This window comes from Morus notabilis, unplaced genomic scaffold, assembly GCF_000414095.1.
Source record: "Morus notabilis unplaced genomic scaffold, ASM41409v2 Scaffold640, whole genome shotgun sequence".
In the NCBI taxonomy this organism is placed as follows: domain Eukaryota; kingdom Viridiplantae; phylum Streptophyta; class Magnoliopsida; order Rosales; family Moraceae; genus Morus; species Morus notabilis.
This window is the reverse complement of record NW_010367435.1, coordinates 161,917-220,004: the sequence shown is the minus strand read 5'-3', so window position 1 is coordinate 220,004 and position 58,088 is coordinate 161,917. Positions and strand designations below refer to the sequence as shown.

Below are 58,088 nucleotides of genomic sequence, written 5' to 3'. Positions count from 1 at the left end.
GTAGGGAAAAGGCCAGGAGCCTGCATATTTGAATAAAATGGATTTGCTGAAGCCATGTAGGCTGCCGCATTAGCATAAAGCGGAGGTGTGAACCCTGACGAGTGTAGTACAGGCTGTACCTCAGCTGAGAACTTAGAGGGGCCGTGGAGAAATTGATCCACACCGGCATATGTGGAGTTAACTCCTTGGTTAGCTACTTGAGATTTGGCACTTTGGGTTTGACCTAAATTGCTTTGTTGTTGGTGTATCTTGTTTTGCACAAAATTATTCTGGCATTTGTGCTGCCATTGTTCTTGATTTACTTGATTCCCAGAATTTCGAAGGTTAGAGATATTAAGAGCCTTCATTTCAGAAGCAATGACATTAATTCTTGAGTCATTACCACTCATGCTTCTAGTACAATCAAGAGACGATGAACTGGGACCAGGAGCAGATGAGAGATCGACATTTGATGATGCTGCATCATCCATTCCCATATTGGACATAATATTATTGGGTGTGTTAATAGGAGAATCATACAAGGAGCTGGAACCAGTATCATGATCAGCAGATTCCTCAGCTATTTCGTCGCTTAAAACATGACGTTGATTATATACAGGCGATGGGGAGCCACGAAAATCTTCCTAAAAAAATTGCAATAAAAAAATAAATAAGTCTTCATTTATGGCCAACCAACTTGATCAAACCCTAAAGTAAATAAAGCCAACTAACTATAGGTTTGATCCACAAAAAGAACTTGTATTGTTGCATCATGGTAGTAAACATATAAATTATAATCATCTTGAAAGTTGCTCCGAAAAAGAAGAGGGGATTTATTTGTACGACTTCAATTTATAAAACTTCATAAAATAAATAAATAAATATAGGAGTGAACATATTACCATGAACAAAATGTCTAATCAAAATCTTTACCCGTAATAAGTCAGCAGCAACTTTGTGTTGGTCTGCTGATGTATTGTTGTCCTCTCCAGACCAAATTTCACTTGTCCCATCTACCCAACTGTTAGAAGGCTGCTGGGATGACTGCTCATCTTCGGATTCTTCCTTGTGTGTAGGAAGGGATCCTTGAGAAAAGTGCAAGGAAACATTACCACTGTCGTCTACAGAAGTCAATCCCCAATTATTCCCAAAACTACCAATATGGCGTACTAACCGGCGATTCTCCCATGAAATAAGTGGGGGAGGAAGTCTAGGGTTCAGATTCACATTGGAGCAGTAATAGGACAAATAAGCTGGATCAGCACGCATTTGTTCCTCAGACTCATAATTCCCAATAGCAATATTAAGAGTTTCCAAGCTTTCACTTGCTTCGGCATTCTGCTGGGACAATAGATTATCAATGGCCAAAAACGAACCCTCCATGCTAGGGGGCGCGCTCCCGCTTCGGTTAGGAGCGACATCCTTTCCGCTGCCAGTAAAGCTGTGGCCTTTCAGTAGTAGTTTCAATTCCTCTGCTGCCATACTAGCAGATGATGGAACAAAGGTTGAGGCCTTCTTATGGGATGCCCACTTCCCACTAGTTTCTGGCATTCTAATTGGACTTTCGGTTGCCATTATATCAGGAAATCAGTGTCCTCCTCGTGTTTTCTGGTTGTGGATAAAAACGTCACATAATAACCTAGAAAAACAGCCAAAAAGCAGAACACATGTTCAATCACTATGTACTGAGGACTTGCAAGTCTACATAAGAGAATACATTAAAGACATAATTGGGGGGGGGGGGAATTAAACACCAATCATAAATTGGTCTACTTTAAACCGTATGCTGAGTCTAGAAAAGCAGAGGCAGTAAAAGAAAAAATAGGGTATAAAAAAAATCCTTAGAATAAAATTTGCATTGCACGGACAGGCTGTACAACAAAAAATGATCCTACAAAGCTATATTCAGCTTCATAAATGGGCAGAAATGACGACAAAAGGAGAAACTAATTCATAACTGTAAAGAGCACAAAAATCCCGACTTGAAAAGAGAAATATTAAAAAAAAAAAAACCTTCATTTACCAAAATTTGCAAGAGACTAACCGTAAAAGTAGGGCCAAAATTTGGAAGTCAACTCTTTGGTAAGTAAGCTAGGGGGAAAAAAAAAAGAACTTTCCATTTAATCAAGCAAAAACGACTTCGTCAGGTATGGAGAAAAGCTCAAACAACATACACAACACAAAATCCGCTCATTTTTCCTTCCTTAGCAACCAAATAAACAAAAAGACAGAAACTTTATGAGATAATTTATAGCTACACAAAACACAAACTATCTCAAGAACAGTATGAAAAGAACAATTACACAAATTTCGCACATTTACACAAATTTCGCACATTTATATAGCTAAAACCATGAAAATATCACTTTCCATACTCAGGAAATCAGCAATTCAAGCTCAGAAAAATGGAAAGAGAAAAAAAAAAGTAGCGAAGAAAAACAAAAGACAAAACCCTAGAAGGACTTTCTCTACAACAACAAACGAAGTCTGGAGGAAAAATGTTTGAGGAGAAATTGCTTACCAGAAGCAGTGGAGCTCAATAGCGAAGAAGATTCACTGTTCGGAACAAACCCTAGATTCTTTCTTTCTAGAGAGAGAAAAAGAGAGGTTAGAGAGAAGGGATTTCTAAAAAATGAAATTTTTGGCTTCAAGCAGAGGATATTTAAAGCTCTGTTTGCTCCGAGGAGAAAAAGAACTATTTCCAGATAACGTTTTTGCTAACTTTCAGTTCCAAGTATTTTATTTGGAGTTTTGCAAGTTTTTCTTTTTTCCTTTTTTTTTTCTTTTTTTTTTTTGGAATATTATAGTATAGATAAAATATTAGGGCTTTGAATTTGAGTTTCACTCGAGTTTTAATTTAAATTTATAGTTAAAACTTGAGTTTAAGTTATCTTTTCAACTCAAATTTTTAAATTCAAACTCAAGTTAATGAACAATATTTTTTATATTCTTAAAAACATCATAATTTTTTCGCTTTAATTTCGATTGAGATGATTTTTTTATGCGTTTACAACGAAAAGACGAATAAAACCACATCCATATATTCTATTAAAATTTTCAATCACCATTGAATTTTTATTAAAATATTATCTAAATACAAATACAAATTTTGACTTACCCAAACACAAATCCAAATAGATTCTCAATTCAAACCATAACTCAAATGTGCACATCCAAACATAAACTCAAGTTACAACTCCAACTCAAGTTATAACTCAAATTCAACTCAAGATCTATATTTAAGTCATCATAACTTAAAAATGTAACCGAACGAGCTCTTAAAAAACAAAAGAACACATTATCCGTATTGTGTAATTTCAGACTATCATATAAAAATAAATAAAAAAAGATTTAAGAAAAATTTGAGAATCTACTAAATGTACATGCTAATGCCAAATTTAACACAAAAGGCTAAAATGTTATATTTAGATCACTTATAATGCAATGTTATAATTAATGAACTAATTTTAAATTTAATATTTGAGTGTAAAAAATACACTCTAATACAATACTATTTGTTGTGTTAAATTTTACATATACTATATCTTATGACAAATTTCCCACCAAGTATTGTATATGAAAAATTTAATATTTAATTGATATTGGTTAAAATGTTTATTTTTTATGTAATGATTGCACCTTTTTTTTGCATTTTCAAATTATTTTAAAAATAAATGTCTACTTTTACAACTCTCTAAGGGCCCATTTAGTTAGCTGATTCGAGTTTTTAATTCAAATTGAGATGTGACTTTATGTGAGAGCTTTTTACTGTAGTAAAAAAGTTAGATGTAATTGTTTCTGAGAGCTTTTTACTGTAACAAAACTCAAATTCTAAACTCGAATTAGTGAAATAAACGGGGCCTAAGTTTAATGATTATAAAAATAAATAAATTTAGTATTTTAAATAGCATATGCATTAGAGTAAAAATATAAATAACATATTATATCTTACTTTTTTATGCTAAATATATAATTAATATTAACATTTACATTAGAAATAGTCTTAAGACGATTATTATGTTATATTCCAATCTACTAATATCATTCTCAATACCATATTTGAAATATATATTTCTTACAAATTTAAAAATTATTTTGTACCAAATGTGGACGCTATTTTATCTTTGGTATTTTAAAATAATTAACTGTTGAGAAATTGACTAATGATTCTCAATTTTCTTAAAGTGCGAATCTGATAAAATGTTTAAACTCAACTTACTGCACTCTTAATTCGACTTCAATTCATGATTATGATTTTGTTCTCTTATAAAAAAATATAAATTATAAAAGTTCTCATCAGTGAACTTTCTTATAAAATTTAAATTTAAAATCAAAATTACTGACTTAAACCTATGTATAAACACACCTTGAAAGATTAGATATAGTATTAATTAAATATAACAAACAAAATAGTTCATTTTTACAAAAATATTGAATTTTAAAATGAATGCTAATTTGATATTTTATTGAAGTAGATGCTCTAAACTCTATAGTAAAAATAAAAAAATTAAAAAAAAAATCGACATTTTTTTTTTTTCACTTTTGTCCTTTTTATGAAGCCGTGGATTGGTGTGTTGAGAGTGGACAAAGAATAGTCTCCAAGTGGGCACGAGGAAAACTGTTCATTAAATAGTTGTTGACCTTTCGAGCAAACACGTATCAGTTTGACACGTGTATGTCTTATGGTCTAATTATTTGGTTAAACAACTTTGAATATTATATTAGATATATTTAATTCATCAAAAACTTTTGTATATTATATTTCAGATATGCTCGAGAGGATTTATTTTAGTCAGCCGCAAATTACTCGCGTGTTTCTTGACTTATTTTTGAGTGAAAGCAATTAAGAGCTCGTTTAGTTTATTAATTTAAGTTAAGATGTAATTTTATATGAGAGTTTTTATTATAAAAAAAGTTAAATATAACTGTTTATGAAAATTTTTTACTGTAATAAAACTCAAATCAGTAAAAAAAACAGATAAATAAAGGTAATATATTAGCATAACAAGAAGGATTATTTTCATAATTATCCTCCAAACTATGTGTTATTGCCACCGATTTTGCAAAATCATTCGAAACACCATCTAATGTGTAAAAAATCGTTCAAAACACCTCATTTGTCTATTTTCATATATATGTTAACGGATTTACTGAGGCGGCATATTATCAGAATACACAATAAAAAAATCAAGGAACACATTGAAAATTGGTCAACAAATAAGGAGGTATTTATGAATTGAATCCTTACAATTATGAAAAATAATTATTAAACAATATTAATATGATTATGACATATTTCTCAATTATAATTAACAAAAAATTCAATCTTTAACTTTAATTGCATTAAATTAAGATGTTTCTGTCGAAAATTTATATATTGAAAATAATTTCAATTTAAATCTAATATTTGTAAAATATTTATTCTAAAATTTAATTATTATGAAATTAAAATTATAAGCGTCATTGAAAATGCCCAATATTCAATAAATGATAGCAATTCATCATCACCACCTGATCTTCCAAGCAGCCCAAATAATTTCAAAATACTATATCCAAGATGTTGTTTTCCGAAAATGACCTCAACCTAATAGATTGACGACGACAATACAATCACAACGATGACCCGCTCCATGGGGACAAAACAATATCTTGGATGCAATTGTTTGAGATTTATTTAGGCCCCGTTTACTTCACTGATTCGAGTTTAAAATTTAAGTTTTTCTACAGTAAAAAGCTCTAACAAACAATCACATCTAACTTTTTTGCTACAGTAAAAAGCTCTTACATAAAATCACATCTCAACTCAAATTCTAAATTCGAATTAGTGAAGTGAACGGGGTCTTAGATGGCTCGGAAGATCAAGTGGTGATGACTCTGCCTCGTTTACTTTACGGATTTGAGTTTTTAATTTGAGTTGAGATGTGATATTTTCTGAGAGTTTTTCACTGTAACAGAAGAAGTTAGATGTGACATTTTCTAAGAACTTTTTACTGTAAAAATCTAAAACTGAAAACTCGAATCGGTGAAATAAACGAGGCCTTTGGGCAATTTCAAATAGGCATTTATAATATGGATTTTATAGTAATTTAGTTTTAGAATAAAGATATCATAAAAATTCAATGTAAGTTTGAGTGAACCTTCGATAAATAGTTTTTGGCCAAAAGCATGTTAATTTTAGGGTAATTTAAAAATAAAAAATTGAATTTTTTTTGTTAATTATAGTTGAGAAATATGTCATAATCGTATTATATTTTTTAATAATTATTTTTTATATTTAAATGATTCATTTCATAAATACTTCTAATTTATTCCCTTGATGTTTTTAAGTGTGTCCGTTTTTAAGTGTGCCCCTGATAGCATACCATGTTATTAAAATTTATTAGATACGTGATGTGATTTTTCGCAAGCGCACAAATCACAAAAATAATATAGTAGAAAATAAAGTATCACTCTCTCGAAAACTAGTTTAATAATTACTGAAATTATAATTTTTTTAATGTTATTTAGACAATTAATACTTTGATATATTTTGAAATTAAAAGATGGAATAAATAAAATGACACGAAAAAGATGCAAAATAGTTTTGAAGAGAAATTCAATAATAAAAGAACACTAGAGCATACAAGGCAATTCCTATTCAATTCCAGTTATACACTAACATCGTCTTACATCATGCAGTAGAACGAAAAACCCTAGTGTATCTAATAGTCCTTTTGAGGATGCTATTAAACATATTCCTAACATGTTCACTATCGCTAGATGTGAACTCCAACATCCTAAAAATTCATCAAGCTCTCTAGTTTTTCCAAATTATTCTCGCAAGTCGTATTATTTTTTCTCGATGTCCTACGCACCTTACGGTTTCTTTTATGAGAAGTTATTTTTAAAAATCTCCTTCAGAGGTTTCAATTTAGGTCTTCAATTCAATTCAATAATTGATTAGGTTATTGAAAGCATTAAGAACAATAAAAGAAGTACTTACATGAATGAAAAACTCTTAGTGAATAAACTTCATTGAAAGAAAATAACTAAAATCAAACATTCATGTCTTAGCTACACTTGTAGCCCTAGTCAAGAAATTTAGAACATAATTGAAATTAAAAACATGCTAACAATAATATTCAACATAAGAAATTAAGCAAAGGAGAAAATTGTTTGTCGAATTTGAAGTTGAACTCCGTTCTTGAACAAATCTTCTTCTCCTTCGTCAAGTTGTAATCTCTCCTTCTTTTCCTAGCCAAAAGATGTAGAAAATAACACTAAAAATCCTATTTATAGTGAATAGAATCGTAATAGCATTTTTGTAAATTTTTAGAACTCAAATAAGTTCAAGTCAGTAAGAGTCTCGAAATAGCGTCGCGGCCCTGTTGTTAGGCGCTGCAACGCCATGTAGAAATGTTGCGCAGGGGTTGCAGTGCTTCGAAGTGGCACCACGACACTGACCTTGATGAGCACCATGGTGCAGACCTTGATGAGCGCCGTGGAATTGATCTTTTCCTAGTATGTTTTCTTATTTTCTTCACGATAACCTTCCTAGTCGTTTCTCTCTTTTGCTCTTCCCTTTCTCCTCTTCACAGGAACTAACCTAGTTGTCGCCGACACCATTGATGAATGCCTATTGAGGAGATTGGTGCCATCATTCATCTTTGATCTACAACCCATGGCGAATCCATGGTGCATTCACTTTGCTGATCTACAACCCACCTAGTTGTGAAGGTCTAGATCTGAGTAAGCAAATGGCCGTCGCTGTAGATCCATATCTAATACCCATGCTAATACTGATGTCACAATGCTAGCACAAGCATGGCAAAGGTGACCAGTGACGACGCTTCCATGCCAGCACTAGTACGATGAAGACTTTCTTCCTCATCGTCATTGCCTTCGAAGCTTCAGTATTGTCAGATTTTATCTCACATGAGTGACGCCGGTGAAGATTGACAGCTGAAAATTTTTCTCCTTTTCATTCAAAATTTTTTGAATTGATTTTTTTGATTTTGTGAGTTTTTTGTGCTGTATTATCTGTGATTTTAGTGATTTTTCTCAATCTAAATATTCCAGCAGCAAACGTGTCTAAACTGCCACCAATTTTGATGGTTGTCGATTGGTATCGAGCCTAGGTGCCGGTATCATGGTTAGATACCAGCCAGTATCTCAGTTGAATACCAGATGACGCGCTATTATGGTGAAAAGATTCGGCTATCGTCGCCTCTTAATTTGTGTCACGCCACGTTAATCCATAACACTGCACCGCCGGCATCAGAGGTCCGCAAGAGATCTCTTTTTTTGTTTCCCGATCTGCTTGTGTTTGTTTTTTGTATTCTAATGATTGTGATGGCTAGATTATCGTCAATACTGATGGGTATCTCGGCGAGATACTGGTATTGTGGTAAGATACCAATCAATATCTCAGTCGGATACTAGTATCATGGCTTGAGATCTACTGATATCCAAAGGGTAAATTTAGTATTTCAAATATAGTTGATAACGTGACTGTGATATTATTTGTAATAGTTTATGTCTCTCAGTATATGTCAATCCAAGTCTAAAACTTGTGGTGTTTGTGTAAAGTGCCACTCTTCAAGTGATTCATGCTCAAAAATCACATCAAGCCCAACCTATTTAATAAATATGCTAGATCTGGCTCACTTCTTCTCATACTGTATATGTGCTAACTCGTTAGGTCCAATCCGTTTTGACATCTATAATACACATTCAAAATTTAAGGCCGATTTTGAATTAACCAAAGAGAAAATTATAGATTCTATCTCTTTAAATACTTGACTTACTGAAAGTACCATTTTTAAAAAATTATATCACTTGACTAGTTTTAATTTAAAAACTAAAAATGTATGAGCAGTTGTTAAGGAATATGAATAAAAAGAGGCAGTGATATTTTTAAAAATTACCCTTAACCAAATGTATAACACATTTCGCTTCAATCCATAGTATACGATTAACATAAACAATTTAGGCGTTAATTTTTTCAATTCATTTATCATAGTATGAAATTTAGCTACAAACCCTGTATCGTATTTTATTTAAAGTAAACTATTTTTTTAAAAAGAATTTATACATATTCTCAAAAAAGAAAAAAGAAAAAAGAATTTATACATTTTTCAATAAAAAAGTTTACTTTGTCTAAGAAATGTGTAATAACCCGAGCCACTTTTGTTTTATTCGTCCGTTCGGATCCGGAGAATACAATCGGATCTCACCGACCCGTTGACGAAAACCGGAAACACCCAAAACCCACAAGAAATCCCTCCCGTCTTTTTTCTTCTTCTTGTTCTTCTGTTCTTCCCAAATCAGCAGAGCAAAACGCCATTTCCGAAGCTTTTTTACACAAAACCCTAAAAGGGGCTTTCATGGTTTTTTCACTTCTGCGTTCTCTGCAGAAACCGAGTTGAGCTTCGAAGAGCAACAATGGAGGGCGAGAGAGCGAGAGAGAGTTATACTCTGGTGGTGAGAAGGCCCTGCTATGGCCTCCCCACGGCTTGCCCCGAATGCTTGCCTCTTTACTTGTACCTCCGATTCGCCAATGTTCCTTTTCACTTGGATTTCAATCTTGTTTATCCAGATTCTGGTAAAATACTAAAACATTGAATCTTCGTTTCTTTATATATGTATGTGTGTGTGTTTTCGGAATTTAATGCTGTTTCTCTGTTTTTCATGTTTGGATTTTTGTTGGTAAATTTTTGTTGAACTCAAATTGACATGTTGAATTTTGTGAATGCAATCATGTTCTTTCTTTTCTTTTAATTCTCTTGGATATAATTTTGGTTAATTTGGAAGAAACGAATAGAAATATTGAATTTTTTGTATGATTGCACTTGGGATGTTATCAATCTAACCTAGCTTGTTGAACTTGGAATAGTGATAATTGGTTTCACAATGATATATATATATATATATATATGTATATATTTGCTTGAAGTTTCACAATGATATTTACTTTAGAAAAGAGATCTTGGTTAAAAATTGTGTCTCCATGATCAATTTGTGTTACTCTACTAAAGAACTACTTGAATTTATTATCTTATGAACATGGAATGGCAAATGTTTGCACATGGTTATGAGTTATAAACACAAAGCTGGGAAAAATTGGGAAAAGTTTTTTGTTTGTGTGATGAAAAAGGTGACTTCCTTCAATGCCTCTAATGAAAGTGCACTCTAGGATTTATCCAATTCCGTTGTGTGAATCTTCTTTCCCTTTTGTAAAGTTTTTTGGGCGTAGAGGTTGTAAAACATGTCATGGAGAAGCTTTTATGGAGAACTCGAGAATATGGATATTTTGCACACTTGACTTGATTCTATTGTTCTCTATATGTTTAGCATAAAGTTTTTTCTTTGTTGATGGAATGTGTGTAGATGATCATAATTATAAAAGAAAAAAGGTATATAGATAAGAATATTGATCACTAATATTTGGATTTGTTTCTCTGTTAGATCAAATTCCTTACATTGAGTCTGGTGATTATGTGGCCTACAATAATGAGAAGGGTGGAGTCATTGAGAGAATTAAAAATGATGGAATTATTGATTTGGATAATGAGCTCTACTCAGTTCCAGATTGGATATCTACAAAGGCGATGCTCACCTCCTGGCTTGCTGATGCAATTAAGTATGAACTCTGGGTGGCAAGTGATGGTAGTTCTGCTCAAAAGATATATTGTTCTGATCTCCCATGGCCAATAGGAAAGGTCCTCTTCTTGAAGCAAGCTTATAATGTAAAGCAGCAGCTTGGAATTTGTAAAGACAATGCTGAGCAAAAGGAAGAAGAGGTCTCATCTTTTCCAATTATCCTCTTATTTTACTTATTTTTGCTCCCTGTATCTCTCTCGTGCTCTCTCTCTCTCTCTCTCTCTCTCTCTATAGACACACACGTGTGTCTATATCTATCTCTATGTATGTATGTATGTATCAGAGGAAAAAAAAAAAAAACCTCTCCACTTATTTGCAAGTATTTAGTGGCACGCACAAGAGGGATGATAGTAAATTTTTCTCCTTTTGTTATATGTTTGACATAATGTATAAATTTCTTGTCTTTTACCACTGTTATAATAGACATTTTATTGATGGGCAGATTTACAGGAAAGCAAGCATTGCATATGGAGCTTTGTCAACTAAGCTAGGAGATCAGAACTTTTTGTTTGAGAACAGGTGTTGTTCTGGATATACTCCCTTTCGTTTTCAATGAAGTGAAAAGAGTCTCACCTTTACACCTGCAATGGTTTTCTGTGCAGGCCATCAAGTTTGGACGCTATCGTTCTGGGGCAGGCACTCATCACTATTCACGCATTACCAGTGAGTCATTTTAAGTTTAATTGTTAATTAACTTGTTAGTTGTTAAATTATGCAACTTGTTTTTGCTCTTGGACTTGGATTCAAATATAATATGCAGTTGAGCTGAAAAGTTTGTGTCGTTTTTGTTAGTCAGTTACTACGGGAAATTAACTTCTGCCCTTGAAACACTTCAAAAAAATGCAATTGTTTGTGGGTCAGAATTCTATTGAATAAAAAGGCCCAAGGACAAATCTCTCGTATACAATCTATACACCGCATTTTAAAGATTTATTTCCGTCACGGTACTATTTGTGTATGTTCGAATTCTTTTAGGGTGAATTATACTTCCACGGGATTATATATGTTGAAAAATGCATGCCCTCCTATAATTTCCTCTTTCTTTCTCTTTTTTTTTTTGAGTTTTTTTTTTTTTTGATTTGAAAACTAAAATATTAGGTCTCAGTAATTATGACAGTGACTTTTATCTGCTAATATTAAGAATGACTTGCGTAATTAGATTGTTGGTGGCAACGCAGTAGCAGAGACCTATATGGTTCACTCAATGATGTAGTCCTTTTTGGATTTCTCTTTTCTTTGTTGTACTGGAAAAACGAGCCTGGTTATTCTTGTTGTAAGCTTCAAAATTTTCTCGTACTTTTCTCTTACTTTTGGTTTCTCCTTGTTTCCTTTTCTTCCTATTTAGACGTGGCATGCGTTGTGGGAAAATATTAACTCAAAATGGATCTTTTCTATGAGGTCTCATCATTTATTTTTTTTTGCAACCACGAATAGCTATTACTTCATTGTTGCATGTTGGTCCATTGGAAAATGTTTGTATATTCAAACATCATTTTTGTTTTATTTCTTGAATCTATCTAAGATATTGGGCAAATTTGTGGACTAAAAATATTTCAGCATTGATTTTAGGAAATCTTCTAACCATCCATGCTCTATGTACTTTTAGGAGACTTCGGTGCTGCGGAGCAAACTCTTAGAACATGATAACCTTGTAAGATATGCTGAAAGGATTAAGACAGAGTTTGTGGATACTGGCCCTTCTATTTCAGTCCCACATTTACATGCAGAGTCATCATCATCAACATCAAGAAAAGGTCAAAGTCAGAGTAAGATGCTTCAACTTTTTTATTTCTTAATTTATGCATATATAGTTTAAGGATCAAATTCTACATCTATGACGACCTTGATTGCCTTACTAAGTCTTCTTTGAGATTGGGTATTGATCAGAAGACTTTCTTTTCCAAGTCAGAATACTTTCAAAGACTGTGTATCGCTCGATGTTCTTATTTTGATTTTTTTGGGTGCTGTTTTAATTTTTGTGCAAGTGAAAACTTATTCTCTCTTTTGTTATGCTTAACATTTGGCTCTGCTGTATCCTAGCACCTCATAACTATTTTGGAGTATCCAAAAATTTGGATATTTCTTCTAAAAATTGAAACCTGTTGTGGAAGATTTGTAACCTTTCTATGTTGTTGCATCACCACATTTGGTGTCTATAAACTTATTTCATGCATTTTTGGTTTTGGTCATTCTCATTCGTATTCACCGTGATCTAATTTGTTTTAGGGTCAAAGCCCAAAAGCAAACCCAAAAGAGAAAAAACCCAGGAAGAGATAACTTTTAGAAGAAGAGCCAAATACTTTCTGGCGACACAGCTGGTTGCAGTTTTGCTTTTCCTTACTCTTATGGGAAGACCCGAGGATGCCGATATTGAGCTTGATGATGATGATGAAGGCTTTATGAATGACTGAGAAGCAATCACATCAACTCTATTGGCACTCTCATTCCTGCATGTTGTTTGATTAAACCAGCCAAGGTTAGCGGCAGCCTGATGAGTGTTGTTACTCCATCTGTTTGTTAATTTTTGTAACGCAAATCAAAATTTTGCAAATTTTGAAAATCTTAGGAAATAAAAAGGTTCACATGAATTTGATTTGTACAATTCATCAAGCTACATTTTTGGTGGCTACATTTTTGGTGGCTCAGAGATGTTCTTAATTCATCAGATTTTGATGTACACTTCTTACAGTTTGTATTTTCGTTGTCCGCAAAATCTTTCTTTGGTTACAACCTTATTTCTCTGGGATTGTCTCAAATTGTCAAATGTGTGTAATGCAAATGAAAATTTTGGAAAGTTCTAGGAAATAAAAAAGTTCTCGTGAAGCGACAAGACTTGTGCAATACATCAAGCTACATTTTTGGTTGCTCAGAAAAGATGTTCTTAATTAATTCATCAGATTCCGATGTTTAATTTTTGAAGCAATTCTTGCAGTTCTTACAGAAAACGAATACTATGATGTATTCATGCTTCTGTTCAATCTGTGCTACATAGATAAATATGAGATGAACGTCTGAAACTTTTCAAGTGAGACCCTTTTTCCTTGTTCTTTTGATATCCCAGAAACCCTCCATACTCTAAACCTGCCATGCAGGTTTGAGTTTGATACTGGAGCTCCCACCGTATCCGAAAGCATGAAACCGGAGGTTATTCACTAAATGGCCACGAAAAAACGAACCCCGAGTCACCTAGGAGTCCCAGTCAGACCTTTAACATTTTTAAGTTTGCCGCAGTCCGCAGCAACTTGCAGATACTGATTTCTACTCTCTCTGGGGAGGCCAAATAGTGATGATAAATCTCCACTTCTTGGAAGCTTGACTTCATTGACATGTTATAGCTTGTGTCCCAAACCACTAGAGTATGTGATTGAATTGTCACTGATTTTCATGTTTACTGATGGAATGAAATTGCTCGTATATCTTACATTCGAGATGGATTGATGTCTAAATTTGCAATGAAATTCATCTTAGTCCCAGTGCAAACAAGTACAATATCCCCAATATCCCCATTAGTTAATCGCTACAAGTCCTCGTGTAGCAGCTTTGGAGCAATTGGACTTTTGAAATGAAAATGATTCTAATCATGATAGGATTGCAGCAAGAGTTGCCTTTACACTCTGGATTTTCACGGTGTGAAACCATTTTCCTACATCAGAAAGTTTTTTTTTTTTTTTTACTTTGTTTCCATGCTTCTTTCTACCACTTCTCTATCCTTTTTCTTTTTGAATATATGGAAACTATCTAGCCATTTTCCACTTGCGTCAAAGTAAACATTAAAGTTAGGGACCAAAAAACTCTATGCTACCTTCTTTGTAAATAAGTTAAACTCTTGTGTAATTACATTGACACCCCATTTCTAAACTACTCCAGATGAAGTGTAAAAGACTACACCCCAGCCGTTGCCCCAGCCCCGCCCGAGTCGCTTGGCCACTTGGCGCTTTCCCATTGGCTAACAAGCTCCGCGTACCCCTTGGCAGAACTAAGAGAAAACTCAGTCAGTGAGCTCATGGCAACTGACATTCCGGCACAAAGCACCCGTATGGCAACCTCAGCCATTTTCTCCGCGGTCATGACATCTTCCACTTCTCTTCCAACCTCCACAACTTCCATGCCATTCCCTCTGTCTTCCTCAACCATTCCTACAGTAAATCTTTTGGAGTCTTCTCTCTGCTGCTGTGCATAGAGTGACCCCATCCCAGCTGCAAAGAAGTCCAACCCGTCTAGCACGGGTACTTCCCTCATTGCGTCTAGGGACCTAGACCACTGTATGCAGAGCCCAAATATGGGAAGCGCACCAGATGACCTCTGGGGGGAGAATGGAAGCTTGGAGACGTCTGGGTCAGACCGGACACACCGGAGGAGCCAGCCTGAGAGTGCGTGGACATAGGATCGTTGAGAAGCGATCCATGTCTCAAAGCAAGCTTTCCAGTTCCTGAGCTCGGACTCGAGATTGGCAGCTGAACGGGCCACCCTTTGTGGCTCAGACACCGACATGAAAGAGTGCTTCCTTGCATCGAGTTTTGATGGTGTGCCTGCTAGTAAAAGTTTGGCCTCGTCTAATGTCCGCTTCTGTGACTGATGACACTCCGCCATTACTTTCCACATTCTTGATAACCTGAAGTTGATGATCAATGGAAGAACAAGTTAAAACATAAATTACTTATCAAAGACTTGAAAAGAGATCTTGCTAGAGATGCGAAGAGGCTAAAAGCCTCACTAAGTGGGAAAAAAAAGGTGCCATAAAATCAATAACTGCATTGTTAGAACATTTTAATACTAGGGATTAAAAAACTGGTTTAGATTGGAGAGGTGAAAAGTGTATCAAAGAAGTTGTGGACTGAGAGGTCCCTTTATATGAAATCATGACTAGTTCTAGCAAGTGGCCATCCCAAATGAAATTCTTTGCCTGAAAGATTTTAGTAATTTCTATATGCATATGTATAAAAGAAATGATATCATGTGGAAGTGAATGACATACCCTTTTACCAATTCTAAAAGTTGAGGCTGCAACTCCTCATCTCTCAAAGTCTCGATCCTCTTCGAAATGGCTTCAACCGAGTGTATCGAAACCTTTATCTGAGTATGCAGATCTCGTATGGCTGCCCTCGTTTTCTCCACAGAAGAAGGGTCATCTCCCTTCACATCATGGTTCCTCAGTTGCATACATTTTTTCTCATACGCGATTCTAACCCTTTCGCCGGACTGTAGTCAAGTAAAGAAATTTAATTGATCATTAATGAAGACTCCAAAAGAATTAATAAATATAAAAAAGCAGCATGGAGTTTCCGATTATCCATTTCTTCCATCTCTTTTCTTTATTAACCTATGCAATTCCACTGGTTCATGTATAATGTTGAATAAATCGTAGGCGTTCTTATTTTAGTACCCGAACTTCATCGTAGAGTTTCTTCTCCCAGGCGTACAATCTGTCCAATGTTGACTGGTGACTGCCTGAAAACATGCATTCCTCCGGGACGTCGCTACTGCTTTCTTCTTCACGTTCCTCTTTGGAGGAGCTTGAAGAAATAGCTAAGAATCTTGATGAGGATGATCGAGATGAAGCTGAGCGAATCAGAGCTACTGGGTTCAAAATTTTCTTCACTACAAAATGATTAAAGAATAGAATTAAATTCAACATACATGAAGATCATACCAGAAAAATAAGGAAAGAAGCTACAACAAAATAAAGATTTGAATGAAAATATTGACTTTCATGGAACCATTTTTGCCAAGTGATGTAGTGAGTAGTGCAAGAGATATATATTATCAGTAAGGAATGCTAGTTATGCACTGTTCTAAACTTCATCAATCTGTTAAAAAGCATGAAGCGCTTTGTTAAATGAATGTCCAATTTCAGCTACTCAAATCTTAAGCTTTAATCGTCTTATGGATAGTGTATCAAACGACAAAGATAAAATCACTGTTCTAAACTTCATCAATCTGTTAAAAAGCATGAAGCGCTTTGTTAAATGAATGTCCAATTTCAGCTACTCAAATCTTAAGCTTTAATCGTCTTATGGATAGTGTATCAAACGACAAAGATAAAATCATACGAGAAAATGGTAGAAAAAACCTGTGAGTTCAGTGGAGTGTGAAGAGTACTGAGCTTTGCTAGCCTCTAACATAACTGAGACCTCACTAGCTGCACTGCAAACAACCATGAACTGATCATCTAGCTCCTTTATTACTTCCGCCATGCTAGTAGGCCTTCGGTTGACATAAACGGTGAATCCCGGTGTCTCATCCCTAGCTTCTTGATCACCAACAGCCATTTCTTTAGTATTAGTGGCGTCAACTTGTCTCGCTATTTGAGACCGCGATACCTCAATGCTTGTACTTCCATGGGATTGTTGAAATCCTCTAGTTTCATTTTCGGTGACTTCCTCTTCTCCTTCTTCCTCTTCCTCTTCCCCGTCGTCGTCTTCCTCATCGTCTTCATCAACATCCTCAACAATAACTTCTTCTCTATTGCAGCAATCCACATCAACTTTAGCTCTTTCATGCGTTACATTACTCATTTTGATATCGGATTCGTCTATTTCAATATCATCTTCTAAGTCAGGAATACCTTCCTCTTCTCTAAGCTGCCTTAGTCCTCGAATGTCATCATCCATCACCGTCTGTTCGAGACTAGCTCGATTCGGATAGCCATAGTTGTCCAATGAAGAAAAGGGGTTCCAAAAAAAATCCCATTGAGAGGTTTGGGGTGAAGGGGGTGGTATATTAGCACTAGGCCTGTTTGGGGAGTAAGAAAAAAAAGAAGAAGGATACATTGGTGAGGAATGCATCGGAAAATACCCATCAAAACCATATTGGTATTGCATTGGGGGAGAGTAAGCTTCAAGTCTAACTGTTTCTGGTGATTGAGGCCTTTCTTCGACAGAAACCGCGGGGTTTCCACCCGATCTTAGGTAGTTCACTTTAAGAGTCGAACTCGGGGTTTGGGATTGGATTTGAGCCGGGGAAAAAGACTTTGGTGAAATTGAGATAAAACCAGGACTTGTTTTCTTTATAGGGGGTGTAAAAGTTGGTGTTATGAAGGAGTCTAATAAGAAATCATGAGGCTCACGATCTCCTTCAATGTACTCACGTAGAGCAGCTGAGACCTTTTTCAGAGACTGAATATAAGCTAAATGTCCTGAGGCAAACCTAGCTCTTTGCTCAACAGCTTGCTTGATGAATCTCTTCCTATCTTTACAGAGTTGAACCGCTTCTTCGTCGTCGAGTTTCGATGTAGAACATCCCATTATTCGCCCCACAAACTCTTCAACCTTTTGCCGATTTCTTCTATGAATTTCTCAGACTCAAGTCAAAATCAAAATCACAAGGGCATTCTTGTGTGTTTCTCAGCAGATTCATAAGGAAAATAATGAGGCTTATCAAGAAAGAAAGGGAGAAAAAACAAAAAAGACGTTAGATAATAACTTCAGTCCAAGTTTTAGAATTAGGAAACATGAGCAGTGCAAGAAATATTAAAGGAAGCAGTAAGGAATCTTTAAAAATCAATATCATGAAATAGTTGAATTTTTAAAATTCTTGAAACCCTTTTCTTTTCCTAGATTTTCATATAAGAAAATGTTGTTTTAAAATGTTTTGGGGTGCTTTTCTTCAAGTCAAAGAAAAATGTTATGGGGAACAGCTCTTGTTCACATAGGAGGAAATAGAATTGAACAACTTGAAAAAGGAAAAAAAAAAAAAACTGAGAGAGAGAGAGAGAGAGAGAGAAGAATAAAAGAATACAACTTCGGAATAAGGTATAACCGGCAAGCCTCCCGTGAACCCACAAAAGGTAAAGAATAATTCTTTCATATTGTTTGTACTACAATCTTTTTTAGGCTGAAAATAAAAATGAAATAAATTGAAAGTGAACTGCATAAAACTTGTAGAAATATTATAGGATCAGTTTAATATATGATAATTCTCATCTTGTGTAACTTTCAAGGTAGAGAGAGAGAGAGAGAGAGAACAAGCCAAAAGAAGATTAAAGGTTAAAAGAAAATTGTTAAAGTAAACGAGGAAGAAAAATAGGTAGAGAGACAATATGGTAAGTAAAATCTGACATATGGGAATTTTTCTCTTGAAATTTCAAAAAGGATAAAGACCAGCCATAAAAAAACATAAAACCATGCCAGAGAGAATGAGAAAAGAACTTTCACTACCTCTAACTAAAGCAACAGTCTAATAAGAAAAAAAAAAAAAGGAAATGAATTCACAAAAAAAAAGGAAATGAGAGAGAAAAATAAGATTGAGAGTGAAGTAGAATTTTGTGGATGATAAAAGCTAAAATAAATACAATTGATAATAATGATAATAATAATAATAGTAATAGTAAAAAATAATAATATGAAGAAAATGAAGTTATTTACTGAAAGAAGAACAGAAGAGGAAGAAGAAGAAACAACAACCCATTTGAGAATCAATGTCCGGCAAACAGAGAAAACAAAAAATGATCATTCACTAGAAGAGAGAAACTTAAGAAAAACCATAATGGAAATTAAGGAATATCATAATATTTAATAATTCTGATCAATTCTTTACACACTAAACCGACAGAAAATAGAATTAAATAAAAACACTAAAAAAATTCAAATGAAGAAAAAAGCAGAGCAAGAGCAACCATTTTGTAAAAGGAGAAAAAAAAAAAACAGCACGGAAATATTCGAAAATATTAACATGTTATTTTATATACAACGTTATAGCTTGAATAAAAATCAAAACTTTTGGAAACCCCATTTCGAATTTTACGTCAAAATAGACAAAGAAAACAAACGGTATTAAAATGTGATGCAAAGAAGAAGAACATATATAACAAAGAGAAGTTCAAGTTCAAACAACAATCTATATCTGTAATGATTGTTGTGAAAATGATTCAAAGAAACAAAATGGAGGGGAGAGAGAGAGAGAGAGAGGAGAGAGAGACAGAGAGACAGAGAGAGGAGAGAGAGAAGCGTACCGGAAGATGGCGGGCGTGAATAAGAAATGGAGGGGAAGAGCTTGATCAGAGAGAGAGAGAGAGGCGGAGAGGAGAGAGAAAGAAGAGAGAGAAACAGAGCCGTTGAGGAAAAAGCAACGGTCAAAAGAAAGGAAACAAAAAAAAAAGCATAAAGAAAACAAAAATTAAAGTCACTCAGGTTGGAGAACTCAAAAGAGATAAAGCGAGAGAACAAGATTAAATGAAGCGAATATGACAGGCGTTAATATTTGTCCTTCATGTTTATCGAAATTACGAATAATGCCACTATTCACACTAACTGAAATTATGGGATTTTTTTATTTTTATTTTTTTTAATGACGATGATACCCAAGTGAAACGAAGGAGATGTTTGGTTGGAGGATTCAAACCATGATTTAAATTATGGTTTATGGTTTACTTCTAATTATATGATTCTAATCCATGAACCAAACGTCTCAGAAATAAGTGCAAGACTTGCATACAAAATTGGTATATTAACTTTTAGGTGTTATGAAAACTAAGAAAATGCAAAATTAAAAAGAAAAAAATGAGGGAGAGAGAGTTTTATTAATCTTGTAAAAGTATATCAAAATGAAGAGATTTAGCGCTTATTTATAGAAAAATTTTCAGCACTATTCACGGTTACTATTTGTATAGTATTTATTATTTATCTATGCGATTTTACGTGTTGCACTACATGCTGTCAGAAGGTATGTGGACAATCCACAATAAAAGCCGTAATGCTTGACTTTTTTAACACTCTCTCTTAAATGTCCACTTCTTATGATGCCTCATTAAAAACATTGTTAGGGAAAACCCGATGGGATAAAAACCATAGCACAGGGAAAAATAATACATCATTTATCTATACGTGTTTATGCTCCACGTTAAAAATCTTATCAGAAAAACCCAGTGGGATAAAATCATAATAAGAGAAAAAGAGTACAACCACGTAAACTCTCCCTCAAGTTGACATGTATAGGCATTCCTCATAAATCTCACAAATGACGCATCCCAATGTTGTGGAAATGTTTTTTAAATGTTGTAGTGGGAAGTGCCTTTGTGAAAAGATGTGCTTCATTGTCACTTGATTGAATGTATTGAATATCAATATTCTTATTCTTTTCGAGCTCTAGGGGGTATGAGAAGAACTTCGGGGGTATGTGTTCTTCCTCTATTTGAGCGACACATGTTGCATTATCTTCAAATAATACTATAGGATCTTTACTGATAGATAGTCCGCAAGTTTCTTGGATATGTCGAATCATAAACCTCAGCCATACACATTCTCGAATTGCTTCATCGAGTGCAATAACTTCGACACGATTTGAAGAAGTGGCAACAAGTGTTTGCTTTTGTGAATGCCATGAAACAACAGTACCTCCACATGTGAACACGTATCCAGTTTGAGACATGGTTTTATGTGGATCTGAAAAATATCCTGTATCTGTAAAACTAATCATCCATTGTTTTGATCCTTTAGGATAAAATAATCCCAAATCAAATGTTCTTTGAAGATAACAGTTTATATGCTTAATCCCGTTCCAATGTCCTCATCTAGGAGATGAGCTAAATCTTGCTAATAGATTTGTAGCAAAAACTATATCTAGATGGGTACAATTAGCAAGATACATAAGAGCTCTAATTTCACTTAAATATGGTACTTCGGCACCAAAGACATCTTCATTTCCATCTTAAGGACGAAATGGATCCTTTTCCTCATCAAGTGGTTGCACCATCATCGAGAAACTCAATGATGTGCCTTTTTCATATAAAATAGTCTAGAATCTTTTCTACATTAGTTGTTTAATGGATGAAATATTCCATAAGGCAAATGTCATTTTTTTAGATCCTTCATCTTCAACTCTTTCTTTATATATGAAACAATTTCTTTGAACTCTTCAGGAGTCATAATAATATTTAAGTTATCAATATTATATACAACAATGAGAGCTAACAAATCCGGATTTTGATCGTCTCATAAAAAATACATGGACAAATAATATTGTATATGAAACCTTCCTTTGAGAGATATATGCTAAGATGATTATGTCTCATACGTCCGGATTACTTTAGTCCATACAAAAATCTTTGTAGCATTTCCTGAGATATTAAATTCATTGCTCCAGGCGTCTTAAATCCTTCATCAATTTCATATAAATGTCACTATCTAGTGATCCTTATAAATATGTGGTTACCACATTTATTAGACGCATATTAAGTCCTTTAGAGATAATCAAGCTAATCACATATGTAAGATAATTGCATCCTTCACAAGAGGATATATTTCTTCATAAAAATCTATTTATATCCCACAAGTTTCACAGCTTCAGGCGTGATGACAATTAATCCAAATAGTTTACGCGCAAATTTAATTCAGCTAATATAGCGTCTTTCCATTTTGGCCAATTATTTCTACATCGATACTTTTCGACGGAATTTGGTTCAAGATCCTCTCTTTCTTTCATTATATCAAGCGCTATTTCAAATGTAAATACATTGTCGACAACAATCTTATCATGGTTCCATTCTTTACACGTACTGACATAATTTATTGAGATTTTAACATTTTCAGTATTTCAGGTACCTAAACCACTTCAAGGGTCTTTATGTCAATTATTAGTTCTCGCAATATGACCTCTTTAGGAGCGTCAATCTCTTTAGGAGTGTCATTTTGTGTAACTTTTCCTTTTTCTCTTCCGCAGATTTTTTATCTTTTTGGAAGCGATTAGTCTACCACGTTGTAGGCGTGCATTAGACTCATTTGCTGCTATATTTTTCAAAATTTTCCCGTCAGGGACATCAATATAAGCTGGAACATTAGCAGCTGATGTATGTGTACGTGACATAGTCACTTTATTTATATAAGTAAATGCATCTAGTAATTGATTCGTTGAAGTACTTTTAACTTACATTGATTAGTACGAGGAACAAAGATGCATTCCACAAAATTTCATTTTATGTTTCCAGCACTTTCGTTTCTCCCTTTATGCTGAGAATACTGTTTTATATTCAAATCACCAATCCTTGCTATAAAAATATAATCCATTAAGGATTCAAGAAATTTAATTATGCAATGGATTTCAAAACCTAACATAAATTTCTAGCTTTCTTTGAGTATCCATCTTAGTGCTTTATGGTGGAGCATTTAGAACATTTACTGCGCAACTAAAAACCATTAGATGGAACATATTTTGTTTTTGACCAAATGTCAATTGTAATGGGGAGTACTTATTATAAACATTTGATTTGATGCGAATTAATACAATAGTATGTAAAATTACATGACCCTATACAGAAATAGGAAACTATGTTCTCATTATTAAACATCTATCAATTTATTGAAGGCTCTCAATCAATTATTCAACCGAACTTTTGTGAGACCAACAAAGTGTTTAACAATAATGTCAATGGACATAACAATTACTAAAGGCTTGAGATGTAAATTCACCAGCATTATCAAGTCTAACTTTCTTGATTGTATATAATCAAAAATTGTGCTCGTAATATAATTAACTGAGTAAGAAATCTAGCAAATACAAATTGCGAGTTGATAATAGAAAAATACAAAACTTTCTACTAGATGCATATATCAATACCATAAAGTATCTAAATAGTCTGCATGGTGTATGTATGAGTCACTTATATTACCTTGATTATTTTTACTTTGAATATGTTTAAGAAATGTAGGTGATTCTGTCTCAATTTTAGCTGGTGAAAGCCTTATGATCAATTTACCCAGAGAACAAGCTTCACGTGGAATTTTACTGATTTGAAAGATCTTCTAGCCTTTCAATGAATGCCCATATGGATTTTAATTATTTTTCATATGATTATTGAACCAGAACGATCGAAATGATCATGCCATAAAATTAACGTCAGAGGTTTTTTTTTTTTTTTTGTAATTACCATATGTGATTCAATCACACTTATATATGCGTAATGCAATTGTGAAGAAACAAATTGTAGTTTTCTATTGTGCACTTCTTAGTAGTAAGATACATATATTTCATGCTACTTTCAATCAGGTCTACAAGACATTATATTTAAGGATATTGTGGGTTGTACCACTATCTTGTATGTAAATATCCTTGACATTAATAAAACTTGAGAATCCGAGATTAATCCACAGAGAAATTAATTTATGATTATAAGATCACAAATAAGTATACAACTGAATTTAAAAAGAAATGAAAACATATGCTATAATACTCTTCATAAGTACGGTACTATTCATAGGTTCTATTCACAAGTACGTTACTGTTCGTACGTGTAATACTATTCTCAGGTATTATTCATCGATTCCTTCCATATCATGTTTTCACACAAAGAGATAGCAATATCATAACATTTCGTGAAATTATTCAAAGGTCATAACACAACATTCATGAAAATCAAGTACAATATCAATACGTTCGAGCACATTTATATATATATATATATATCTAAATATTACCAATAATACTTTCAACAAGATCATTAGTAAATCTGTGATGTTAAGATGAATTAAGTAATTGATAGGGTCGTGGTATTCATTAAATAATAGAGTACATTTACATACCTTTCACTTGAATTAATAAGGACACCACAAAAGAATGTCACTCTCTTTATTAGTAAATTCTTTTATCTTAATACTTGATATAATTAATAAGCGGCCATAGCTTAATTTGACCATAATACATTTACCAAAAAAAAAAAAAAAAAAAAAGAAGAAGAAGACCATAATGCACCAATACATGGAGTGGTAGAAGTTCTGAAATAAATAAAAAAACATCAAATATATTTATATTATAATGCCTGTACAATTAAAACAATAATAATAATTTTCAGAATAATTATCTTAACTGTGTAAGAGGTGTTGCATCCGTTTAAAAATGTAACTTCACTTGGATCAAATTTGATTCAAACAACAAAAATAAAATTTAGAGATTAATTGTATAGAAAAATATTAATAATTAATTTTAGAGAAGTAAAAAATATTTAGAGATTTCAAATAAGAGAAAAGTGTAAAATAAAAATAACTTAAAAATCATAACCACCATTCAAAATTTTAACGGAAAGACTATTTATAAGACACGTTTTTAATTGAGGGATCATTTATGAGACAAATTTAACTACATGGATTAGTTTTAGAGAGAAAAAAGAATTGATGGACCTTTGATGAATATATTCTTTCTTTTTTTTTTGGGTTCATAGATGATCTTTACTTATTTTTAGTTAGCTCCTTAATTGCATGTGACATGTCGTTTTTTTTTTCTTTTTTTATTAGGGGGTAAAATGTCGATATTTTCTACATAGAGAGAGATTAGAGACAAATTGGGTGTTTACATAATACATACACATTTTTTTTTTTGTTATTTTTAGTACAAATTGGGTGTTTACATAATACATACCCACTTTTTTAGTTATTTTTAGTTGATTCCTAGCTTATGTAACAATGTAAGAGATTAGGCCTTGAGGATTTAAGAATTGGAATAAAGATTGGGAAGGGGAATCCAAGTAAGTTAAAAAAAAATTAATTGTTTCTAGGTGTTTTGAGTCTGTTTTTATAAACACAATGAACGTTTTGAGTATTTGTACAATAAAAATAATAAAAGTGGTATTTTGACAAAACAAAATGGTATTTTGGGTATTATCCCTCGTTGAAATCAAGAAATATTCCTTATCATGAAAATGTAACACAAATGCCAATTCATACTATAATAATCTCCTACTATAGAAAATACAACACTAATAGACAATCAATTTCACTAATAAACTTAAATGAAATACTCAAGATCAGTTAGCGCGTATCATGATCTATAAAAGGACACTTAAAAAGTTATACCAAAATTAATAAATGTAAGACTCTTTATTAATAGATCTTTTAAAATTGATGAAAATACCGATGAATCGATGTTGAGAATCTCATAATAACAACGCTACACAAATATTGCCAAGACGCAAAGTTATGTGATGAAAAACACAACCAAAACACTGAACAAAGACAAAAGTAAACTAGGGTAAAAATAATCACCCTTATTACAAACCCAAAAAAAAAAAGGATAAACGATCACAAATAACAGTGACAAAGCTTTAGTAGAGAGACAACCTTCGATGCTGAAACAACAAAAAATGATTGGGCGCCAAATGAAAGGAAAAGCATCATCTATAGTACAGAATAATGGTTGTCAATTACTTGTGTTATTTAAAAAGAAATTAACCCTTTTATTTGATGATTGCTAGAAAAAGATCTTTTTCTGCGAGAAATATTTGGTCCGAAAAAATTAAAAAGAAATCCCAATAAGAATATATAGGGTGCGTTTAGAACTCATTTCAAAATGATTTTATTTTTTTGTATGAAAATAAAAATGAAAACGTTTTTTATCTCAGATAGAAATCATTTTTAAAAATGTGTTAGGTAGTTTTTTCAAGAGATTGCTTTTAGTATAAAAAAATCTATAATGTCTCTCTCTCTCTCTACTCGAGAGTGGAGAAAACAGAAACAAAAAATGAAAAACGACTAAAAGTTATTTTTCATTTCTTTTCCATTTTACACTAAATCAAAAAATCATTTTCATTTCCGTTTTTTGTCTTTAATTGTGCCAAACGATATTTTTTTCCTGTTTTTATTTTTTCTTTCTCAAAAAACGTGAAAAATAAAAATGAAAATAACTTCAAACACAGCTATAGACTCCACTTTCAAATTTCTCATTGGGGTTGTGAGACATTTTTAGCAGTTGGTAGCTGTCCCTTTGACACTTCTAGTCAAATCATATTGTAATCAAACATATTAAAAAAAATATTCACTCTCAATACAGTTATTGGTTGGGTAATTTTTTTTTTGTAAGATATAAAAATACCATATCAATACTAACAATTCCAGATTTGTTAGATCTTCATCGACTTCTATTATTTTTTTAATTCTGATATAATTCCAACAAGATTTAAAAAAAAAAAAAAACATGATTCAACTGTCTAAAATTGCAATTTAAATACTTTTTTTAATTTTGATATAATTCTAACACAATTCTACGTCCAAAATCGTATCCTACTAGTAGGATATTTTCTATACCATATTACAAATTTTTCTTCTTTCTAATAACAACTTTTTAATATAAAAATAATATGTTTTTTCTCATACTCCTTCCGCTTTCCTAAGGACATGGCATTCATGCATTTGTTGTGAGAAAGAAAAATACGAGAGGTGGAATATTCATGTTATTCTTATTGTTTTCTTTCGCATGTTTGTCTGTTTTTTCTTTCTTTTAACAAAATTCCGAGGTGGGGTATTTTATTGGTAACGCATAGTTTTAAAACGTGAAATGACGTCGAAACTAAAACAAATATGTCGATATAACAAAACTTAATGAAAATTTAACCGATCAAAACTATATAAAGATAATTGTGACATTTCTTTTTGTATATATGTTTTACCAAAAGTTGTATCTTTTTTCTCTTTAACTTGATACTTCCCACATGAGGTTTCGACTTTAGTAAAATGTCTTTTGTCCATGAAGTTCCTATTTCATGCCAACTCTAACTTTAATATGACATCATTCGCTTTATGGAATTGAATTTTTAATTTAAATTAAGATATAATATTTTTTAAAATTTTTTAATTATAATAAAATAAATTAAATGTGATATTTTTAAAAAAATTTTAATTATAAAAATTTATAACTAAAAACTCGATAAAATGAAAAAAACTAACTCCATGTCCACAAGTCAACAATCTTCTTTAGCCAAAGCTCTTGGTGGGACCTACTGACCAATTTTCCACACACTTATAACACGAATCCCGGTACACTTGTCTTTTGCTTCTGTACATAAGTCTCCTGTCCAATAGATAATCTGTATATAATCTTAAGCCAAAGGAGCCTTTGGTAATTCAAGAAAAAATAGGGGGAGAAATTGGACAACAAAAAAAGTAGGAGATTTCTAATAGACACTGAGAAAATAAACTACCGAACAAATACTACTTTCAGCTATTAAATATGTATTAAAATTATTTTTTTGTAATTATTTTTTTTAATCTAACATAATTTTAATCAATTGTAATAATTAAAAGACCCCGCTGGTAAAAATTTCTTACATAAAATAACCCAGAAATTATGGTAGAGAATTTTGAAAAGCAAAAGGAGATTGGCATTAAAGCAAAAGAAGGGAACCTGGCCCCACTATACTAAAGCCCGAACGTTAAATATCTCTAATGCCCTTATAGTTACTGATAATTACAGAAGTTGTCATGTCTTCAAAAAAAAAAAAAAAAACATCAGAAGTTGCCATTCAAGGTACTAAGGACTTGTTCTTTTGGAGTTTAACTTGAGTATAATTCTTAAGTTAAATTTGAGTTATAACTTAGTTCACTGATTCGAGTTTTTAATTCGAGTTGAGATGTGATTTTATGTGAGAGTTTTTTACTGTAACAAAAAAGTTAGATTTGATTGTTTGTGAGAGCTTTTTACTGTAGCAAAACTCAAATTCTAAACTCGAATCAGCGAAATGAACGAGGCCTTGGATTGAACTTGTAACTTGAGTTTGTGTTTGGTTGTGTACATTTGAGTTATGGTTTGAGATAAGAATCTTTTTGAGTTTGTGTTTGAGTGAGTCAAAACTTGAATTTGTATTTAGATAGTATTTTAATAAAACCTCAGTGCTGATGAAAAATTTTAATAGGGTATATGAGTCGGGTTTTATTTATCTTTTCGTTGTCAACGCATAGAAAAAAAATCATCTCAATCAGAATTAAAACGAAAAAGTTATAGCGCATTTTTAAGAATAGAAAAAATACTGTTCATTAATTTGAGTTCGAGTTTCTGAACTCGAGTTGAAGAGGAAACTTGAACTCGAGTTTTAGTCCTAAACTCGAGTTTAAAGTTAAAAGAACATGAACTCGAATAAAGTTGTAATTCGAGTTATTTTTTTTTTTTAGTTTTTCACTCAAAAGAACAAACCTAATTCTTCTTCCCAATCTTTCATGATTAATTCCAAAACGAAAAAAAAGAAAAAAATGTCTTATAACTCATTTAAAGGGGGGAAAAAAAGAATAAGAAAAGTCTTCTGGCTCATTTAGGCTTTTCAAAATTTTGCGACATTTGAAAGTTTTAGCTTTTAGGTGTTTATAGGTGTAGCAGGAAAGTGTATACCCGTGTTCACCAAAGGAAAAAAAAAAAAGGTTTACGTGCCTTCAATTGTAACATTATTGTGCAGAGAGGTAGAAAAGATATTCTATAACAGTTAATGTAGACGGTTTTCTCGTAGAATAAATGAGAAAATGAGACAACTATTTTTGAGGAAGCACGAGTCTAAGTGGACGTTTGATTGATGGATTTAAAGTCATGATTTAAAATTATTCTCGATTTACGTGTTTTTTGTGAGAGAAAATATTATAATAAATCACGAATATCTAACAACCAAACAACTCAAATTTTTATCACTTACTCTTTATTAATATCTTTTTAGTTAAATAATTATATTAATTAAAATAATATTAATTAAGAGTAAGGGTGTACAACAAACCATTCAAACCAACCAAACTAAACCAAACTAAACCAAACCAATGGTTTGGTTTAAATTTTTAAAAAAACTAATTAAATTGGTTTGATTTGTGGTTTTACCTCTAAAAAACCAAACCAAACCAATTTGTATGTATATAATTTTCTTAAGATTATATATATTTCATATGTCTATAACTTATTTATATCTAAAAAACTCTTTTATTCTAAAATTAAATGATCATAACATTAGAAGTTTCTTTCATAATTTATACATACAGTACTAACACTATCTTCGTGGTCTACCCTCAAGCTCTCTCTGCTCCTCTCCTCTCATTCTCCGCTCCTCTAGGTTTTGATCGTGATTCTCTCTAAAGTCTTGCCTATTTATTAATGTGAATATAGCCGTTTTTAATAATAAGGTCTATTTATTAATGTGAATATAGCCTTTTGTAATAATAAGTGTTTCTAGTTTGCTTATATTCGTTTTCTTTTATATATTTAGAAAAGTTAAATATCATATTTAATCACGAGTCACCACTAATATTATATATATTGTAGAGGTTGGATTCTACAATTAAATTTATTTAGAGGGCTAATGACTGCTTCCGGGAGTCGATTGCGTTGGTGAGTCGATTTGAGTTGATATATCGCTAGAACGAGAATGTAAAGTGCTAAAAATAAATTGACACAAGAATATATAGTGGTTCCCTTGATGATTTTAGGGTACGTCTACTATAGTTCTCGGGGTTTTCACTATGTAATGAAAATAGTACAATTACAATGCTCTTGTGAGAATTGGAGATGAAGGAGGAGAAAGAGTCTAAGCATAATATGAGGGGTTTGAACTATTTGGGTCGTGATTCTCATCATCTTTTTATAGGAGACGGCCTTATAGTTTTCTTTTCTCTTAGATTAGATCGTTTCTCTTTTCCTTCAATTGACTTTCCCTTTCCTCATTTCCATATTGGCTTCTTAGGATATTTTCTTCTCTATTATTGATCCGATTTGTCCCTTTAATGTAGGATTTGGCTGAGATAATTTTCGTGACCTCTAAGGAATCTCCTTCCTTAAATATCGGCGGTGGTCCCTACACTCCTCTTGTCATCAGTCTTCTCCAATCGTCTTGAGTGGATCTAGTCTCCAGTTAATTTCAGTCGATTCGAGTTGTTTCTCCAAATATTGTCCACATATACAGTGATGATTGTGGTGCTGATTTTGACCCTAACAATATCCATAATTTAATTGCTTTGACTTAATTTTGTCTTTAGAAGAAAGATAAAAAGAGACAAAATAGCACATAAAATATTAGTACTAGTAATTGTTGAGACTTGAGAAAATAACGTATAATATTAATTCAAACTAATTACAAAAACCAAACCAAACTATTTACAATTGGTTTGGTTTGGATTGGATTAGATCTCTTAATTAGTTTGGTTTGGTTTGAAAATCTCTAAACAAATTTGTAATTAGTTTAATTTACATTTCACCTAAAATAAACGGTTTGGTTGGTTTACACAATTAAGAATAATAGTTAAAAATTCAGATTCATATATTCTAAAAATAAGTTGAACAATTTTCTCATATGGCTCGTTTAATTTACGTTTAGATTTCTAATATATGTTAGGCAAAAACAAAAATGTAAGTATTGTCTATATATACATGCAAATATATGTTTTTGAGAATTATGAATCTATTCGTATTATAGCCAGAAAGAATAATGGTTTTGTCTTGTTCGTTTGTTTTTGTTTTTGTTTTTTGTTTTTTAAAGAAAGAATGATGGTTGTATGTTCTCTTTGTTTTGAATAAGATGGAAAGAAGAGGGAACTATTCGCATTTACTTATAGAAGTACCATATATTTAATATGTTGTTAACTTTTACTGATAATATATCTTAAATATATTGGTATAAATATGTTGCATATATTTTCTTGTTATATATATTTATAGTTGTTGTTAAATTATAACTGGTAATACCTATTTATATGAAACAGCAAGTTAAATTTTTGTACATTAAATACTAGCCACAAAAAATATATCTTGTAAAAAAACATAAATAAAAACTAAATATGTAGAATAAGAACAAAATTTAATAAGAAAGTGCCAACAAAAAAAAATAATAGGGTTAAATTATAAATAATTGTTCTATTTACACACTTTTTTTTTTACTCTTTACGTCCCGTTCTAATGCATACTACACATTATCAAATTTACTTTTGACACACTTTTATTGTTCCAAAACTATCTTTAACTATTTTTATAAGATTATTAATTCTTCTCCATTTCATTTTCTTTTTTCTAAAGCATTTCATTTTTCTTTTCTCACTCACTATTTCATTTTATTTTTTTTACTTTAGGATTATATTTTCTCTGCTTTTCTTTATTGAAGCTTACACATGAAGCCTTTTTCTTACGCAAAAAGAAATTTATTATTACATTGTTTGAAAGAAACAATTGATATTTAACGGAAAAAAATTTTAATTATAAATTTACAATTTTTTTTCTAGCTATTCATGAATGCAATAGCATATTTTTTTTATAGTAAATGTCCTTTATTTTTTTTGAAAAAAAATGCAGCCGTAAATTTTTTTTCTTTTTATGTATGAGAAAACACTTAATGCCTAAGGTTTCAAGCAGAAAAAATAAAAAAAAAGAGAAAAATAGAGAGATAAAGATATAATAATATCAAAATAACAAAATAGAACGAAATGGTGGATGTAAAAATAAAAATGATGTTATAAAAAAATAAGTTTATGAAAATAGTTAAGGGTAATTTTGGAATAATAATGATGTGTAAAAAGTAAATTTAATTACGTGTGACGTGTATTTAAAAGAGGGTGTAAAGAGTAAAAATGAGTGTGTGAATAGAACTACATAATTGTAAATTATTGCACATAATAATACGTTTCTCTCCCTCCAAATCCAAGCACGGGAGGATCAAAATTTGGTAGATTGCGACTCTAGCTCATTTGGTTTCCTCAAGCAATCCTCTTTAATCTTGATCAAACAAAGAATTATGCCCCGTTCATTTTACCGATTCGAGTTTAAAATTTGAGTTTTGCTACAGTAAAAAACTCTCAGAAACAGTCACATTTAATTTTTACTACAGTAAAAAGCTCTCACATAAAATCACATATCAACTTGAATTAAAAATTTGAATCAACGAACTAAACAGACACTTAAATCTTTCATCCCGTTCACTTTTCTCTCTCATCCTTTTTTTTAAACAATGTTATATGATATCGATGGTGTTAAGTACTACCATATAATAAAAAATAGGTCCCACAACGTGAGACTCACAAGTAGAATTCACATTTTATTAGATGGTGGTACTTAATACGGGTGGTACTTAACACTTGGTGCTCTTGCATTATATTTTATTCTTTCCCAATTTCTCCAACCAAGCACCTCCTGAATCGGATCTTTGAGTTTTAATTTAATAGGAAACTCATGTTTTCTTTTTCTTTTTGGTTTTATTTATTTCTTTTCAAAAGGTAAGATACGCGTTGTTAATTATTGCCACCAAAACAATTTTAAATTGTTTTTCTCTAGGATCGTTAGGTAATACAACATCTAATATGTCTTCTATCCGACCCTCCTTTCTCATGTTATCCCTTTCTTTTTTATATATCCTAAAATAAGAAGATGTGATATTATCTCTATTGTATTTGCTATCCTTACTTTATTATAACAGTAGTTCTATGGTTAATTTAATTAAGAGTGAAATTATTTAATAAATTATCCTTTGAGATTTTATATTTCAATGTTTGATTTCGTGGGACCCACTCACTTGGAAGATATACAAAAGATAATAACTTTCAGGAGATGACACTTCATGACAATTATGTTAGGGTAAAAAAAAACCCTATCAGTCTGTGTAATATAATTTTACACCACAAATCATGTCCGATTTACCAAAACTAAAAAAAAAGCCAAATTAATAAACTTGATGAAAATTAAACCGTCAAATTTTGGAATTACACAATCCCAATAAGCGTTTTTTTTTTTTTTTTTTTTTAAAACTCTACCAATAAATGTAGCTATAATAAATATAAACACATTCATGGGTGGCAAAAAAACAAAGAAGATTGGAGTTTACGGAAACAACTATAAACACCAGTGGTAACAATTATTATTTATGTCACTTCACTAAAAAAATATATAATTATTATTTAATTTATAAAGCGAATCAAAATTTACAATAACACTTAATTATTTAAAATGATATAAATAATAAATTTATAAAAAATCATGACAAATTATGTATTTTTCTCTCATAATGTTATTCTCTCGAGAGAAGTATCCTGCATTTTACTTCATCAATATATAATTGCTTTTAATCTATTTTTACTTTATAGTAAAGATGGCCATTCTTTTTTACTTAAGCAGATTAATTCACAATTCACATAATATTAATTTAAAGTTATAAAGATCCTCCAGGATTAGGCAAAATAACACCAATCTGAGAAATTAATATTATCCCAAACTTTTAATACCTACACAGTGATGTAACTTACGGGCTGTTCCATTATATAGATACCTATCTTTCTCATAGACATCTAACTTTTATTTAATTACCTTTAGGTGACAAAAAACCAAAAATAAAAAAATAAAAAAAGATACATGTAATCATGTTTTGTTTGATAATATAAGAATTAAACAAATTAGCTATTAATATGAAACAAATGCAAATATATAAGTTCCCTTCAAAGATTTTCAAAAGAGAGAAAGGAGCTAATTTTTAGATTTTCAGATGGGTAGATCACTAGCTAATAACACCTTTTTGGTTTCAGGTGTTCACTATTATGAAGCACATTTGAACCAACCCTAAATATATAGCTTTAACATGAGTAAAGATCCAAGTTTCCAACAAAATACAAGGAAATTAACCAACAATTGATATGATGTTGGGGCTTCATTTGAACGAGAAATTATTCAGTACACCACCGGGTGTACCACGTCATATTGTTTATGTGGTACACCCGTCCAATAAGATTGTACCATTTAGACAGTTGTCTAAGTTAAGTCATTAAAATAAAGAAATTGAGTAGAATAATAAGTGCTTTTGACTTAATAATCAATGCAAATACCTATTAAGAAAGAGAAATAAAATGGCAAAATTGACATAATGTCTAAATGGTACAATCTCATTAGACGAGTGTACCACATAAATAATATGACGTGATACACCCGATGTACTAAATAATTCCTCCACTTGAACATAAGGGCAAGTCTAACGGCACCAAGCCTCGTAAAATGTTTGGGTCTCGACCCTAATAATCATCGAAGAAAGGCTTAAATAAGTGGTCAAAGTGCGCTCTCAATCCTAACCCTAAATAATTAATATATAAGATTAGATTACTACTAAATAGGATTTGGGGTCATGCAAGTCCAATTGAGCTAAATTATTGCCTCAACTTTAGCAGACATATATAACTTTAGTCTTCCAAAAATAGTAGAACAAGACAATATTAGTTATAATTACATGACCTCCACCGAAGGGAAATGGCCTAAAATTTCCTCTCCTCACAAAGAAAAAACAAAATCATGTTCCTAATACTTTGTCATGCTATAATTTTCATTCGTTTTGCGTGAAACATTAATAATAACAACAAGAACAATAACATTATTATTATTATTATTATTATTATTATTTTGCTGGATGGGATTTTAGCTTATTTACGAGTTCATATGGTATGGTGATTCAAATCATGATGATTTTAATTATGATTTTAAAATCAGAACCATGATTCATGATTTTGAGTTCAAATTATGATTCTGAAACCATGATTCAGAATCAGGAGTTTGAATTACATTGAATCAAGAGGGAGGTGGCTTTAGAATCATGATTTGAACTAGTTTAAAACATCACATCAGATTCTGAATCATGATTCAGAATCATCCAAACCAAACACTGATTCTGAATTATGATTCTTGGACGTTTGTTTCTTATATTCGTCTTTGATTCTGAATCATAATTCATGATTGTCTACAGTATTTTCTCTTACAAAAAATACACGTAAAACAAAAATAATTTTAAATCATGATTATAAATACATAAATCAAACGTAACCGTTACATTGATTCTTAACCAAAATTTAAAATTATAATTCTAGATCTATCTACTAAACACACTCTTAATTCAGTGTCTTTTTTACTTTTATTGTGATGTCTATACTCTGTACCAAACAATAATGCAATCGGCATGTAGACATGTGAAAATAAAAAAAATAAAAAAAATAGAAATAAAATGGCAAAATTGACATAATGTCTAAATGGTACAATCTCATTGGACGAGTGTACCACATAAATAATATGACGTGATACACCCGATGTATTAAATAATTCCTCCACTTGAACATAAGGGTAAGTCTAACGGCACCAAGCCTCGTAAAATGTTTGGGTCTCGACCCTAATAATCATCGAAGAAAGGCTTAAATAAGTGGTCAAAGTGCGCTCTCAATCCTAACCCTAAATAATTAATATATAAGATTAGATTACTACTAAATAGGATTTGGGGTCATGCAAGTCCAATTGAGCTAAATTATTGCCTCAACTTTAGCAGACATATATAACTTTAGTCTTCCAAAAATAGTAGAACAAGACAATATTAGTTATAATTACATGACCTCCACCGAAGGGAAATGGCCTAAAATTTCCTCTCCTCACAAAGAAAAAACAAAATCATGTTCCTAATACTTTGTCATGCTATAATTTTCATTCGTTTTGCGTGAAACATTAATAATAACAACAAGAACAATAACAGTTTTATTATTATTATTATTATTATTATTTTGCTGGATGGGATTTTAGCTTAATTACGAGTTCATATGGTATGGTGATTCAAATCATGGTGATTTTAATCATGATTTTAGAATCAGAACCATGATTCATGATTTTGGGTTCAAATTATGATTCTGAAACCATGATTCAGAATTAGGAGTTTGAATTACATTGAATCAAGAGGGAGGTGGCTTTAGAATCATGATTTGAACTAGTTTGAAACATCACATCAGATTATGAATCATGATTCAGAATCATCCAAACCAAACACTGATTCTGAATTATGATTCTTGGACGTTTGTTTCTTATATTCGTCTTTGATTCTGAATCATAATTCATGATTGTCTACAGTATTTTCTCTTACAAAAAATACACGTAAAACAAAAATAATTTTAAATCATGATTATAAATACATAAATCAAACGTAACCGTTACATTGATTCTTAACCAAAATTTAAAATTATAATTCTAGATCTATCTACTAAACACACTCTTAATTCAGTGTCTTTTTTACTTTTATTGTGATGTCTATACTCTGTACCAAACAATAATGCAATCGGCATGTAGACATGTGAAAATAAAAAAAATAAAAAAAATAAAAAAAAACATAAAGAAAAAAGATGGGTTAGACAAACGATATAACAACTTTTGGTGTCTCTTTTCTCCAAACCTAATCATTTTCTACTTTTTCTTTGAAATATCATTTTCCACTTTTCTTTTCTTTTTTTTTTTCCTCCAGTTTTGTCCATTCATACATTAATTGTGAACTTATCTGGGGTGCATTGCGTTGTTTTTTATTTGGTCAAAGATATTGTTCATTGCATGATTGGTTAAGTAATGTTGTACCCTAGCTAGGATAAGAATATGCAAAAAAAAAATAATGGTATTATTTTGTGAGAATTGTTACAATAAAAATTGTAATTTTATCCTGCTTGTTAAAATTGTTATTTTAACCGATAGATAATATTTTAAGATTTATTAGTGTTCACATTAAAAATTTATAACATGATGCAAAATTACTCTTACTCACATATTAAACCGTTTAAAAACTAATCCAATATTTAAAACAACAATTACTTTCAGCAAGAAAAATAACAGTTTCTATCTTAAAAGTTCTCAAGTATAAGAGAAAAATTTACCCTTTTTTATTGTATCATGTTAAACTGCTTTTAAAAAAAAGGTATAGGAAGTATTAAAAAATTTATTATAAAAAAGTATATTGGAAAGTGTTTCCACTTATTTATGCGCTTTAAGACGAAGCTCAATTATGACGTGGACTTCTAATATTGAGAGCTTGTTAGAATGTATAGCACAATTTAGTTGGAACTAGCTAAAAGTTAGAATTTTTTATGAAAGTTTCTTATAATGTATTATAACTTTTGTTTTCTTTTTTTCTTTTGTTATTTTTAACTACAAAATACAATTTTTTTTTAAAAATTAATAATAATAATTAAGGAAGTTGAAAATCTTTAATTATATGTAGTGTGAATCAAAAGATTTAGAAGTAGTTATATTATCTGGTCCTTGGACGTTTCAGGGTTGGTCTTTTATCTTTGTTTCATAACTGAATTGATTAAAGATGGTAAGATATGTATTCAAAATAGTAAATGTTGATTTTTATTGATAATTGATATAAATTAGTAAATATGTCTTACCTTGTGGTCAATCTTTTTGGATCTATTGTTGTGGCAGCTGATATTTGTGGTAGTGGTATTGAAAGATGAACATCTTCAAATATTTTTAAAACAACTGTAGTTATTTGTGCTCCCTTTTGTTGAAAATAAACTTGCAAGATTTTTGTTTATCCTTTTAACTGAGCAATGATTGGGGGAATTACAAATGAATCAGTAAAGCCTTCATTAATTGTTAATGTAGAGCATGGTTTTTTGATCAATGCTTGTGCTGCTCTTCCAACCACTGAAGTAATTTATAGTTTAATTTATTTAAAAATGTGCGACTTTATTTTATTTTAGTGTATTTTTATTTAATTTTATTTTCATTCAAATTATTTATACTATTATCATTTGAGAGACTTTGAAAATTTAGCACAAAATGATATTGAAATAGATAAAATCGGACCACAAATCAACACCTTTCTTTTTTAATGTTTTTCTTTCTTAGTCTTTATTTAGTTTTAATCTCAAAAGCGCTACACACACACGATTAATTTAAAAAAAACGGCTAATACAAATTGTTTTTTTCTTTTAAAAAAGAAGTAAAAAAGACGACATAAAAGAAATGAAAATAATAAAAGGGGAAAATCTTAAGCAAAGAGTGGGGGAAAATAATTTAACTTACTTCGTTGTCTTTTACATTAATTCTATTTTGTTTTGTTTATTTTTTTATTTAATTTGGTGTTATGTGATTTTAATTTTGTATTTAATTTTATTATATTATTTATGGTATTTTTATTTAACAAATCCAAACAATTTGACAAAAAATGGTGTAAAACGGACAAAATTGAATTCCAAATCAATTTATAATAGTAAATAACTATAATAAAGAATAAGAATTTAAAAAATAAACCGAAAATGGTTTGAAACCGTTCGATTAAAAATTTCGACGGCTGTGATTCGCGCGTAAAAAACACGCGCAAGATGAGCGCGCTCAGTAGGGGGAGGGTAGCTTCGGAGTGGTGGGTCTCACCACTTTTTGGTTTGAAACCATCCGATCAAAAATTTCGACAACTGTGATTTGCGCAAGAGAAGCGCGTTCAGCAGTGGGAGGGCAACTTCGTTTACTTCGTTGTCTTTTACATTAATTCTATTTTGTTTTGTTTATTTTTTTTATTTAATTTGGTGTTATTTGATTTTAATTTTGTATTTAATTTTATTATATTATTTATGGTATTTTTATTTAACAAATCCAAACAATTTGACAAAAAATGGTGTAAAACGGACAAAATTGAATTCCAAATCAATTTATAATAGTAAATAACTATAATAAAGAATAAGAATTTAAAAAATAAACCGAAAATGGTTTGAAACCGTTCGATTAAAAATTTCGATGGCTGTGATTCGCGCGTAAAAAACACGCGCAAGATGAGCGCGCTCAGTAGGGGGAGGGTAGCTTCGGAGTGGTGGGTCTCACCACTTTTTGGTTTGAAACCATCCGATCAAAAATTTCAACAACTGTGATTTGCGCAAGAGAAGCGCGTTCAGCAGTCGGAGGGCAGCTTCGCAGTGGTGGGCCCCGCCACTTTTTCCTTCAGCCAGCCGAACGTCGGCATGTGGCAATCTTATAGCAAAAGACGTAAAAGCCCATGCACAGAGAAAGGAAAAGAGAAGAAAAAAAGAGTAAAATTGACAATTCATACTCAAAGGACATAAGATAGAGGCGGAATTATGAGAATGTTTCTGTATAATGAACAATAAATTGTGAGTGTATGAACATTGTTCTATAGCTTTCTTTTAGTATATTTATAATGTACCTTAAAATGTGATACAATAGTTATTTTCTTTTTATTTAAAAGTTAAACCAGATTTATAAGGGTCTCCAAATATAAACTGTAAAGCACTTAGAAGAGAGGGGGAAAAAATATGCTTAGGGTCCTTGAACTAGGAAATTTATCGGAATCATGATTCTCTTATTTATCGGGAATCACTTGTTCTTAGTAAATTGTGTCTAATAATAAAACCAAGTAAATATTAAGTAAATAAAAACAAAAAAAAATACTGTATATAATATAAGGAAAATTGGTAAACATTAGGTAAATGATGTATTTATCAAGTAAATAAATTGATATGTAAATCATATATTTATCCGGTGAATCAGTTACTTTTGTATCATACCGCATTTTACAATCAGCCGAATTGGTTTTGGTAGATCCTATTTTTACCGAGTAAATCCTTTATTTCAAGCCAAAAATAATGCACTGTTTTACTAAATAAAAATTTTACCTCATAAAACATTTATTTATGAGCCAAAGCAATGTGTGATCTTTGTAAATAAAGCATTTACTAAATAAACTTACTTTTAACTAAATGTGATATCTTTAAATTATTATGACCAATACCCCCTTAATTTTGGAGTTATTTTTAGTTTATCCCCGAACTTTAAAAAACACTCATTTTACCCCCTGAATTTTAATTGTTCCCACTTAATTCTTTATGTTTGAATTTATGTTAAAAATTGATAGAAAAGGAGAGTAATGTAATCATATGGTATTTCTATTTCAATATATGTAAAAACAAACGAATAAAAACAACATCACCACACTTAATCACTTTTTTTCTCATCTGATTTTAACAAAAATTCAATTTTATTAAAAAAAAAGTACACCAGCTCTCCAAGGAAGGCAATGTGAGATTTGCAACTGAGTGTGTGGTTGTTTGGAGCATACGAAACATCGGCTCTGTTAACACTTGTTGGGGAGATACCACGTATAAAACTGGTCAAACACACTTTAAGAGCCTAACTTAGTTTAAAAGGTTAACCTTTTGGGATGTATATAAACTATTTCACATTTTCATCCATTTTTCATGTAAGACAATACACACATACATTTTCTCAACATTTATAAGAGTAAAAAACAAAATGCAATAAATTGACAAAGAATTCGTTTATTCACATAGTAAAATTTTAACCATTTTTTTTTTAAAATTTAGTAAATACACTAGTTTATTCTGTTTAGATAAATTTAAGTAAATGCTTTTATAAATAAAATTGTTTTAGCTAAAATTTATAAATTTGTTTTATATTTAGAAGATTTTACTCGAAATTTTTTTTTTTAATCCTCAATCAGATTGCATGTGTCAACCCAAAAATTAGAAAAACCCTAATGTCATTCCCACCTGGGAACTTAGCCCCACAATCTTCCAATGATGAGTTCCATGAGAGAAAAATCATGATAGAGAAGATGGTTTGGAATTTAATTTTTTTGCTTAATTTTTAATTTAGGAAAATCTGATTTACATCAATTGTTTCTAAACCGAATTTTGTTATTGTTTTCACAAATTGATCTCTTTTCTTGGAAATTTGTATCAGCAATGCCTTTTTTTTTTTTTTGGGGATGGGATGTGGGCAATATTTTGAGAAAAGCTAAAAACTATCTTTTCATAGTATTAATATTTCTGACCGGTCAATACAACTGTCCCTTTATTAAAATAATTAAGTTTTTAGCACATTTACCCTCTGAAGTTGTTGTGCTTCAGTATATTACCCCCAAACTTTTAAATTTTACAATCAACATCCTTAACTTGTGAAACTGTTGCATTTAACCCTATTTCACAAACTTCTTTAAAAAGAAACGGAATTTGACACGTGCCACTCACATGTGGGGTTTTAAGGGGACATAACCAGTATTCTATATGCCATAATTATTAAATAAAATATTAATAAAAAATCTAAATTAATTTCAACCATTTATCTCCATCCAATGGAAAATTTTTAATGTTTTTTGTAAGTGAGACAAAAGAGGGATTTCAAAGATACAAAAAGGACGTTATGAAATTTCATTGCAATATATTTTGGCTAACCAAAGTTGGCGGTATTTTCAGCTTGAGGCTCGGAAACAATGCTGAGAAGTAAATTGCCTTTGCAGGAGCTTATTTCCCGCCATCTCACTCTTCAAAAATCCCACATAAACAATCCCATAATTAACAACAACAAGAAAAACCCAAATCAACTTCTCTTTGAAAAGCTATTATCCCACTTGAAAAAATGCATTTCCATAAAACAACTTCAACAAATCCAAACCCAAATGCTCATAAACTCCATACACAAACCCAACTTCCTTCTTTCCAAAGCCATTGACCTCAAAAGCTTTGCCTACGCTTCCGCGCTTTTCGCCCACATCCCCGAACCCAACGACTACGCTTTCAATGTCATGATCCGTGGTCTAACCACGACATGGCAAAAATATGGTCTTGCTCTTGAATTCCATTGCCAAATGAAGGGTTTAAGCCTAAAGACCAACAAATTCACCTACCCTTTTGTGTTCATCGCTTGTGCGAACCTTTCGACGCTGAATCACGGGCGTACTGCTCATTCGTCGGTCTTTAAGATTGGTTTGGATGGTGATGAGCATGTCAGTAACTCGCTGATCACAATGTATGCGAGATGTGGCGAATTGGGGTGTGCCCGGGAAGTGTTCGATGAAATTACCCTAAGAGGGTTGTCGTCGTGGAATTCGATGATCTCGGGGTATTCGAAGATGGGGTACGCGCGGGAGGCAGTGGAGTTGTTTGGAGAGATGAGGGATGATGGCATTGCACCAGTCGAGATGACGTTGGTGAGCGTTCTAGGGGCGTGCGGAGACTTGGGAGATTTGAGTTTGGGAAGATGGGTGGAGGAGTTTGTTGTTGAAAAGAGTTTAGAAGTGAATTCTTATTTGGGTTCTGCATTGATTGGTATGTATGGAAAATGTGGTGATTTGTGCTCTGCAAGGAGGGTCTTTGACAGTATGACTAAGAAAGATCTTGTAACTTGGAATGCCATGATTTCAGGGTAAGTACTTCTTCCTTTGTCCTTGATAAGTCCCATTTTAGTACCTTGTAGTTTGACACTTTTTCAATCTAGTATTCTCATATTTGGAAATTCTTCTTGAGATAGCCTTTATTCAAAAAAATATCACTGACCGCTTTTGAGACATGCCCTTTCAATCCAGAAAGATAATTAAATAAGAAAAACCCATAAATTCCAATGGAACATAAAATCTAAAAAAGTAAATAGTGAAACCAAAACTCAAAAATAATTTCAAATCAACCTCTCATCACCAAAAAAAAAAAAAAAAAACCTTCCAAAGTGCAGTTTCGTCATTTTACGCATCAGAAAAGTGTGTCTGGGTATCTAGGTGATATTTTTGTTTATTTCTTTTTTTGTAAGACATAGGTGATATGTTTTAGAACACACCTCAGTGAGTTTTTCTAGACACAAAGATACTAAATTGAGAAAATGTTAACTTACGGGTACGAACATTTCCTTAATAAAATCAACATATTTAAAAATTAAAAATTTTACTGGAATATGCATGCTAAATGATTCAACTGTTGACATTCTTTTTTACTTATTCTTTACATTCATGACAGGTATGCTCAAAATGGATTGTCAGATGAAGCAATCAGGCTATTTGGTGACATGAAAGAGGCGGGCATTAATCCGAATAAAATAACATTGGTTGGAGTCTTATCTGCTTGTGCTCAAGTTGGGGCTTTAGATATGGGGAAATGGGTTGATAACTTTGCATTAGAAAGTGGTTTACAACATGACGTGTATGTGGCAACTGCATTACTTGATATGTATGCTAAGTGCGGGAGCTTAGATGATGCGCTGAGGGTTTTTGAGGAAATGCCCCAGAAGAATGAGGTCTCTTGGAATGCCATGATATCTGCGCTTGCGTTTCATGGCAGAGCCATTGAAGCGATATCCCTATTTAACCGCATGATTGAGGAGGGTGGGGCTCTTGCACGCCCAAATGACATTACTTTTGTTGGGGTACTTTCTGCTTGCGTTCATGCTGGTTTGGTTGATGAAGGTCGCCGGTTGTTTAATTCGGTGAGCTCATCATTTGGCCTTGCTCCAAAAATAGAGCACTATTCTTGCATGGTTGATCTTCTGGCACGAGCAGGACATGTACATGAAGCTTGGAACTTCATTGAGAAAATGCCTGAAAAGCCAGATGAAGTTTCACTTGGGGCATTACTCGCTGCGTGTCAGAAATGCAGAAATGAAGATGTCACCAAGCGGGTAACACAACTTCTTCTGGAGTTGGAGCCTTCAAACTCTGGAAATTACGTTATATCGTCAAAGGTATACAAAAAGTTAAAAATGTGGGATGACTCAGCAAGGATGAGAGTGTTGATGAGACAAAGGGGAGTCAGTAAGACTCCTGGTTGTAGTTGGATCGAGTTCGAAAATCAACTTCATGAATTTCATGCCGGTGATCTTGTACACGACAGTTCAACTGAGGCTTACCAAGTGTTTAGATTGCTAAATGATGATATGAAGAGGGAAGGTTATGTTCCGAACCTTAGTGTTGTATAGAGACATATTGAGAAATCTGGCTTTGCATTGCGAACTCATCAACTGAACTACAAACTCAGTTTTACCTGTTCTCACGTAGATTAGTCAAGCGAAAACCGGACTGTGGTCCTGATCCCAGTTTTCCCAGGTATAAATGTTCTTGTCTGAAAAGATTCGTTTCGGGTTTTCAAAATCTACGTGAACCCTGAATTGTACTCTACTCTTCTAGGAGCATCTTTGTGTATTCAGCATATATGCAAGCTTTGCTGTCAGTTGCAATGAAGAAATAAATGTCATGATAGTTTATTGGTTATGAAGAATGCTTTTGCTATGGTCGAAGAAATGCATTACAACATTAGTTTAAGAGCTCCCATCTTTAGAAAGTACCCTTTTTTAGCTATATTGGCTTTCTTACCGTTGGCCCATCATACTTATTTATTTAGGAAAAGCGCTGACCATAAGCTGGAGTTCTATCACTTCTCCGAACATTTTCTTTTCGAATAGAGAGTTTAGTATGTGATCTATGGAGTTTGTTCTTATGTTGTGTAGTGGTAACCAATTTTCTAATTACTCTTAGGAAGTTTCTTAGCTTGGTGGTGTCTTAATCATTTTACTATTTATACAGGTTTGATTGTCATTCAAGCTTTTGGCTCAGTCTCTCTCTCTCTCTCTCCAGATGCTTGCTTACCTTTAAAATCGACCACTTTGTTGGACAATGAGCATTAGAAACTTTATAGTTACTTTTGCAGAAGATTGGTTTGTGTCAAAAGAAGAAAAAAAAAGAGTCAAATCGGCTTTTAAGATTACGGCATGAGTTTTGCTTTAGCTTTTCTTCTTTTGGCAGGTTGTATTGGTTGTAAATTTCCTCCTAGAAAGGACCGATATCTTGGAGGTAACAAAAGATCCGATCATTTGATTTGAAATGTTGTATGTTTTGTTTGTCTCAACTGTATACAAGCTTGGATAATGACTTTACTTGTTGATTTTTCTTGGCAGAGCCAAAAATTGGTGGTTGTTGCTGAGCTCTGTTTTATGGAAAACTCTGGTGCAGTTGCTGTAGCGGTCTGTAGGACGAGAGATTGCTTTAAGACTAGGCGGGTGCAAGAAACGAACTGATTCGAGAACATCATAGTGTTTTGCCATCAATTGAAACCTCATATCTTCAGTAGTTGAAGACAATTTTCGTGACACAAATCAATGGTATAAGCTCACTTTTTGGAACCAATTCAGTTGAAAATATCACTGGGAGATTAATGGTACATCTTATTGCATAGCTGAAGCAGATGACAAAGGCGGACAAGTTGTTTCAAGAGATTGTATAACAGCCTCAACACAAACAAAAAGTAAGATTATCAATTAAAACAATAGATAAAACAAAAATAAAAAGAGAACCATTTTTTCTGTTTGAATAAGTTATTTTTATTTTATCGACAATGTGCTTGGAAAGGAAAATAAATTTTCTCGTGTGTCTGCCATTTTATTGAAACAAAGTGGTATCCTTGTGTTAAATAATTCAGTTTGCTATGTGAAGGCATTTTCACTTCTGTGATTAAATATTTTGCAGATGATATTGTATTGGTATTCAACACCATTTTAATATTCTAAATAAAGGAATCATGCTAAGGGCCGTTTAGGAGAGCTTGTGCTTTTACTTTTAAGCAACAGAAGAACAAACAGAAGCATGAGTCATGGCTTTAAATTAGTGTTTGGATAGTGCATGGAAAGAAGCTTTTTATTTCAGAAGAGCTTTTGAACATGTTGGTAAATAAGTCAAAAGCTCTTATTGTCATAAAAAGTAATGCAAAACAAGGATATGTATAGAATTTTTAATTTGTTCACAAATAAAATGTTAAAAATGTAAATAAAAAAGCTTTTCGTAAGTTCTTTTTTCATACGCAATTAGAAGGTGACTTATAAAGAGCTTATAAAAGCCAAAAATACTTTCATGTTGTCCATCCAAATAGTCCCAAAAGCAGTTTTTGGACTAAATAAGCCAAAACGGGGTTTTTAAGCTAATCCAAACACACTCTAAACAAAGGAAAGGTATGAGGTTAACAAAGCCTATTCAATAACAATACCCAACAAGCTTCCACCAGAACTAGAGCCAGCATGTTGGTTATACCTACCGCAGCATTTGTCACCATATTTCTTACAGCACTTGACAATGTCCGACTTCAACGGATTCATCGCTGATATGCCGTCAACTTTTCGAGAACGTTCATTCTCTTTCTGGTTGAAACAACACTTCTCAGTTTCCCTCTTCTTTGAACTTATGCACTCATCAACACATCCAGCACCACAATAGTTGCACTCACTAGAAGAACCTTCAATTTGCAAACAACACTCCGAACTATTGCCAATCGTTCTATCCGACTCCTCTCCCTCGCAATGAATTCGCTCGACAGATTTAGAGCAGCATAGATTCTCATTTTCCCGATAAGCAGTTTGTTTTGAGCATGTACTGTTTGAGCGCATAACATTTGTGACCTCGCCACAACATTCATCAGTGCATTGCTTTACTCCGCAACCCTCATTGCTGTCTTCACCTTGCCCGCAACTTGACTCTATGATTTGCTCTCTACTCTTAGAACTTGGACTCGCCGTATTAAAACCGCTCGAGTTGCTTATTCTGGATGTTGCCTTACGAGTGAATTTGTCGCAGCACTCATTTTTACAACTTTTCGTGTCAAGGGGTGCATAACCTCCATTGTATCCGTGTTGCTCGTTGGCGCGGTTCATGCTTTCATCTCTTTCGCATGACAATGTAGAGAAAGTCCCGTACTCGTGTCTGGAAAATCTGCCGTCTTGTTTTTTGGTGTCTTTCAGAAGTAACATGCTGTTGAGAATCACTACCAAGCATGTCCCAACATCAGTAAGAACAGCTGCCCAGACAAGAGGATAGCCTGCAAAGGCTAGTGCTAGTATAACGCTCTTAGTACCGACCGAGATAATTACATTCTCGACGAGTTTCCTGAAAGCTCTCTTTGCCAGTCTAATGGCTTTTGGAATCTTTCGGATATCATTTGACATGAGGATTGCGTGTCCTGTCTCCGTTGCTAGTGCTGAGCCTGAAATTCCCATGGAGATGCCAATATCAGCCGTAGCTAGAGCAAGAGCGTCGTTTATTCCATCTCCGATCATTGCTACCGGACCATTCCTCTTAAACTCTTTGATGAATTGTGCTTTCTCTTCAGGTAGAAGTTCTGCATGCACAGTGTCTAGAGCACGGTCCAGCTAAACACGAAATCGAGAGAAGCATACAAAATCGAACTCATTAGAAGGCCTGAAGCAGGTTAGTAATAACTAAGGCCTCGTTCATTTCACCGATTCGAGTTTTCAGTTTTGAGTTTCTATAGTTAAAAGTTCTCAAAAAATGTCACATCTAACTTTTTCTGTTACAGTTAAAAGCTCTTAAAAAATGTCACATTTCAACTCGAATTGAAAACTCAAATCCGCAAAGTGAACGAGGCCTAAATGTTTAACCAGACTAGGTGACAAAATCACCTAAAGATCTTCCTTAGCCCATAAATCCAATTTCGCTAGAAAACTTCGAAAATCTATGTTAATTTTTCGATAACTGGTTGTGAAAACTTTAGAGAGAAATAGATCCACACCTGATCATATGCAATCATGGCGGCTGCATTACTGTCCCCGGTAAGCATGGCAGATCTGATGCATAATTCCTTCAACTCTTCAATTGCCTCTGCGGCCCCAGATCGACACGTATCAGAGAGGCGAAATATTCCCACCAGAGCTGCTCCACAATATATGTATCCATTTGTTTCTCTACTCATACTTTGAACATCCAATGAATCTGAAAATTTAGCTATATCAGCACAAAAATTTGAACTTATAAACATGTTCAAATAAGACACCATAGAGTTCTAGGAAAAAAAAAAAAAGAAAAAACCTTTTTCACAACCAGCTCTTAGGCCGATTCTCCAGTTTCCAATGTAGATGTCTTTCCCATCAATTTTCCCGTAGACTCCTTCCCCGGGAAAATTTTGAAAGCCCTCCACATTTTCGGGATTTGGTTCGATGGATTGTGACCGTCCGTGGCCAACAAGTGCATCTGCCATTGGATGACTTGATTTACTCTCAATGCTTGAAACCCTTCACAATTTCGACTAAAGTGTTCAGTTTCAATAAGATAAAAAAAAAAAAAAAAAATAGTTTCAATATCTCTTGGCTGAGTATCTATATATTCCATATTAGAGATACAAAATTAACTCTTGTGACCAAGCTTACCAATAGAGCAATGTGTTGAAGCTGATATCATGACTAAGAGACCGAAAATCGATCACCGAAAACTCCCCCCTCGTTAATGTGCCGGTTTTGTCGAAAGCTACGGTTTTCACCTTTGCAAGAAGCTCAAGGTAGTCGCCACCTTTGATTAGAAGGCCGGTGGTGGCAGCCCTTGAAAGAGCACAGAAAATAGTCACAGGAGTGGAGATGACAAGTGCACATGGACATGTGCTCACAAGAACAACCAATGCTAAATGAAACCAGTAGTTTTCATTTGGAAATCTCAGCACAGCTGGAATGATAGCAAAACTGGCTGATATTATCATTACCACTGCAAAAATTCATAGAAAAAGAATGGTGAAGAAGAATTAAACAAAACACTAGCTGAAAAAAGGTGTGTGTGTGTGTGTGTGTATATATATATATATATGTACATAGGTAGAGTTTGAAAAGGGTTAGAATAGTCTAGGCATATTGTGGCTTCATTTAGCTCAGAGACAATTCTGTTTGGTTCTTTAAGAAAAGTAAATTTCCATTTCTTTTGTTCTTGATGTCAAAAATTAACTACCTAGTTGAGTGTTTGTGATTCCACTAGTTTGCTAGCTTGAGGCTGAAAAGAATTAAAGGGAATATATCATTTTGGTACCTTGTAGTTTGACATTTTGTTAATTTGATACCTTAGTGTTTAGAAATTTCATTGAGGTATCCTGTTGTTCTGAATATATATATATATATATATATATGTGTGTGTGTGTGTGTGTGTGTGTGTACATATTATGCGGTTACGTAGCACATTTTTATGAGACATAAAATGACGAAATGCTCTTTTGAACCCTTTTATTAAAACTTAAGACTTTCTAAAATTGTTTATTTTAGTTTAGTTATTCTTTTTTAGATTTTATGTCTTCCGGAATTTATTATTTTTCACTTAATTATGCGTTTAGATTAGAAGGGTAGAATTATCATTTCATGTCTCGAAAAAGGGCTCAGAATACCAAAATGACATATTTTTTGAATAACATAGGGCTTGTTCAGTTGCATTTTTGAGTTATGGTGACTTTGAGTATAGATCTTGAGTTAAATTTGAGTTATAACTTGAGTTGAAGTTGTAATCTGAGTTTGTGTTTGATTGTGTGCATTTGAGTTATGGTTTGAGATGAGAATCTTTTTAAGTTTGTATTTGGGTGGGTCATAACTTGAGTTTGTATTTAGATAGTATTTTAATAAAAACTCAATGATGATGAAAAATTTTAATAGGGTATATGAGTGTGGTTTTATTTGTCTTTTCGTTGTAAACGCATAAAAAAGAATCACTCAATCGAAATTAAAACGAAAAAGTTAGTGTTTTTAAGAATAAAAAAAATGTTATTAATTAACTTGAGTTTGAGTTTAGGAACTTGAGTTGAAGGGAAAACTCGAACTCAGATTTTAACCCTAAACTCAAGTTAAAGTTCAAGTTAAAACTCAAATTTTACAAAAGAACATGATCTTGAATAAAGTTGTAATTTGAGTTCAAACGTTTTTTGAGTTTAGGTGCCTCAACGGGATTTTCCAAACATGGGGGAATCGAACCGGAAAAAGTTTGCATCAAAATGATGTTCTCCCAAAAATAAAATGAAAGGCCTATGATGCAAGCAATAATTATTTATTTGGAACTAACATTGTTTAAAGGATTGAGGAGTGACTTACAAGGAATATAGTACTTAGCACACTTGTCTATAAATCTTTCAGTTTGAGACTTCTTTTTATGTGCATCTTCAACAAGCTTAGCCATTCTTGCAACAACAGAATCTCTGGCCAAGGCAGTAGTTCTTACAGCAATATAACCTGGTAACAAGAACATAGACTCAACACTTCAAGCACAAAAATCTCTCGATCATCATCCGAAACCGAAAAACGAGGGAAAGAAGGATCGAAAAGCTAACCGTTCAGATTGATTGAGCCAGCCCACACAATCGAACCCGACTCTTTGGCAACAGGAAATGATTCACCACTCAGCATCTTCTCATCAACTTCACATTTTCCTTCAACAACAACTCCATCCATTGGAATTGCCTCACCAGCCTTGACCGCAAGGATGGTGTCCAACTTAACAGAATCTACATCAACCTGCTCTCCGGTTTCGGCAATTGTAGCTCTCTGGGGAGCCATGCTTGTCAGAGCCGACATCGCGGCCATGGCCTGCAAAATTCATTTTTTGCCAAAAAGTACCATAAACAAAAATAAAGGTAAGAAAGAACACATTCATAATCAATGTTTTTCAGAGTATACCTTGTAACTTGCTCTTGTTTCAAGCCAATGAGCAATGGAAAACAGAAAGACAACTGTACCTGCCTCCCAATAATCTTGCAAAACAAGAGTGCCTACCACTGTAAAACATCAAGTCTATATTAGTATATATAAACCTTTTTTTCTTTTTTTGTTAATAACTATCATTAGCCACACATATTGGGAGCTTTTATCTGTTTTCATATTATTTCTATACATTATTCGTAACATGTTATTGCACACAATATGTTATCCTGAAAAGCAGTGTAAAAGTAAGATGTGTAAATACCTGCCAAGAGAACAAGAATGTTTATATTAAGTGTGAGGTTTCGAATGGAAGCAAAACTTCTGATGGCAATAGAGGGAGCTCCAATAACAACCGTCCCAAGAGCCAGCCATTGAAAGGGACGCCATACAAATTTAAGAAATGACAATGCAAGCAATACTCCACATGCCATCACAGAAGGAGCTGGCCATTTGTTTCTCACGAAATTTTCATCTCCTTTAGGCTGAACACTTGCTTCCAACCTTGCCTTGTTCAGCACCTCAACTGGCATTGATCACATTATGCAGTACATCAATACCTACGTAGGGATAATAATAAAAACGTACTTTGTGTTTTATCGAATTATCGGATTTTACCTTAAGGCTGAGATTATGCAATGTTTATCTAATTAGACGAGAATCTATGGCCCTAATGTCAGATTTGGTCATATTTTGCAGTGCAAAAAGACACTGTTACTCTTCATAAAACAAATTATGGTTTATTGAGAGAAGTCCCAAAAGTAGTAGTTTTAGTATTCTTCAAATTTTTTCCGCATTTGATAATAGGGTCTTTCTACAGCAAGGGCCCCTACTATGAGGGAGTGTTTCTGAATGTTAAATCTGATAAAAATCATATCAAAATAAAAAGTATACAAAACTGATTTAATTTGATGTAGATCTTACGGTTTAAAATAAAATCCTAATGATAGAGTATTTTTTCTTACTCTACCGTAGAATTTGTGAAAATAATCAACTTTCATTTTTTATTTTCTTGGGGATCAATTGCTATAGTTGTTCTCTTTGAAGAAATTTACATTCTTATTACTAGTTTTTCTAGCTAAAAGAAGTTGGAAGTTGACAGCCGTGGGGCTTCACATTTCTTATTTTGTTTAACAGCATTTCTTATTTTATTTTTATAATATTACTACTTAATTCTCCCAAAAATAAGATTATACAAAATATATCAAGTAAGCTTTGTAAATATTCACTATCATTTGTTTTTTTTTTTTTTATAATAAACGTGATTACATACGGAAAGAATTAAGGAGTGAAGATTGAACGGCGGTTATCTTGTTTTAACAATATGACATGAATTAGCCGATAGTAACGAATTAAATAGTTGAAAAAAAATTTATGACAATTATAAGTGAACAAGATCGCTAATATCCATACCGATTTGAGTATCAGAAAGGAGGAGGGAATCATGGACAACAATGAGTGTTTTGGTTGGGAGGATGACCGAAATCTCTTTGACCCCATTAATCTGTTCCATAATTCTCTCTAGCAGTGCAACTTCTGATGCGCAACAAAGTCCCAAAACCTCAAAGTAGCTTTTCTTCATCAGTTTCTCATGATCAGCCATGATGTCTCCTTGATCACTATTAACTTCTTGTTTTTGAGATGAGAAAAATGAAAGAGAAGACTATTATGAAGATTCACTATTTGCAACGTTTTTCTTTTTTTTGTTTTTGTTTTTTGAAGGGTTGACTTTGGCCATGTGTAAATTGTCTTTCCTTTTCCAATCTGACTTTTTCGGTTTTATGTTTATGTTTATTTCTTTCTAAGATAAGATCTTACTAGTAAAATATCGTGTTAAATGTTTTCATTTTGAAGCTAATTACCTTCTTTTTTCTTTCATGAGCAGATTATTCTATTGCATTATTTGATTTAAAATTTATTCACTCTCTCTCTCTCTCTCTCTCTCTCTCTCTCTCTCTCTCTCCCTCCTTTAGTAAAACTAAGCATTTATTAATAATATCCCTAAACAATATGTTTTCTATTGTCCATATTGTACTAGGAAAATTGCGTCTACTGTTCGATTTATTTTATTTTATTTTTTGGGCTAAAGAGTGTTCAATGTATTTGATTTAAAATTTATTCAGTCCAATAATTTTATTTATTTATGAATGGTGACGATAGCTTGAGTGTAATGATAGTTTCATTAATATTTGATATTGGTCCTGTTGTCCATATTGTATTAGGAAAATTGCGTCTACTGTTCGATTTATTTTATTTTATTTTTTGGGCTAAAGAGTGTTCAATGTAATTGGTTTAGAATTCATTCAGTCCAATAATTTTATTTATTTATGAATGGTGACGATAATGATAGTTGCACTAATATTTGATATTGGTTATCATAAAATGGATAAATTTTCTGAATTTCCGTTTGCATTTTGCCCTTGAATTTGAAAAATTGCTCTCCATAAACTTCAAAATAATATTGATAGAAAAAGCTGATATGGAAGTAAATTTCGAAGAATAAGTTTTAAAAATCTCTCAAACTTAGGCTACTTTTTCACTTTGCCCCCAAACTTTATAATATTATCAAATTTGCTTGTTCCTTAACTTAAAATGGATGGAAAAAATTACGTGACACCAGATTTGAAAGGCTAAACCTAATTTAAAGGAAGGAAAAAGACTAAACCTAATTTAAGCTAATGATATATTAACAAAAATTACTTCTAAAAATACAAATATTAAAGCTGGGACACAAGGGGAATTGATAGGTCGCAGCCAAATGAGTCGCGAAAGCAAGGTGGCTTACTGCCCTCTTTTCGTCACTGCCGGCACACTTAAATGCTCCACACAAACAAGAACAATAACTCAAGATAATAGGGTAGTTGAAAAAGTGATGTCACTACAAAAAACAAGACATTTAACGTCTTATATTTAATGACGGGTTTTATAAAAAACCATCGTTGATCCTTCTAACTTTATACAATTGGCGCAGAGGATTAGACAACGATTTTTTTGAAAAACCATCGTTAAATGTTATATCTTAGACGACGGGTTTCCTGAAAACCGTCATCTAATTGGGCGCGATTTCCTAAATTTTAAATATCAAATCCATAACCCAAACCCCCCGAACATAAAGTCGTTCCACACACACACACACTCTCTCTCTCTCTCTCTCTCTTTCTCTCCCTTCGTCGCGATTTCACCCAAACCGCCGTTCCTCCATCAGAAAACCCACCCCATTCCGCCTTCTCCTTCTCCACCTAACCTTCTCGCTCTCTCTTTTGCTCCATCGGCCTCCTTCTCTCTCTCATTCCGCCCCTGTCGCGTTTCCACCATCGAAGTCCATGCGAAGTTGGAACGTTTCTCCTCCGCCACCATCAACGTCATTCTGGTTTCTCTCCTTCGTCAACAACTTCCGAACCAGGCATCTAGATGTGTGATTTTAACGTTTTCATCAATTTACGATTAGTTGATTATTAGATTAAATGTTCAAAGTTTATTAGACGACTATTAAGTATAGTTCAAATAGGCGAGTCTATTAGATGACGGTGTTTATTAATTTAATTTTTTTAGAAATTTATTGTTATTATTTGCTAGTTATAGTTGTTTTAATTTGTATTATTCAGATATATAATGTTTAAAAAGTTTGAATATGAACAATTTTTAGTTTAGGGTTACAAACTTGAAAGACAGTTGTGATTTAATTAATTTTGTGTTAGATAACTGAATGACTTGATTTAGAATGGATGGCCACTCAACTGAAGGATATGCAGATGTACATTACCATCAATAATATCGAATGGATAGTAACCTATTAAGAACTTAGTATTGGATGTATTATGACATATATATGGTAATATAAATATTCTTACTACTTTTTCGCAAAGATTATATTTTATTATTAAATGTTTAACTAACTTTTTCATTTTCCATGTAGTTGTGGAATGTGTTGTGATGTAACGACCCCTCACGTGCCGTCACAGTTATCGTAACTTTCAAACATTTACCTCTTAAAGAATGCGGAAAATCGTTAAACTTGAAATATTTTACTTTGAACGACTTAAAGAAAAGCCTAAATTTTTTTTAAACATACTATCTTTAAATTTTTGAACTTCCTCAAAGAAAAATAAAACAACCTTCGGTTCAACTTAGTTATTAAAATCTATAAAGTCTAAAATATTCTTCAAATCAAAACCACCATAAACCGAAGTTTCAAAACAATTAAAGTAAAAATCAAAAACTTTGTTTAACCTTAAACACTTCATCCCATGATCGTTTCTCCCGTTTTCCTATCACGCATAGCTCGCATCCGCTCTAATATTCTCCATGGCTACATCTTACCCTTTAGACTGTCTGCAACATGAAATAACTTATATAAGCAAGGGCTTAGTAAGACACTTAATTCTCACAAATTTAAATGAACATTTTTATTCATCAACAATAAACATCATCATGAGAATAATTATTTTTGAACATGTTTAAAACTTTAAAAGCCATCATATATTGGGCCCGACGTTGTACCATCATAGCGCGTTAGCCACGGAAAGCATAGGGTAGCAAATCCCATACCAACCATGGCAATAAGACCGCTCACTGGTCACCATCAAGGGTGTACAACACCATTTAAAAACATAGAAATACATATATACATTTTTCTTCAAAACGTCATCATAAGAGGATTATTAAAAATGTCATAACATCATCATAAACATCAAAATCATATACTTTTCAATTCTTCAATTCATGTTGCAGGTGAGAGTGTACTTACATGAGCGCCGTACTTAACCTTTTTAAATTTCACACGGTGAAGCGACGAATGAGGTCCTCGGGTGCTCGCCTCTAGAACCGTTCATGTCATAAATCATAAATAAGATTACTAAAAAGCCTTAGCATCTCATCAAATACATTAATCATGTTAAAACAACATTTAATATACCATTTTCATGATTCATTAACATCAAGACATAAAAACCCACTGATTACACAAAACCACAAAACTTAATAAAAATTGGCAGCCTGACCTTTACTCATTTAAAAACTCATAACAATTCATATAGAACTATAAATGACCTAAAACTAATTTTAAATTAAAGTAGACATCTAGAGCTTTCCAACGGTATCTAATTTGTTAAAAACGGAGTTCGTTTGCTTTCTGAAACCCTGTTTTAAAATCAGACATGAAACCTGAAGAAATTCCAGCACTCAAACTAGGACGAAAATTCACTAAAAATTCTATAAAATACAAAACCATCATCCTCAACATGTATAAACAGCACTCCATTTATTCTTCAGTCCTATAACATATTTCTAATACTTAAAGAAATATAATTACCTGCATATATATACATCTTATATCTATAAAATGATTATTAAAAGAATCACATGAGCCAATCATATAAATGATCATAAATAAATCCTTTGCATGTTTCTAGGTTGTACAAGAACCAACAATTCCATTATTAATTTAATTATCAAAATGGCCAACCTCTATAGCATGCTTTCTATGGAGATACACAACAAAACAATCAAATAATAACTATGACTAACATAGAGTCTAATAGAAATCTACACTCAAAATCATAGAATCAATAATTTAGAATCATACCTTAATAATCTCCAAATTTTATCTTGAGTGATTGATGACTTCAAAAAGGATTAAGAGGAAATGAGTTTGGTGGCTGATAAAACAAAAGTTCTCTTGTGGTGTTCAAAAACGTGAGAAAAGAAGAAATAAGGAGAAGAAGCTGAAAAGTGTCTTTGGGAATTAGGGCTCTAGAGAGAAAATGATAGAGATATATGAAGGAGAGAGCATAAGTGTGAGAGGGAGAGAGAGTGAGTCAGAGAGATATTATTATTATTATTATTTATTTTACTTCAAGTACGCTGACTACCCTATTTTCCTTCGACCATGCATATGGTTAATACACATATATGGCAAGGTTGGTTAAACAATGAGTCTTCCCATTTTTCTCACATTATTGTACGTTTATGTAGTTGACTTTCTTTCATAAATTGGCCCAAATTGAAAATGAATAAAGCTTGCAATATATAACTCAATAAGAATATTAATTAGCTTGAATTGGGTGATATAATGGCTGTCAAGGAGGTAGAAATCGTGTGAAGCAGTTTTCTTTTGTTTTGTTTTGTTTTTGTTTTTTTTTTTACACGATGGTTGACTTCTGTTTAGACCACATATATACGTACATATTAAGCCAACACACTAAATAGAAGATAAACAAATAAATAAATTAAAATAAACAAATTCTTCAAATCATCACATATATAATTTAACATTTTGGCATGAACTTGTTCTTACACCACGAGTCCTCGTCGCGTTCACCTGCAGAATATAACTCAACGTGATGTTAGAATTTAACTAATTATAACACCATAACATCATTCATGTTAATTTCTAACTTCTATTTCTATGAATTTGTCAATTAGAAAAATGGGTGTTACATGTGAGGAGAATGTCCTAGCACATTGGGGTTTCATGTATCGGATGCTCACATCATACTTTCCAGGTCAAGTGGAGGTGGCGATAGAGACCTTAGCAAACGCCGTAACTGTATTTTTTCACCAAGCAGATTCCCGACACACTTTCTTCGTGCCATTTAATAGAGGATCCCATTGGATGTTGACTATGGTGTCTCCTTTGCAAGATAGGGTCGTTAGGTTGGATTCGCTCAGGAAAAAACCATGCCCGGACTTCAAACGAATGATTGCTCTGTAAGTTTAACATTCTTTATTACATTAGAACAACTAATGTACATTATTCTTTTAATAGTTTATTATATTGTTTCTATTGGGAATGGTGTCCTAGAAGCATGAGATGTAATAGGATATTTATTATTTATTTAATAAAAGAGTTTATTCATTATTTTATGTGCATATATTTATGAATATTTTATGAATATCAATGAAAATTTCATGGTTATTTATGTAACCTTAAACATTGTATATAAGTGTTATATACGAGAGGATAATGTTTAAGGATAATAATCAAAAAGCAATGTTCATAATGAATTTAATTAAAGTTCGGAATCTTTAATTAAAACATTATTAATACATGTCATTCCCATTTAGAATGGAACGGTGTTATCCGCACTGTTAACATGGTGAGATATTGAATGAGTGTTTTTCACATAATGAGATTATGTGGAACAAGGACACAGACACAATATGAATTTCTAATAATTCCGTTAAGTATAGAAATTCTAATTGAGTCTATCGATGGTCATATATAGGATGGTCTTAATCCTGAGTTCTTAACAGACTCCTATTTATGGATTTGTGTCTTTTGATTTACTCGGTACGGATTCTGAGATCCTGAATCCTATTCCTTGTATTTTGGAGACATGATGAAGTAGGTAGCCGGGAATTTTATTACACGAGATGGAATCCATTCCTTCTTAAGAAAGAAGTAGATAAATAATTCTCTTGAGGGTTGATTCGGTACTTGGACTAGTAGGAGCTCCGATTCATGAATGTGTTTTATGAATCACTATCCATTAGAGAATCAATGGTACTCAAGGATAAAAAAGTAATTAGAGAGGTTAACGAATTTTACCTAGCTCTAATTATGAATTATTTATGAAGGATTGATCTATATGCAATGACTATATCAAATGGACACTTCACAGTTTAGAAGTAATTAATATCTATAATTTCGAGAGTGCAATTCCAAGTTTATAGTGGAGTAACAATTGGAATTAATAGAATTAATTAATTGATTAAAGTGTTTAATTGATTATTAATTTTATTGGAGCTCAGGATTATAG

The 58,088-nt window shown here is 32.4% G+C and overlaps 5 protein-coding genes across 6 annotated transcripts in view; 2 read left to right on the top strand and 3 right to left on the bottom strand.

Annotated features, from left to right (window-relative positions):
• Positions 1 to 2,597, bottom strand: part of LOC21392551 (pumilio homolog 6, chloroplastic) — an 8,838-nt gene extending 6,241 nt beyond the window's left edge. The window contains exons 1-3 of the mRNA XM_024174986.1: positions 2,501 to 2,597; positions 913 to 1,618; positions 8 to 623 (exon numbers count right to left, since the gene is read on the bottom strand). Coding sequence (XP_024030754.1) covers positions 8 to 623; positions 913 to 1,554 — 1,258 coding nt within the window. The 5' untranslated portion in view covers positions 1,555 to 1,618; positions 2,501 to 2,597. The remainder of the gene's footprint in view (positions 1 to 7; positions 624 to 912; positions 1,619 to 2,500) is intronic.
• Positions 2,598 to 9,266: 6,669 nt separating this feature from the next.
• LOC21392550 (mitochondrial outer membrane import complex protein METAXIN) lies at positions 9,267 to 13,333 on the top strand. The gene is made up of 6 exons (XM_010112416.2): positions 9,267 to 9,562; positions 10,426 to 10,760; positions 11,063 to 11,139; positions 11,223 to 11,283; positions 12,227 to 12,386; positions 12,847 to 13,333. The coding sequence occupies exons 1-6, from the start codon at positions 9,403 to 9,405 to the stop codon at positions 13,029 to 13,031; spliced, it is 978 nt and encodes a 325-aa protein (XP_010110718.1). The 5' UTR covers positions 9,267 to 9,402; the 3' UTR covers positions 13,032 to 13,333.
• Positions 13,334 to 14,229: 896 nt separating this feature from the next.
• LOC21392549 (nitrate regulatory gene2 protein) lies at positions 14,230 to 19,621 on the bottom strand. 2 transcript variants are annotated; one of them, XM_024174982.1, is made up of 5 exons: positions 19,571 to 19,621; positions 16,691 to 17,992; positions 16,004 to 16,218; positions 15,596 to 15,819; positions 14,230 to 15,232 (listed from the first exon to the last, which is right to left on the bottom strand). In XM_024174982.1, the coding sequence occupies exons 2-5, from the start codon at positions 17,862 to 17,864 to the stop codon at positions 14,503 to 14,505; spliced, it is 2,343 nt and encodes a 780-aa protein (XP_024030750.1). In that variant the 5' UTR covers positions 17,865 to 17,992; positions 19,571 to 19,621; the 3' UTR covers positions 14,230 to 14,502. The 2 variants fall into 2 exon arrangements, with proteins under 2 accessions (XP_024030750.1, XP_010110717.1); XM_010112415.2 differs by lacking the exon at positions 19,571 to 19,621 and having other exon boundaries at positions 16,691 to 18,014.
• A 21,722-nt stretch (positions 19,622 to 41,343) lies between these two features.
• Positions 41,344 to 45,112, top strand: LOC21392548 (pentatricopeptide repeat-containing protein At2g34400). Its single transcript, XM_024174985.1, has 4 exons — positions 41,344 to 42,276; positions 42,858 to 43,939; positions 44,636 to 44,683; positions 44,788 to 45,112. The coding sequence occupies exons 1-2, from the start codon at positions 41,345 to 41,347 to the stop codon at positions 43,810 to 43,812; spliced, it is 1,887 nt and encodes a 628-aa protein (XP_024030753.1). The 5' UTR covers position 41,344; the 3' UTR covers positions 43,813 to 43,939; positions 44,636 to 44,683; positions 44,788 to 45,112.
• Positions 45,113 to 45,797: 685 nt separating this feature from the next.
• LOC21392547 (putative inactive cadmium/zinc-transporting ATPase HMA3) lies at positions 45,798 to 51,931 on the bottom strand. Its single transcript, XM_010112413.2, has 9 exons — positions 51,742 to 51,931; positions 50,594 to 50,854; positions 50,308 to 50,405; positions 49,962 to 50,217; positions 49,726 to 49,863; positions 48,040 to 48,367; positions 47,702 to 47,904; positions 47,406 to 47,605; positions 45,798 to 47,025 (listed from the first exon to the last, which is right to left on the bottom strand). The coding sequence occupies exons 1-9, from the start codon at positions 51,929 to 51,931 to the stop codon at positions 45,853 to 45,855; spliced, it is 2,847 nt and encodes a 948-aa protein (XP_010110715.1). The 3' UTR covers positions 45,798 to 45,852.
• Positions 51,932 to 58,088: the final 6,157 nt, after the last annotated feature.

Excerpts from the sequence above, each read along its gene's own strand:
- LOC21392550 (XM_010112416.2), top strand. The coding sequence starts at position 9,403 with ATGGAGGGCGAGAGAGCGAGAGAGAGTTATACTCTGGTGGTGAGAAGG. Across the intron at positions 9,563-10,425 it reads TCTTGTTTATCCAGATTCTG|ATCAAATTCCTTACATTGAG; the intron begins GTAAAATACTAA and ends TTTCTCTGTTAG. Across the intron at positions 11,140-11,222 it reads AACTTTTTGTTTGAGAACAG|GCCATCAAGTTTGGACGCTA; the intron begins GTGTTGTTCTGG and ends TTTTCTGTGCAG.
- LOC21392549 (XM_024174982.1), bottom strand. The coding sequence starts at position 17,864 with ATGGGATGTTCTACATCGAAACTCGACGACGAAGAAGCGGTTCAACTC. Across the intron at positions 16,219-16,690 it reads ACACTCCACTGAACTCACAG|TGAAGAAAATTTTGAACCCA; the intron begins GTTTTTTCTACC and ends ATCATTTTGTAG. Across the intron at positions 15,820-16,003 it reads AACTCTACGATGAAGTTCGG|TCCGGCGAAAGGGTTAGAAT; the intron begins GTACTAAAATAA and ends ACTTGACTACAG.
- LOC21392548 (XM_024174985.1), top strand. The coding sequence starts at position 41,345 with ATGCTGAGAAGTAAATTGCCTTTGCAGGAGCTTATTTCCCGCCATCTC. Across the intron at positions 42,277-42,857 it reads TGGAATGCCATGATTTCAGG|GTATGCTCAAAATGGATTGT; the intron begins GTAAGTACTTCT and ends CATTCATGACAG.
- LOC21392547 (XM_010112413.2), bottom strand. The coding sequence starts at position 51,931 with ATGGCTGATCATGAGAAACTGATGAAGAAAAGCTACTTTGAGGTTTTG. Across the intron at positions 50,855-51,741 it reads CCTTTCTGATACTCAAATCG|TTGAGGTGCTGAACAAGGCA; the intron begins GTATGGATATTA and ends GATCAATGCCAG. Across the intron at positions 50,218-50,307 it reads AAACAAGAGCAAGTTACAAG|GCCATGGCCGCGATGTCGGC; the intron begins GTATACTCTGAA and ends TGAATTTTGCAG.